Source organism: Phodopus roborovskii, unplaced genomic scaffold, assembly GCF_943737965.1.
Source record: "Phodopus roborovskii unplaced genomic scaffold, PHOROB, whole genome shotgun sequence".
Classification (NCBI taxonomy): domain Eukaryota; kingdom Metazoa; phylum Chordata; class Mammalia; order Rodentia; family Cricetidae; genus Phodopus; species Phodopus roborovskii.
The window spans coordinates 27,717,909-27,780,750 of NW_026126470.1; the positions used below are offsets into that span (position 1 = coordinate 27,717,909).

Sequence of the window (62,842 nt, forward strand, 5' to 3'; positions counted from 1 at the left end):
CTGTCTCCAACCCAAGCACTGACATCACAGACATGTGCTGCCACATGCTTTCACAGGGGTGCTGGGGCTCTGAACTTGGGTCCTTAGGCTTGCACAGCAGGCGCCTTTCACTGGGTCACCTCCCCAACGCCAGATGCAATTTCTTTTCAAATACCTTCTGTCTGTAATTTGTTAAATTGGTCAAGGCAGAACCCGGGGAAGGAGGAACGATTGTATTTTAACACTGCATTGATGATGGACAAATAGCTGGCTCTGTTGCAAGTGTATGCCTTCAGGCAGATCTCTGAGTTTGAGGTCAGCCTGGTCTATGTAGTAAGCTCAGGGCCATCCAAGGCTACATAGTGAGACCATGTCTCCAAAAAGAAGATAGATAAATATAAAAATGATTCCAAAAGAATTTGTATTGTTTATGCATGCCCCATAAAGAATTTTGTAAAGAACATGTAAACACCCTGTTCTCAATTCGCTGGCATTCACACCAGAAATTCATTAGTTTTGAGTCAATAACATAAAGGCCAGCAGAGGGCACTGTTCCATAATAGAAAAGGAGCCGTGGGACCCACAAGATGGGCCCTGGGATGATTTTCCTAGGGCTGCCCCAACAAAGAGCCACAGCCTGGATGGCTCACACAACAAAAATACTTTTGCTCACCATCTGGGGACTGAAATTCTAGAATTGATGTATGCATGGGCTTGGTTTCTCCCTCTCAGGGGCTAGCAGAGTCTTATTGCGTCTTCCTGTGTTTGTGTCATGATCTGGAGAGGCGGTTCAGTGGTTACAAGCACCCACATAGGGGTTAAACACTCTGTGACTCTGGTTCCAACCTCCTTACTCAGACATGGTCATGGTACACATATACAGGCAAAGCACACATGCACATACCATCATATGTTGCAGCTTGCAACATCAACATATGAATGGGCTTGGGGCATGGCTCAGCACACACAACCTTCTCTGTTTTCAGGGATGTTAACCTTTTTCAAAGACATGGGCAGACATCCCTAAGTTGCAGTAGTCTGGCATTGCAGGAGACTATACGATGGATCTTGAATCTGACTCTTTTCCTAGGCTATCAGTTCTCCCTCCGTGTTCCTGGATAGCATCAGCTCCCGGTGGGCCCAGTGGTGGAGAGCAGGGCCACTGACTCTGCCTGGTGCAAAGCTCGGGCCTTCTGTAGATTAGCCGCAGTCAACACATTTCCTTCCTGTATTTTCAGCATAGAGTGAAATGAGCAAAAGACATCTGCAAGTCTTTTGTTGTGTGTGCTGAGCCATGCCCCAAGCCCATTCATATGTTGATGTTGCAAACTGCAACATCACCACCTTGAGGACAGTTAAGCTGATTCCAGGAGGGAAGGGAGGAGTCAAGAGACAGAAGAGCACAGGATTTGAGTGCAGAGCAAATATCCCAGGGCAGAGACTGAGTCAGCAGAGTCGTTTAGGAGTGAATTAAATAAGGAAGGCTAAAGCGGGAAACTTACGCAAGAGCAGGTAACCCTGGAGGTTTTAGCGGGAATCGCATGCTATTCCCAGCACTGTAGAAGCCTGCAGAGGTTTGAGAAAGACCATTTATTTGCATTAGGAGGTTGGCCTGCCTGGTATGAGAAAGTGGGTAAAAGTGTGGGTTCAAGGCTCTGCGTGCTTGGATATGACACGCAGGAGACAAAGCACACGCAGGAGACAAAGCACACGCAGGAGACAAAGCACACGCCGGCACAAACAAGCACAGGCCCACATTCTAAGTGAAATGAAATTTACCCATTGCTATGCCATGTATGAGGGTTGCCCCCCCCCCCGCCGCCAGTTGCCATAGTGATGGCTGGCCCTTAGGATGCAGCTGTTGGAGGTGGTAGAAGTTTCCAGGAGTGTGCCTTGCGAGAGGTTCTTTGGTCATTGGCCACACCCCCAAAGCGATTGTGGGGTCCCAGTCGTCCCTCCATCTTGCTTCTGGGTAGATTTTTCTCTGCACACACTCTTGCCATGACATGCTACCCTCACCAGGGCTACAGAGCCACTGGGTTCCCTGCAGAATCCTGAGCTGAATAAACCTGTCCTCATTGTAAGTTGCTTACCACTGGCTTTCATGCTAGTGGTAGAAAACTAAAACCGTATCCCTTCCTTAGGAAAAAGAACACAATAAAGCAATACTCAAAAACCAAATCAGGAGGCTGGAGAGATGGCTCCACAGTTAAGAGCTGCTCTTGAACGGACACAGGTTCGGATCCCAGCACCCATGACAGCCCACAACCACCTCCAACTCCAGCTCCGGGAAGTCCAACACTGTCCTCTGGCTTCTGAGGGCACTTATACCCCTGTGCTCACACACACAGAGACATATTAGTGAAAGTAAAATAAATCTTTAAGAAATACACCAGGCTGGGCAGTGGTGGCGCACGCCTTTAATCCCAGCACTGGGGAGGCAGAGGCAGGCGGATCTGTGAGTTCGAGGCCAGCCTGGTCTACAAAGCCAGTTCCAGGACAGGCTCTAAGGCGACACAGAGAAATCCTGTCTCAAAAAACAAATAATATATATGTATACACACACACGTACGTGCGCGAACACACACACACCATCAGCAACCCCACTAGACAGAGCTGCTGGCTGAAGTCTGAGCTGTGTGCCACTTAGGAAACTGAGATATAGCTGGGACCTTTGGCCACAAAAATTAATTCCTGCATGAATCGGTTGTTAAGCAAAGAGAGGGAAATAGATAATATACGCTTCAGATTTAAGCATAGAGGGTAGTGTTAAAGTGTCTTAGTGATATTTTTTGGCTTTTGAAACTATGCTTTCCCAAAAGCTATCTATCATTGACAACCAGGTTCAAAAAGTTAAGCAAAGTTTTGAAATTAAGTAATAAATATGAGCTGTCTTACTTACTTATTTCTCTTACCTTAAATAATCGCCTTTTGTAGATGAAATTGTGTAGTCATTTTCAAAAGTTGTTACTCAATGTTAGGGATGAGAGGTGAAAACTGACCAGGTCAATGTCAAAGGTCACAGGCCTCCAACCCACTCAGTCGAAAGCAAGCTTGCTTTCTCTCTCCCACTTAAATTCCTTAGAAAGGCAAGAGTTGCTTTCCTGCAGACTATCTTCACAGTTTCCTGGCTGTTTGTTGCATTGATGTCCTCCAGGCTCAGCCAGCAAGAAATGCCAGCCAGATCCGGAAGCGAGGGGCTTCTGCTCCTTCCTGGGTCCTCCCAATCTTCCCTCCTATCCTGTCTTACACCCACACACTACACTAATACCCCGTAGATACATTCTCCCCATGACAAACCTGTATGCCACATAGCACAAAACCGACAGAGCACGTGCGCTGTACCCACTGCACACATGCAAAGTGAGTCCACCTGTGTCTAAGGCTGTCTGTCCTCTCCCTCCTCCAATTCCGAGGCTGGCTAAATTAATCTCATGATCTCGAGCAGAAGTTTGGAAAACACAGATTCCAAGGGAGACAGAGGAAACCCACAGGCCTCTGGGAAAGGGATCTTTGGTCTGTGGCCTGCCCTTGACCACTAACCAGTGATTGGCTGCTTCAGGGTAGAACCCTGGCCTGAGGCCCCAGCTAAGGCTGCGGGCTTCCTCAGACTGGCAGCTGCCAAGCATGAGAGAGATTGAGTCAAGCAGCCTGGCAGGAAGCTCTGGTAGGAGGGACTCTCGAGAGTGTTCACAGGGCTCTACCTGGGAAATATAATCCCTGCGCTGCCTCTTCAATCCACAATAGCACGCGTTTCCAAACGTCTTCTAAATCATTGCTCTCCCCCCTCCAGCTGAGATGTGAACTCTGTTTAGTCAGCTCTCTGTGTCCACAGGTCCCAAATGCCCAGACTTAACCAATCCCAGACAGCAGACATTCAGGAATGTCACTGGGGCTGGTGTAAGCCTGCACACACGCTCCTTGCCATTTCTCCCTCTACCGCCCAGTGAAGAAGTGTCAAGAACTTGGGTGTCTGCAGAGCTGGGTATAGAGACGAGAGCCCTGGAGGCAGTTCTCCGTGGCCACTGACAGGAGGTGGCAGTGAATTTCAGACAGCTTCAGAAGGGGAACATGAGATGAGGTCGCTGGGCTGCGACAGAACTGCATAGAACAGAGCACACCGCAAGGGTAAGCACTGACCTGAGAGGGGTAGGTAGGTATGCGCTGACTTTTAAATTTTCTTCAGCCACCAAGCAAGCTACTAAATGAAGCTGTAAATACAAGGCAGAGAGGAAAAGTCAGGTTCATGATTCCGACACGATTGAGCAACCCCAGAAGTCATCAACTGAAAAATAAAAAAGAAAGTCAGAGGCTCACAGGCAGTGGCTGACCCTGCTGGGCCAAGGAATTTAATCATCTCAATCATTGTTTTTCCTGGCTTCTATCCAGCCAGATGACTATCTTTCCTGTTACGAGTCCACTTCTTGGCATAGAGCTGAGGCCTCAGGCAGGGGTGGTTTTTTTCTCATAAGGGATTTGGTTTGTGTCCCTGGACAGATGGAAAGTCACAGCTTTGCAAGCCAGGGGAGGCATTGGCTATAACTGGGATCTGAAGGCATGTGGAGACAGAATTCCCACACCTACTACAGAAGACAGTCTGTTTCTCATGGGTTAGCAGTGTATATGTTCCCTGGTCTTAACATTATCCTCACAGAAGCATCTAGACTGCCGTTTGGCCAAGCACACCCTAGCCAATCTGCAGGTGAAATTAACCATCACTCATACAACCTAGGGCTGTGAGGAAATACACCAGCAGAAAGTAACATGTGGAGGAAAGGCTCACAACTCCAGCATGTTAGGGAAGTCAAGGTAGGAATTCAGGCAGCTCGTCACATCACACCCACAGCCAAGAGCAGAGAGAGACAAATGCCACGGCCCCAGCCGAGGGGATGGCGCCACTCACAGTGACATCAGTTAGCCAATGCACCCATGCACGCCGGCAGACCAACCTGAACTACATAATTCCTCATTAAGAGTCTCTTCCCGGGTGGTTCAATAGTCGAAACTAAGCAGCAGCACCCCACCTTAGGAAAGATTATCACCACTTAACTTAAATCTGTTATTAGTAGATACCCAACCCTTGCTGCATGGCCAACCTAGCACCATATTCTAGTCATCATCTACCTACCCATGTCTAACCCATCACACTACTCTCATCCTGGATGGGCAGAGGATCGGTCATTCCCAGGGGACATTGTAGAAAGTCAGGAAAGAAACACTGCCATCACGGTGATGAAGTGAGTACTACCAGTATCGGATGAGCAGAGGCCAAGGATGATGGCCACTGTGTAATCTCACAGCCATCTTCCATGATGAACCCTGGCTAGACCTATGGAGGGACACTCCTGTTTGTAATTATTCAACCTTAGAACCTATTTCTGTTTTATACTCAACTATATATTTTTTGATACTTGACTATATTGTCATACACCAATGCATACTATGTAGTGTGTGTGTGTGTGTGTGTGTGTGTACACGAATGGGTGCAGCTGTCTACATTTGTGATTGATGTCAGAGGATCCAGCCCACCGTGGGTAGCGCTACGCCACAAAAGCCAGCGTTCTTACTGACTCCTGTTCTTTTTCCAGCTTTATTATCTCACCTCTCTCTCCTTCCTACTTCCCACCCCCAGTGGGAAGTCCTTCTCACTCTCTGATCAGTCAGTTAATCGGGACTTCGAACCCAAAAACTACTGTTTGCAAACAAATGCTATCATCACTTTTCCTGGCCACACTGCTCAAGATATAAACAGAAAGGATCTAGACAATAAAATAACCCTGGAGATTGTACTGGGTGCTGCCCTCCTACTCAGAGGAATTTCTGAGAGCACAAGACTAGGTTCTCTCTTTGCAGTTCCTTTGAGTCGAAAGCCAAAGCCTTCCACTTCTGCAGGTTTTGCAACCACAGACTCAAACACACCACATACAGCACTTAAGGCGTTTGCCAGGCAAGCATTAGGACCGGAGTCCAGGGCCCCAGACCACCAGGGATGGGCCCTCAAAGGTTGCAGCCCAGCCTGGGCTCCAATCAAGCTCTCTGCTTCACGGATCCAGCCAAGTAAAGATTCTCCACTGGACACCCGTGCTAACACTGCCCAGTCTCCCAAAGCATCAGGGACTGAAATCTCTGAGCATCGCGGTGTCTCTTTCGGTTTTTGAATGCCGTTCTGAGCATACGGCTCCATCCGTCAAGGACCTGCCTTGCAAAACTAAAGACCCCAGTGAAATCCTAGAACCCGTGTAAACACGCGAGTGTGGTGGTACACACTTGTCATCCCACCCAACGCTAAGGAAGCAGCCCTGGGGCTGCCCGGCCAGCCTATGTGGTGGCTACCAGGCCAATGAGAGACTGAGTCTCAAAGGATGAGAGTGGCAGAGGAAGACACTCAGGGTTGTCCTCTGGCCTCCACTCACATATGCACATGCATGTATACACGTGTGCATTCACACACACACACACACACAGAATAAGAGGTAATTTTAAGAGGACTTAGAGTACTGTGTAGAAAGGTAGGGTGTAGCAGGGTTAGAGGAAAACAGGAAGGAGAGGCACCTCCCGGGGGAAACTGAGCCATTGTCCTTCTGGAAAGACACCGTGTAGATACAGTGTCTAAACATGACGGCAATACTGTAAGCAAGCCCACATGCTGATCTGCTCAACTCGGTGGCAAGAAGGTGGCTGGCAGGCGAGGATCAACCTGAGAGAGTGGCGCTGGCCCTGAAAAGCAGTGAAAGAAGGAAATGAGTCATTTTAAGACCCTGAGGTAGGGAAAGGTCATGTGCATCGTAGCCACGTACTCGGGTTGAGGTTGGGGCAACGGTGGCAGCTCCATCCAGCAAGGCAGAACATCACGCTGGCCGCAGTCTCAGTACCCAGTGAGCATTTGACCCCTCCCAGCCCCCATCCACTTCCTCCATCTGCTGGATGTGGTCAAGTGGGGTCTGGGGTTCTCAGCCTAGAGACTGAGGAACTGCTATCACCAGTCTCGCACGTGCAGGTTTGGGGGAAGTTCAGGACCTACCAAGGGGCACACACATCTGGAACATCAGCAGACCTCCCAAGAGAATGCTAGAGTCCAGGATTTGGCCTCAAATGTAAATTTGACCCAAGCAGGACTGGCTCCAGCTCTCCAGGCATGTTATTTGGGGCTCTCTCCACTGCCCTGGAAGAAAGGGAAGTTGCTGGGTAAGAGGTCCCAAGAACAGAAGGAACAGCTCAAACAACTTCACTGAGTTCTCTTCTTCCGTGAAGCCTCTGACACACACATGCAGTCCGTAGCTACAATGTTCTTTCTCCACAAATCTCTTTCATGACTCTTGCTACAGGGCCTCCTTCTCTGAAAAAAAAAAAAAAAACACTGCCACACACTTCCTGTAAAAAGCAGAAGTTGTCACTGGGACTCTCTGACCTTCCCCCAAATGTCCATTTGAGCTCCCTTCATTTCCTCCATTAGGAGAGATGCCAACCAAGCCTCTGCTTTAGCAATGTATCCCTGTTTCTGGGGTCATTCCCAAAAGACACCATGCCCAACAACTTTCCATCTTCAAAATAACACCTTAAATAATGGCACATCTTTTAGAATGGCTGTTGCATGACAGGCATTTTCCTGGGGAGACACAACACACATATCTACTCACCCAGAACAGGAAGGCATGACGGAACAAAGTATAAATACCACCAAAGCCCACCTTGGCAACCAATGTGTTTTATAGGAGTTGCTTACAAAAGCATGGGTGAGGGTTACATACAGGAACATGTGAGGGTTACATACAGGAACATGTGAGGGTTACATACAGGAACATGTGAGGGTTACATACAGGAACATGTGAGGGTTACATACAGGAACATGTGAGGGTTACATACAGGAACATGTGAGGGTTACATACAGGAACTTGTGAGGGTTACATACAGGAACTTGTGAGGGTTACATAGGGAACATGTGAGGGTTACATACAGGAACATGTGAGAGTTACATACAGGAACATGGTGAGGGTTACATACAGGAACATGTGAGGGTTACATACAGGAACATGTGAGGGTTACATACAGGAACATGTGAGGGTTACATACAGGAACATGTGAGAGTTACATACAGGAGCATGTGAGGGTTACATACAGGAGCATGTGAGAGTTACATACAGGAGCATGGTGAGGGTTACATACAGGAACATGGTGAGGGTTACATACAGGAGCATGGTGAGGGTTACATACGGGAACTTGTGAGGGTTACCTAAAGAAGCAGAAGTGTCTCTAACACAATACCAATGCCCAGCCCAGCAGGATTGACAGTCCCCAAGAGCTGCGAACCTGGAACACGCTGCACACACAGCCAGCGGGCAGCTCAGCAGGTTGGTGCGTGTTCTTTCCAGGGGCCTCAGCTGGTCAGAGCCTCTTCTAGAACATTAGACTGGTTCCTGCTCTCAGAGTTTCTTAGCAGCCTGGCTCCCCTGAGATCAATTCTCAGTACTCTTTACTGTTTACTCTGGGGACAGAGGGGCCTAGCGAATCTTGTCAGTTCCATTGCATAGACTTTTTTCTATTTCCATCACCTACACAAATTTGCATATTTATGTACCTTTAAATCTGCATTGTTTTGCTGAACACAAAGATCTCCAGTCCTACCCATTTTCTGCAATATTTCTATTTTTAACACACATATTGTGTTTTTAATGCAGGACAGGGACACTCAGTGCACAGGTTTGTGTCACCTTTACCCCACTTATTGAAGCTATTTCTGCAACTTTCTTGAAACTGTAGCTGAAAATATTTCCAAAGCCGAAAGAATGTCCTTTGTAGAGAACCAGGGCCTCAGACAGGAGCCTTCCAAATGTATGGCACTGGTAGGAACTGTGCCACCTCTTTATGATCAGCCCACCAAGAGGGCCTCCACAAATGTCAGCCCTCGTGATGAAAATGTCCCTTTAGGAGAGGGCAGTATCTCTCCCTAGTCATTCTAGTACTTGGTGGGTGGTGGCAGGGAGATCTCAAGTTTCAGGACAGTTAGATACATAAAGAAATCTTGTCTCTAAAGGGAAAAAAAGCATCTTTGTGGGGGGGGAAATCCCTCCACAAAACCCGTGACTATTCACACACACACACTCACATGCACACTCACACACACACTCACACACACACATATACCATACACACACACACATATAACATACACACACATACACCATACACACACATATACTATACACACACACTCACACACATACACCATACACACACACATATACCATACACACACACATACACCATATACACACACACTATACACACACACACACACCATAAACATACACATACACCATACACACACACTCACACACACATACACCATACACACACACATATAACACACACACATACACCATATACACACACACCATACACACACACTCACACACACACACATACCATATACACACACATATACCATACACACACATATACTATACACACACACTCACACACATATACCATACACACACACATATAACATACACACACGTATACCATATACACACACACCATACACACACACTCACACACACATACCATATACATACACATACACCATACACACACACATATAACATACACACACACATACACCATACACACATATACCATACACACACATACACCATATACACACACACCATACACACACACTCACACACACACATACCATATACACACACATACACCATACACACATACACCATACACACACTCACACACACATACACCATACACACACACAACACACACATACACCATATACACACACACCATACACACACACTCACACACACACACATACCATATACACACACATATACCATACACACATACACCATACACACACACTCACACACACACCTACCATACACACACACATACACCACACACAAACATACACCACACACATACACCACACACACACACACACACACACACACACACACCTTTCCCTTGGAGACCTGAAAGTGAGATTCACTGCTCCAAATAGGCTGAATAGTCAGCTCTCACGCCTTGTCTTACAGACCCCACTAACATTTCCACACGTGCAGACACACACACACACACACACACACACACCTTAACACTCAGGTTTAGACTGTGCACACACTGAGGAAAGGTGCCCCACTTTCTACTTTGGAAGACCAAGATATCAGTACCTAGGTAGGCAAGGAAGGATTGTTATCCTTACTCCAAAGTATTTTTTCTTGGCGGGCGGTGGGGTGGGGTGGGGAGCTGGGGAGTGTTAAGCAAAGACCCAAGGAGAAGCCGGGGTGAGCTGCGGTATTTATAATTTTTGCTTACAATCAACAGGTAAGCACGGGCCCAGAAGAGAGCGGGCGCACTTGTGCGCGCCTTCATTGGCAGGACCTAGGGCCTAGCCCGTGACCCTCAAGCGCCCCGACACTCAGTTCCCCCCCCCAACCCTCTTTTTCTTTGCATTTTGCAATAGGGTCTCCCTGTGCTATCCTGGCTGGCTTGGTTTTGCTCTGCATCCCAGGTAGGCACTGAATTCGAGATCCTGTCGTCTTGGCCTTGCTAGGAGCTGGGAGCACACACCCGCATCACCGGGTCTGGCAAGCAACCCTTGTGTATCGAGTTAGCTCTAGCTACCAGGCACTCACCTAGCCCCACCAGGAGGCCAAGTTAACAAACCAGGCCCCCAAATCTGTCACCTCTGACTCCCCAGACTGTACTTGAAGTGGGTGGGGTTCGGCACGCTCGTGGATAAGAAAGTGTCCAATCTGGTGGCCTTGTCCCGGCCTCGCTCCGCCCCCGGCCCCGCCTCGTGCCTGGTCCCTGGATCGTCAAGCGCCTTGGAACCAGAGGCTTCTTAGTGCAGCCTTGGTCAAACGCAGGACCCGCGGAAGCCCCGAGGCTAGGGAGACTCTCCCGGTCTCCCGGTCCCCACCACCCCGCGGCCCCTCCCCTTTCGGCCTCGGTCGCCTGGGTCGGATCTCACAGGCCGCTGCAAGCCTGCCGTGTGCATCAGCGCCTGGAGCCCAGAGCAGCTCCGAGGCGGCCCCAGGGACATCTCCGAGGGGATCTGCGAGATGCAGCTGCCCAGGTAGTGCGGGGACTGCGGGGACGGACGTGGGTGGGGACCTCCGAAGTAGGGCAAAGGCCGCCTCCCCGCTTCCAGTTCCCGGAATCTCCCTTCATTTCTCCAACTCGGGACTCCGCCTCTTCCTGCCTTTCTTCCCTGGAGAGTCAAAGAACCCCGGTTCCTGCGACCCCGCAGCCCACGGGCAGCGCCCCGGGGTCCCTGGCGGCCCCCGTTTCGTCTCCGGGGCGGTCTCCATGCGGCGGCTCGCCCTGCGCCGGTGCGTCCCTTTCATCGCCCCTGCTGTGAACCCTGTGTGTTTGTGGGCTGTCTATCTACGGTCACCCCAACCCGCGTCGCCTCACCCAGAGTGCATGGGACACCTCAGCACTAGCCACTACCAGGTCTTAGAGGGTCGGCATTCCTTAGGATCCACTGTGCCTTGCCAAGCTGGGTTACCCTCTCCAGCCTCTGGGTCCAGGTCTGCGGCCTGACCCCTGTCCCGCTCCAGATCATTTGTTCACGAGCCCATGAGGTCACAGCCGCAGGCACCCGAGTGTCCTGCACCCTGACTGATGCACCTCCGGGAAAGTGGGAGGTCAGGGACGAGGGGTCAGGGCCACAGAGGCACGAGGCGGACAGGGATGGGACGTTGGAAAAGCACTGGGATTATTAGTAGTAGTAGCTTGTATTCCTGTTCCAAGCAAGCCAACAGTTGCTTGCGCTAAGCAGATGGCTCCATGGACCCATTTATTTGGTTGACAGGGTTTTATTGGAAAACTTTTGATAACCTACGGACTTATGCATTTTAATGTTTGTTTGATGCCCTTGTTTTGTTTGGCAAAAGGGCTTATGAAATAGCCTGAGTGTCGTCTAAGAAAGGTGCTGGGATTAGGACCGGGCCGGAGGGTCAGTCTGCCTCATCGTCCCCTCCCATGTCTAATCAATCCTTCTGTGTGGCCTAGGAGGCTGCTGTGGTGGGGAGGTAACAGAGGTCACCAAAAATGTCTTCATTGAATTCACCAACGCATTAGAGATTTGGGCATGCCTGATGAGGCCCATCAGATTGACTCAGGAAACGGCTGTTGTTTCACAAGTGGTTTTCAATTTTAAGTCATAAAAAGAAAAACCCGGATGTGACTTTAACATTTTTTTCCTGTATATTATTTAAACATTAAAAAGGAGCTGAAGATTGAGTTGGTGATAGATTTCTTTCCTTGTATTCTTGAAAGCCCTGGCTTGGATTCCTAGGGCTACAAATTTTAATTAATTAACTAATGTTGAGTTAAAGAACCTCTCTCTGGGGGTTTGGGTGGCTTTATCAAAGTGTTATAACCTGGCTTAAAACCAGAAGAGGTACTGTTTTAGAAGTGAAACTACTTTTTCTTTTTTCCTCTTTACTTTTTTTTTTTTTTTTTTTTTTTTTTTTGTTGGTTTGTTAGGTGATACTGGGGACTGGAACCATATTAGATAAATGATAGATTATTCCAGCACTGAGCTACAGCCCCAGCCCAGAAGTAAAGCATACACACACCCCTCCTATATCTACACACACATACATACCTACATCTATGCACACATACATACATACCTACATCTATACACACACACCTAAATCTACACACACACACACATACATACCTAAATCTATATATTATACACACACACATACATACCATACCCTCATCTACACACACACACACACACACACACACACACACTTACTTCAGTAGCCAGACATGGTAGTAACCTGTAACTATGTAACCTATAGCCTACAATCTCACTCAAAGCTGGAGAGCCTAAGGCAATAGGGTTTTGTGTCAGAGGCTGTTGTAGGCTTCATGGTGAGAAGGAGGAAGGGCAGGGGGACTCGCAAAAAATTAGGCCACTCCCAAATTCCAGAATGTATATTCTTTCTGTCCCTCCTCTCACACAAAGACTCCATGGAGTCATTTTCCTGTTGCATCTCAAGATCTCAGTGATACAAATATATCCTTTGATTTTTGGTCTTCATATTTTACCTTATCTACCACCCAAGTTAAAATGTCGTTGGCTTTAAGATGTACCTGAAAAGTATGTAATCAAGTAAGAAGAGTCATTCTTGCCTCATGAGATTGTAAGTGTGCTAGCACAGCCTGTGTTTGTCAACTTCTTTTTTTTTTTTTCCCCCTGAGTCAGGATATCGTGGTTAAATAAGGATCAGGATAAACAAATAGGCCGAATAGATGTTTATTCAGGGAGAAATAACTTACAACCTAGACAGATGAACACCAGGAAGTTCCACCCGATGCTCTCCTGTCCGAGTCCCGCCAGCAAGAGAGCTCCCCCCCCCCACCCTCTTCCTCCGACCTCCTTCCACAGGTCACTTCTGCCCATGGCTCCACCCCCCAATGGGCGTGGTCAGTGCCACAGAAGGACTATCTCACTACAATTTTCTTTTAGTATAAAGAAAAGATTTAGGCTTAATACAAAACTATATACAAAACAGTGAATAGCAAGTGTTATTGTATAACAGCCCTGGCCATCCTGGAATTCTTTCTGTAGACCAGGCTGGCCTCGGACTCACAGAGATTCCCCTGCCTCTGCCTCCCCAGTGCTGGGATTGAAAGCCCCAGCCACCACGCCTGGCTCTCATCTGCATGTCTTACTTGCATCTGTCGTGACTGCAGGTTGAGCCGGGGTCCGTACTCATGTGTGACCTGTCTTCATGTCATTGTCCCTTACAGAAAACATTGTGTGGTGCTCTGAATGAGAGTGGCACCAATAGGCTCCTATGTTTTTGTGCTTAGTCTCCAGTTGTCAGAGAAGGATTAGGAGGAATGGCATTATTAGGGGAAGTGTCTCGCTGGAGGTGGCCTTTGAGGTTTCAAAAGTGCACTCCAGACCCGCCTCTCTCTGCATCTCTGCTCTCTGCCTGTGTGTGGAGCTCTCAGCTACTGTCCCAGAACCTGCCTGCGTTCTGCTAGGCTCCCATCATGACAGCAATGGACTGTATAGAAACTGCAAGCAAGGCTCTGACTGAATGCTTCCTTTTCTAAGACACAGTAGCAGCAAGCTCATTGTGTGAGGTCTTCCTAGGTGAAATAGTGCTAATATACACTATATGGGAGGCTTATGCTCTATGCAGATACCATGGCATTTATATACAGGACTTGAAGACCCTTGATTCTGGGGGTGGGGCTCCTGGCACCAACCGCCATGGGGCATTCAGTGACTGCTATCTATTTCTCTGAGGTGTCCTTATATGTCCTAAAAGGAGAAACTAGAGGGGCTGGGGACATGGCTCAGTGAGCAAGAGCCCTTGTGAAAACAAGAGGAGCTGAGTTTGAATTCCCAGCACCCATGGTTGTGCTTGCCTGTGACCCCACCACCCATGGAGAATGAAAACAGGTGTATCCCAGCAACTCCCTGGCTAGCTAGCCTAACCTTGACAGCAATCTCTGGGTTCAGTGAGAGATCGCGTCTCCAAAAAGGATGGAGAGTCTAGTGAGTCCCATGCAATCCTGGGCTACATAGTAAGAAGCTAGCTATCTCAAAAGAAACAGAGTTAAACTAGTGGTGTGCAATCCAGGGAAGACTGAATGGGAAGCATCTGCTTATGAGGGGAGAACAGTGGGAGGGAAAAGAAGTTAGTAGATCAAAGGGTAAGGAATTGAGGGGATGCAGGAAGCGTGGAAGTCACTGGAAAATTTTTCCTGGAGCCAACAGGAAGATGAACACACTAGTCAGCCTAGAAGCCAGTTTTTAAACTGGATATCCTTAAACTTTATCTTACTTTTTGTTTGTTCATTTTTAATTCAGAGATTCTTTTTTTTTTTTTTTTTTTTCCACAACAAGGTTTCTCTGTGGCTTTGGAGGCTGACCTGGATCTCGCTCTTGTAGACCAGGCTGGTCTCGAACTCACAGAGGTCCACCTGCCTCTGCCTCCCGAGTGCCGGGATTAAAGGGGTCCACCACCAATGCCTGGCTTAGAGACTCTTTAAAATTTAACCATGCTTCAAACACAAGAAACTATTCTACAAGTCAACAAAAATCTTTAATATTTTTTTAAATATATAATCATCAAGAAAGAAGCAAAGTGGCCAAGTGTGGCCTTTTCTTTTTCTCACAGAGGAGTAGTGAGCAGGGGCCAGCGAGAGGGGAAGATGCTCCAAGTTTCTGCCTCAGTTGGAGAACAACCCAGGATGAATGGTTGAATCCCCTTGCCTCCCCCCTCCTGGCAGTGAGCAGTGTGGCAGAATCAGGTTGAGAAGACGCTAAGGTTCCAACGCACTGCATCGCAAGAGCAGTGAAGGAAGCTGTCCAAGTGCTTACGAGAGGGCGGGGCTGGCCTGTAGCTCCCTTGGTAGAGTACTGGCCTAGTGTGCATGAGGCCTGCTAGGTTTGATCCCATATACCTGGGATCACCCCATCACCCCAGCATCCTGGGATCAGAAGCTCAGGGTCATCTTTGTCTATATAATGGTATATGAGCCCTTTTCTTAAATAAATATGTACGGGTTTAATGTGTATACATGAGATAGCTTTCGGCTGGTACGGATTTATATATTGGAGCCGAAGAATTTCCTTATACCCTACAAGTGGATAAAATGGAATTCATACTAGAATACTGGCTAGCCTGGCCTTGTGCGGGTAACCATAGTGAGCTTGTGAATACAGCAGAAGACACAGTTTTCCCTGGTCCTCCTGCCCCCAGACTTTTCCAGAATCTGAAGGACATAGGGGAGGGGGAGCTTTGTCTGCCCCGCGAGCTCAAGTTGAAAGTCAGTGGCCAGCTGGAGGAAGAAGGACACTAGGAGATGAAAAGGGAGATAAACAAGGTCTGAATAAAAGCTTGATCGGTGGCTCAGTGGGTAAAGAGCTTGTTGCTCAAGCAGGAGGTCCTGCGTTCGATCCCTGGAGCCCAGAACAACAACATCGAAGGGTGGCACAGCCTGTAATCCCAGGGTCTCAGGAAGAGACCGCCCCCCCCAAAAAATAAAGCGGGGCTACCCTCCACCATCGTAGCTGCTTTGTGGGGTGTATCTGTCTCTTTAAATAAAACATCTTGTTGCCTTGCCAAATAAGGTGAAAGGGTGATGGAAAAAGACATAGGACATCGACCTCTGGCCTCCACATGCATTCAGACACAAACTTGATCACACCTGCACTCAAACCAAGAAAACAAAACAAAGCATGGGCAGGGTGGGAGGGACAAAAACAAGTATTTCCAGTATTTCTCAAACCATAAAAGGTATTTTTAGACTCCTGAAAACGGTTGCTTGGGAAGATTGAATGACTGACGAAATAATATCTGGACCTCAGTGAACTTAATCTCTGTTGGAAAAATCTCCAAGGTTCAGAAAAGGACGTGTGGTCTCTTTATGACCATTTTTTTTTTTAGCCATCCCCCCCCCTTGGGCGTGGGGAGTGCAGCTCCTCACAGGTGTAAGTGTGGGCTCTGCCTTGGTGAGGACTGTTGGATGAATGTAGGTCTGCTGTACTATGCTTGTCTCCTGTTAGTTCCCTCCTTCCGTTTCTGAGGACCCACCATCCTGTAGCATACTGGTGTCCGGAGGTGTCCGGAGGTGTCCGGAGGTGTCCGGAGGTGTCCGGAGAACTCTGTTGTAAGTCTGCCGTGTCTGGGGGATTTACCGGCTTGTTCCCGCCCAAACTCCAACTGGTTTCCCAGTAGTAAAAGAACCGCTGGTCCCGGTCCATCTCTGGGCTGAGCTACCCTTCCCTGATCTCCCAGTACTTTCATCAGGAGGGCATCAGTGGCACAATGGCATTCTGTTGGTGTGGTCTAGTTGGTACCCAACCATGAAGCAATAGCGTTCATGAATCCTGATTAGCCCTATCTTGCTGGGGAAGAGAAAGTAGCTCAATATGAACCAGGGTTTTGAGCCCAGAACACACTGCCCCATCAGAGGGTGATGAAAAGCCAGAGTCAGAGATAACTCAGGAATCTTAAGACAGGAGAACGAGGGTTCTTTTATATACAAGACCCTGAGACTGATAGGGGCTGACTCCAGAGATGAGACAATAAGAGCTCTGTTTGAGAAGACCGAGCTGTTTTGGGGCCAAGGGGGCTTTAAAGGACTCTATTAAGAATTCAGGCAGGGCTCCCAAACTGGAAAGTAGAGTCAACAAAGAATTTAGTTAGAAGACAGTGGGTATGAAGTGAAGCCTGATTTGCCTGGAATAAAGCGAGGGGAGAAGATAGTTCTTGGCACGGAGGGAGAAGTTTGTCTGTGTGTCTGTGTCTGTGTGTCTATGCTCCCACTACTGAAGCAGCTGAGTCTTGCTGCAAACATATGAAAACAAAGATCCATCACCATCAGAAAACAAACAAACAAAAACATAGGACCAAGGTAGGTGTGCAGATGCAAGTGAGTCATCCCAGATAAGACCACACAGGTGTGTCCGGCATCCAGGAGTGTTCCTGGCAATGCAGCCTCTCTCCCATGGAGTTCTGATGGGAAGTGATGACACACAACCCAAGGCTATCCCAGACAAAGCTTCCATAGGAAAGTGGGGTTATAGGATAAGTTGTGGGGAGGGTGGATATCTCCAAAGAAAGAATGTGAATCTTAACCTGGAATCTCCTAAATTTCTCTGGAAGATGCCATGGTGGGACCTGCCACCTGGCAGTCAAGGGAACTTTTAAAATTAAGTTGTTTGTAGTTTGAGCTGAGCCAGCCATTTTGTGGTCTCTTTTCCTTTTGATTTTGGTTTCAGAAGGTTTTATTTGGGGATGAGGGACCAAAGAGTCTCTTTGTGACCACTAAGACCTCAGTGACAGAGAAGAAATAAGATCAAATGGGCCCCTTTAAACTCTTAAGAACCCCTGTGTCAACTTGGAGTGGTGAATGCTTCCTAAGACTCAAACCCCAGAAGCTGAGAAAATAAATATAGTAATTCCTTGATAACCTCAGGGGTCAGTTCCTGAGAATCTTGGAATACCAACATCCAAAGATGCTCAAACCTCTGTCTAAAATGCTGTCATATATCATGACACCCAGCCTCACTGGGCATGGAGGTGTGCACCTATAATCCCAGAATTCCAGAAGTAGGAAGGCAAGAGGATCATTCCAAGTTCAAAGCCAGCCTGATTTACATGGCAAGATCTTGTCTCAGAAGACCAAAAATTAAAAATGTAAATGCTGGGGCTGGTGATGTGTGTGAATTGGTAGAATGTCTTCCAGCATATTTGGATGTGGGCTGGATCCCCAGCATCCTGTAAAACCAGATGCGCAGCACACTCCTTACAATCCCAACACATATGAAGTAGAGGGAGGGGGAACAAAAATTCAATGCCATTCTCTGTTACCAAGCAAGGTCAAGTCCCTCATAGGATATATGCGACCCTGTCCAAAACACAAACAAACACAAGAGAATTGTTACACAATTTATATGTGTCAAATTGCATACTTTTCATATTCTGAGGGACCAGCTTCTCATATTTGCCAGGAAAAGGGAAAAGACCAATAGAGATGAAACAAATAGTTGACAGAAAAAGAATTATACAATCATACATTGCCTTCAAATGTGTGGAAAGATACGAATAAAAAATAATATAAGAAAAGAATTTTTATTTATAAATTTGATTTTTAAAAAAACCAAGAGTCGGATGTTTCAGAGAAGGTGTGGAGGGTAAACACCTCTGTGAATTGGTACAGCCATAAAGGCCAGCAGAGAGACTGTTTCTATCAAAGCTAGAATGGTTAGTCTCCTCGCCAAGGCGCTAGTGTGTGTCCCTCCAGAACTGCCTTTCACTGTCTTTCCCTAGGCTCCTGTCTTCCAAGCACACCACCCTAGTTGAGTTTGGACATAATGAAATAAAGCATGCATTCTTAGTTCCTACCTGGAGCCACTTTGGCCTGGAGGTGTCATTTACTTTCCTGTCATAACTCTTCATATGGGATTTTCTCCTTACAAATTCATGTTGGCTTTCGTTTTTTCTCTTCAAGGCCAGAGTAGTAATACTTCCCCTATTGCTAGCAGGAGGTACCCACTGGTGGGCATGCATCTTATCCACATGTGTATAACTAGACCTTATTAAAGTCTTCCTCAAAATATGCAAACTGAACTGTGCTGTTCTCTGTAATAACATAATAGCCATATACCCACTGTCTTCAGTGCTATAATAACAGAATAGCACAGATTGGGTCATTTTTAATAAATAGAGGTTTGCTTGGCTTACAATTATGCACACTAGGAAATCCAAGATCACAACCACAGCGGGAATGGCTGGACAAAAGTGAGACTAAATCCCAACACCAAACCCTACAGTTGCGGGTCTGGCATCTACGGTTCTTGGTGATAGCATCTGAGCTCTGGCAGTCTTGGGCAGCCCTGACCCTCACTCAGTTCTACCTGTGGTGCATATAGCCTTCTCCTTGGACCAGCTCCAACTTGCCACTCGCAGCTTTCCTTGGTGAACATCCCACATTTTTGACATGGTTTCACGCATAGCCTATTCAGGAGATGCATGCAAAAAAAACAATGTACCCCTCAGGAACTTTTGAAACACTGGTGTTAGACGCCATTAATCTACTCACTCTTGGGTCTGGCCTTGCATTCCTACAAAAAACAGGACCACACAGAACACCAAGATCTACTGCCAACTTGTGATGTAGGCTGGGCTCCCTGGGTCACAGCGGCTGTCCTAGGCAGCAGTTTTCCAATGGGGAAGAGGCACCACTGAGTCCTATGTACCTCTTTAGTTGTTTTCTTGTCACATGAAATGCATTGTTATAGCCCAGAGCTCTCAGTGGGTGGCATCTCGCCTTCAAGATAACTTCCTTGTGATCCTAGTCAAGTGTAGACTCCTTGGTTTGTGCTAACATCTTTAACAGTTGCCAGGCCTTCATCCACGCCCACCCCGCCTACCAGCAACTTTAAACTCAGTCCCTTCCTTGCCAGGCTGCATGTTTTTCAGCATCGCCTGTTGCTCTCTTTCAGCACATGAGCAGGAACCATAACAGCCTGCATGTGTATCCTGTCTTTAATTAAGATGTCTTCCTCCAAACATCACTCCATGACTTTCAACTCAGCCTATTCAAGACACAGGCAAATTCTTTGCCAGACTGTAACACAAGTGACCTTTAACCAACTTCCCTATAGAACCCTTGCCCCTCTCTGAAACCATGCCAGCACGGTCTTCACTGCTTGTTTATCTGGCAGCATTTTGGTCTCCCAAGATTGTAACAGCAATGGCTACACTTGTTACAGTTTTGGTCACCTTCCTCACTTCTGTAACCAAATACCTGACCAGAAGCAACTGGAAGGTTGCTCCCATGGTTTGGGAGTCTAATCCATCATGGCAGGATCAGTGGTGGGTGGGACAGTCTCGTGTGGCAGTGGGTCCTTAGAAGAGGCATGCTGTACAACTATATTTTAGAAAAGGAAGAGTGTTTTCTTTGGTGGGAAGGCCTCTCAAATTAATTAGTAGAAAAAAAGTAAGTAGAAGGGGGCTGAATATTCTACCTCTTGCCTAAAAGAAAGGAAGTACATTTGGCCAGGAGGGTGTCTAAAATCCTAGCACTTGGGACAATGAGGTAGGAGGCTTGCTCAAGTTCAAGCCAGCGAGTGTTACAAGTAATTGTAATACAGGCACTGGAGAGATGTCTCCGCAGTTACGGGCTCACAGAGGCTTCAGATTCAATCCTCAGCACCCACGGCTCTTAACTGCCTGTAACTCCTCCTAGATGTCCCTCCACGGTGCCACTGCTCACAGACACACACTCACACACAGACACAGACTTCTAAATGTAATTATTCAATAATTAAAATAGATTTAGCCAAATGCCTAGTTCCTGTTCCAACATTTAAGCTTTAGAAAAGTCTCCTTAACGAGAGCAAATCGATGGTCCAATCCCAAGGAGCTGGCTGCCTTTGTGTTCTTGCTGCCTTCAAACTCCATATGCAGCTGAGGGTGACCTCGAACTTTTGACCCTTTTACCACCTCTCTGAGTGCTTAGGTGACAGGCGTGCACCATCACACTGAGTCTCTGCAAGGCTGGAGAACCGGTTCAAAGCTACCAACAGAACCACATCTGCAGCTCGAAGTCAGCTAATTCTCACTCACCGTTTCTTATCACACACATGTATATCATGTGCATCTTACAATTGAATTGGGTACTTCTGAATTTTGATCACCTCGGTATTAATTTCTTCCAGATATGAGAGCAGAGAAAGGACTCACAAACTCACCAGGATGCTTTCGAGCCACACCTTCTCCAACATCGGTTTACTTAGCCTGTATCTTGTGGGTAAGTGCTACTTTTCACCACAGCTGTTAGAGGAGCAAGCCTCGTCCGCGTCATCACACAGAGCTCTGGTGTGGAGGGGCCTGGATCAGCATGACCAGCATCAGGCAACCCACATTCCCCTCCCTGGTAATTTGTAGTCAAACCAGAATAATATAAGGTACAATCATATTAGGGAAACATCCTTGTTTATAATCTCCTTATCCTTAAGCTCAATCCACAGTGGAATTTGGAAGAGGACAGCCCCTTTATCTCTTTCCATCTACACTAAATTGAAAACCCAGCCCAGAACTTGGGGTTATGTGTTTCTATATTTTTCTAAGTCCTTGTCTTTACTACAAACCTATTGTTTTGTTTTGTTTTGTTTTTTCACACCCTTCCTCTGTTCTTCCTCTTGACTGTTTCATTTGACAGATGACCACAGTGTTATTTGTCCCGCAGTTTGTCCCTAGGGAATCAACGAGTGTGACATTGTCTCGGTATAAGTACCCATGGATGAGGTGTACCACCCAGGTCTCTACCTTCTATAAAGTGCCAGACTCCAGTCCCATCAAGTCATTGCGAGATCCGGAAATAAATGTCCCCCCTTGCTTGAACCAACTCCAAGGGGACAACACTCACTAATTCCCATCACTGACACCCTTTCTTCATCTTGTCATCCTTGGCAAATATCTCTACCTTTAAAGTATATTAATGGACAGCGCGCTTATTTCATATTCTGAGAAATTTTTCATGTAGACAGCTGCTCCTCAGACACACCCCCTCCCCTTGCCCAACCCTTGCATTGTGTTAGGTCCCAGAGACCCCGCTTTACATCTGCCTTGAATGCCATCCTCAGGCCACGCAAGTGTCTGTGCTACCAACGCTAGCCTTGGTGGTTGTGTTAGCACAAGCAGATGTCAGTGTTAATTAATGCGCATATGTCAGGGACTCTTGAGTGATGGTGATGGTCTGAGTCCAGAATAAACCTTACTGTGCATGTTTTTCTTCCTCCTAGTGTTCGTGAGCCTACAGTTCTGTTCATCATCTACTTTTGAGGGTAAGAATTAATCCGAGTTTGACAAAATTTAATGTGAGGGGCAGAGTCTCGGGCTACCAGGCAGGAAAAGGGAAAGTTTGCTCTCAGACATGCTGACAAGTTTATTGGGACCCTCTGACCATGAGAAGGGCTAAGACTGTCCAACTGCAGTTTCCATTATTTGTCTCCTTAAATTGTCATAAGGAAAAACACTAGCGATCATTAAGAAACCCCTTACAGAAACATTGAAGCTTTTAACCCCTCACTGATAAAAGAATGAAGAAACAAAATATGATCCAGACATAATTTGTCTTTGATTTCTAATCTTCTACATACTGGTTTCAGGTAAAGGAAAATACATTTTTTTTTTAAACTAAAATTCTTCCTCCTTTTCGTGACCAGGGGAATAAAAATGCGGTGGGGAATTGAGTTGGGGAAAGGGAGGGAGGAAGGGAGGGAGAGTCTGAAGGGTGGAGTGGTTCATAGACCGACCAGTTGACAGGAGAGGGTGGTGAGGGAATGTTGAAGAAAATGCAGAATGAGCTTGGTAACCTCGGATCCATGCCCTGTGTCCAGTTGACGATAATTGGAGAAGCCCAAGTCTGTTCACAGGGGGCCAAGTTCCTGTTTGTGGACTTCCCTGCTCTAACAGTATGTTGTCACTAAGTAACTGAGTTAATTCATTTCCCATGTCCAATAGACTTCCTGCATTTTCTGGATGCCAGCAGGCTCCCAACAGGGCTTCACTGTGGAACACTGGATCTGACCTCCTAAGCGGGAGAGCAATCCTGAACTCCAAATTTCACTGGGTTTTTTGTTTGTTTGTTTGTTTGTTTGTTGGCTTTTTGTTTGTTTGTTTGTTTGTCTTTTCACCTCCTGTTCCCTCCAGAGTATCCACTGGAATCTTGTACTATGAACCTGACATTACGAAATTACCGGCTAATTTTATCCTGGGAACTAAAAAACAAATCCGTCCCACCAGTTCACTATACGCTTTGGTCCACAATCATGAGGTTGGTTGACATCTCATTTTCTTCTCTTCTTGAACATGTTACCTTTCTTTCTACTGTGTGAATTCTCACCTCAATATACATCTTCCCGTCCCAGACTTTTTAAAGTTAATTTATAAGTGTATGGGGCTGTGTGTGTGTGTGTGTGTGTGTGTGTGTGTGTGTGTGTGTGTGTGTTTGCTGAGGGTACAGGTTTTCATTTGTTGTCTGTGTCTTTACTCTCCACTTCAGTCCCTGAGACAGCCTCCACTGGGCTTGAAGTTTTTGCTGGGTTCACTGGCCAGCAAGCCCTGGGGATCCTATAGTCTCTGCCTCCCCAGGGCTGGAATTACAGGTGCGGCCTCTGTGCCCTTCTTCTCTCCATGTGATGCTGGGGACCAAACGCAGATCCGTATCCATGCCAGACTAAGCACTTCACTGACTCAGCCATCTTCACAACACTCTGTCTTGGGTTTTTTTGTTGTTGTTGTTTTGTTTTGTTTGTTTGTTTGTTTTAAATTCAGAACCTTAAAGGGCCAAAGCCAAACACCTATCCATTTTTAATTTGAATTCTTTAATAACCCAAAGCTATTTGAGGACAAAGCTTGTGTTCCTTACCAAAGCTGGCTTCTTGTGGTTTACAGTTCTCTCGGTGACCTTGGTGTTTAACATCTCACTTCCCATAGGGCTCAAAGGTCTATTGACCATGTTGGTGCTTTATGTCATGTTTCCTCACTCATGAAGACAAGTTAGACTCCAGAAAGCCCTGGCGGACAAGCTTGAGTCCAAAGTCGTTTGGTCACCGAGCAGCTTAATATTTACTCCAAAGCTCTTGTCTCTGCCTAAGCTTCGCTACAAGGAGCGAAGATGGAATTGATGGGCAAGGCCTTGGCCCCATTGCCCCCACATTCAACGGCCACTTTGCATCCTTCAAGGAGTTCTCTGGAGAGAGTGTGTGTGTGTATGCAGTGTGCCCCGGCCAAAACGCCCTTTTCTTGATTACATATCTGACTAACAACTGTTGAACTGTCCAGGAGTGGGCAAGAGCCCCTGTGACTCTCTCCCTGTCTCCTACAAGTCTTGGCTCTTATCTGCTTGATGACCACACTGGCCGTTAACCTACCAAGTCTAGTTTCTGTTGTTGTGATAAAATACGATGGCCAAAAGGAACTTGGGAAAGAAAGGGATTTATCTGGATTACATTTCTAGGTTACAGTCCGTTGTTGAGGAAAGTCAAGGCAGGAACTTCAAATATCATATCACGGTCATGATTAGAGGGAGAACATATGTGTGGATGCTTGCTTGTTCGGCACCCAGCCCAGGAAGCAGGGCCACCCATCTTCCAACCTCAGTTAACAGTCAAGGCAGTCACCTACGGGTGTGTCCACAACTAACTCAGCTAGGCTGTCTTCCCCACCTCACGTTAAACTGACAAGTACTTCCCATTTCTCACCCCCAAGCTCGATGAATGGGACCCATGCTGTCTCTAAACTAATACAGCTCTGACTTAAGACCGTGTTGGCCTCCAGGCAGAGAGGGAGGTCTCGGGAGGCCATGATTACCCTAGAGTGTGAGGAAGGTGCCAGGAAAGCCCAAGCCCAAAGTTTGTTCATTCATTCATTCATTCATGCATGCATGCACACATGTACACATGCAGTAGATTCTATCTATGAAACAAAAACCCTTCCCTCTAGGCACAGAGACTCAGAAAGAAGCTGGGGTCGTCATTAAACAAATAAAGGTATAATGTATCAGTGGAAATGAACAGGGGAGGGGGCAGAAGAGATTAAAAGTGTGGAACAGGGAGAACTGAACAGTCAGTTTTAGAGTACGCAAGGGATATCTGGGCAGAGTCCTGAAGGAAATAAGGGCGGCCCAGAAGATGGATCCCTGGACACGTATGCTCAGCTTTTCTTCTTTCATACTCCCCTCCTACCCCACAGCAGGCCAGAAGATCCGAAGGCTTTGGAGAACTGTACAAATATCATGGAATCATCTTGCGACGTGACAGATGAGTGGATGGACAGAACTGAGAACTACATTCCCTTAATTGTGATTTACAGAGGAGACTCCGTACTGAGCCTCTGTGAAGGCTTTGTCACGGCTACAAACAGTGAGTGGTGTCTATGTCTCTCAGCAGCGGTTGGCTACAGAGGAGGGAGGTCTGCCAACATGTTTGGCTTGAGAGCCGGGCTGACTCCTGGTCCTGCCTTGTGTGGTCATTTGGATGCTCAGAGCCTCAGCTTTCTGATATGAAAAGTGGGTCCATAACCTGGACTTCTCAGATTACTGTGCAGGTTCCCAGCAGTAACTACAACTATTTCCCTCCTCTCTTTACAACCTGACAGGAAGTGGGGGAGAACCTGACAGGAAGTGGGGAGAACCTGACAGGAAATGGGGGGAATAAGACAGGAAGTGGGGAGGAACCTGACAGGAAATGGGGAGGAGCCTGACAGGAAATGGGGGGAATAAGACAGGAAGTGGGGTGGAACCTGACAGGAAGTGGGGAGGAGCCTGACAGGAAGTGGGGGGAATAAGACAGGAAATGGGGAGGAAACTGACAGGAAATGGGGAGGAGCCTGACAGGAAGTGGGAAGAGGATTTGTATGGTTCTTCCTAAGCTGTCACATCAGTTTAGGCCACTGTCTTCCTGACTACCACAACCTGCCTGAGACTATAACCCAATAGAGCTGCATGTGTGGACAGCTAGGGCCCTCAGCTCACAGGGTGAGTGGAGCCCAGGACTGGGGTGACCCCTTCGTTTCTTTCCCTGTGTCTGAAGCACTTGTGTTAGCGGCCACAGTGCCACTAACTGGTTTCCAAGGCAACGGTTTGGTTTTGGCATGCTGTCACAGACCATGTAGGTGTGTGCGCACAAACATACTTGGCAAAGTTATATAACAGTGGTTGAACCATGACCCATGATACAGATCCCACAAGGTCACTGCAGTATTATTCAGGCTTTGAATCAATGCTCATATCTGTGCATAGACTCACAGAAAACAAATTAAAGAATAACTTATAGGTCACGATAAGGAATAGATATTAAAGTAATAAGTATTTTTCATGATCCAAATGATAAATATGAGAAAGACACTAAAATCTAAGGTTACCAGGTGTGGTGGTGCATTCCTGTAATCCCAGCACCTGCGAGCCCAGGACAGGAGGGCCTTCTGCAGGTCAGCCTAGGCTACTCAGAATGTAAGAACCCAGCCACGGCTGCTGTGTCAAACAAACAAGCCAAACAACCCCCTAGGATTAGAAAAACAAATCGGACACCATGCTTTGTCATGGTTCTTCTGAACAGATCCAGCCACTAGAAAAGAAAAAGGAACATAAGACAGCAAGATGGCTCACTAGGTAAAGGCACTTGTCACCAAACCCAATGACCTGGTCAATCTCAGGAACCCATATAATAGAGAGAGAGCTGGTTCCCAAAAGTTGTCCTCTGACCTCCACACATGTGGTGTAATCCATGTGCCCACACATATATGCATGCACACACATAAATAAACTAAAACTTAAGAGCCAGGCGGTGGTGGCACACGCCTTTAATCCCAGCACTTGGGAAGCAGAGACAGATGGATCTCTGTGAGTTTGAGGCCAGCCTGGTCTACAAAGCAAGTCCCAGGACAGCTAGAGCTGTTACACAGAGAAATCCTGTCTCAAAAAGGGGGGAGGGGGGAGGAGAGAGAGAGAGAAATAGCTAAGGACATATGTAAAAATGTATCTCCAAGAACACTGAATAGCACATTGATTTTTTCCATAAATATTAAAGGTGATCTATTTGTTCAAAATAGTGAATCAGTTGGGGTCTAGAACACAAGGATTTAAATTCAACCTGGAAAGTTATGAGGTGAGTCTGGGGGGGGGGGGTCAGAGATGCTCGAGAAGAACATTTTAGACTTTGTGGGTCACACAAAGTCTCTGTACCTGCTTGTTCTTCATGTTTTCCATTGAGATCCCTAAAAGCAAGCAAAATCATCCGAAAGAAAAAAAAAAAACTGAAATTGTAAGTTGTGCCAAAGTCTAACCCATGAGACATGGCTTTCTAACCCTTGGGGTAGATAAGTGTGTGTCGAAAAGTTTAAGAGCTATAGTTAAATGAGCCAGACACAGCGGCTCATGCTTGTATTCCTAGTACTGAAGAACAAGAGGTAGAGAATTGTGAGTTCAAGGCCAACCTGGGCTGTGTAGGAAAAATCTGGGTTGTTGGGAGGGGGTTGTTTGTTTTTTTAAGTAGTTTAGTAAAATTATTAAAAAAAAATACATTGTGTGTTAGAAGGACTTAGTTTCAGTGTGTATGTTTGCAAACATGCATATGCATGTATAACCATTTATATACCAGTTAATACTTGTGACTCTGTATATATTTATATATATATATACATCATAGAAAAGTTGATTGTACTCAAAGAAAATTCCCACCTGTATTTTCTACAATTGTATATTCATGTTAAATTATAAAAATACTACATTTTAAATTTTGTATGTAGAATACAGCTTGAGAATTGGGAACTCTGTTGACGTCCCATCTCACATCTGCCTACAGTGTGCAATAGGGGTGCTATTGAATCATTTCACTTTCATTCAACATTTTTCATCAGTAAACCCAAACAGTGCCACACAGCTCGAACTGGAATCCAATCTAAACAGAATTAGCCTTTCTTTAGAAGAAATGGAATTGTGTCTGACAACAGGTGTCATCGTTACATATCTAACTGTATTCATTCCCCCATCCTATTTCCCACACAGCTATAATTGAGCCTCCAGAATTCGAGGTCATTGGCTTCACAGATAACATAAATGTGACAGTGAAATTTCCACCTGTCATTCCCAAGATATTCGGGGAGAGCATGTGGCAAGTGCTAGGTTATCGGTCGCTGGCCATCAAAGCACAGGCTGGGCAGAACACCCTGCTGGTAAGTAGCCCCTCATGTTCAGATCTAATCCGTGCGCAGCTGGCTGTGGACATTCTTCACTGTCTTTTCGAGAACTGTGTAGAGCCAAGGAAGTGCTGAATTGGAGGAGGTGGCTCAGTGGTAGAATTGCTTTCTACGGTGTTCAACACTCAGCTTTGCAGAGAGAATGAGACACACACACACACACACACACACACACACACACACACACACGGAGAGGCAGAAATGGGGAGAGATGTTGTATCATCTCCTGTCACATTTCAGCTGTGCTTTTTCATGTTCAAACCACGAATTGCAGCGTGTTAGGGTATTTCAGAAGTGTGGTGTGTCTACACCACTGTAGGAGGAAAACTATAGACAGTAGGCCTCTTTTTTATTAAAGAAAATTGGCCTTTACACCATGAAATAAAAGAGGCCGTTGGTGTAACCCAGGCAACAGGTGGGAGTAGCCTGGGCCCGTTGGCGATGTGGCCTTCCAGTGGCATGTGTTTTGTAAGTGGACTGACTCTACAGTGTGGTAGAGAAAAAGGAAGGGTTAAGGCCACAGCCTTACAGTTGCCATTACCTGAGATAATCAGGACTCTGAGTGAAGCTCCATTAGGAAGAGTTCACTGCCAGTATGGTTTCAGAGGCAGACAGTGACAGACACCGCAGGTCCTGTGTCCGGAGTTAAAGGGCGAGGACTTCGGTCAGAGTGCCTCTGGTGAGCTGTGGGGCAGAGCCTGGTTGGCTCCAGGAAAACATTGGAGGGCTCCGCTCTCCTCCAGAGCCTTCCTTTGAAAGGGAAGGAACAACCAGTAGCCCAGCTATAGAAGGTGAGCTTGAGGGAGGGGCTTTGTAAGACAGAAGGGGTGTGTCCACGGGCAGCCAGAGTGCCCTGGAGAAGGCGAGCGAGCGTTAGTGGACTCTCAGCGGGATGTCCTAGAGAGCTAGTGCATTTCAGGAGCATGGAAAAAGGTGCCCTGGGCTAGGAGCAGAGGCCCAGTAGAGTATGAGGCAAGAGATGCAGAGCGTGGAGTGGCTTGGTCTGTTTTCTGCTTCTGTGAGGGGACACCTGTGACAACATACTTTTATCAAGGTGTTTATTTTGATAAAATAAGTCAAGGTTGAGAGGTGATGTTTGGTGATGGCCCTCCCACGGAGTGAGTCCTGAGGCAACCCAGAATATCACAGGAAGAGAACAAGGAGCATGCATGTGTGTGATCAGGCGTGTTTCTCTTTCTGAGCCACCACGGCTTAGTCATGGGACTCCACTCCAATGACCCAAACTAACCCTAATCACAACCCAAAGGCCATGCCTCTAAACTCCATTGTCACCTAGGGTGCAGCCCACAGTGAGGGTTCCATTTCAACATAGGAACCTCTGAAGGAGGACACACTCAGTCACATCCAAACAGAAACAGAGATCAGCTGCTTGGCGGGAAGCTTTGCCCACCGAAACCGTCAGCTGCTGTCACAGGCATGCTCAGGAGCCTGGAAGCCTGTTTTGTACCCGTCCTCTGGGAGATGCCAGCTTTGCTACTGCATCGTGGCCCCCACCCCCCACCCCCATGCAGCTTTCCTTCTTCATTACCTCCCTCCATGCACAAGCTTGTGGTTTGTTTAACTGTCTGCCTTTGTTTAGTAAAGAGAGGCTGGTATAGAGATGCCGTCTTACTGAAGGCTTGTATAGCTAGAAAAGTCCCAACTTAAGCAATTGCTGCTGAGAATGCACTTGAGGAATTGTAAACTAAGAGTTTTCAGTTATTATGCAGGGTACAGGAGGGGCTAGGGAAAAGTGATAATATTGTAGAAATGACATCATGGGAACCTTCATTCATTCCCTGTAGGGCTTTTTCTTCTCATCGGTAAAATGGAGCTGACAGGCCAGATGGCATGACTTTAGAATGTGTGCATGTGTGGTTTGGTGATAGACTGCTTGCTTCTAGAGACGTAGAAGCCTTTCCACTAGTTAATCCTACAATGTTTTTAAACTAAGGTCTTAACTGATCTCTCTCTCTCTTTCTCTCTCTCTCTCTCTCTCTCTCTCTCTCTCTCTGTGTGTGTGTGTGTCTGTTTGTCTGTCTGTCTGTGTGTGTCTGTGTGTGTGTGTGTGTGTCTCTGTGTGTGTGTGTGTCTGTGTCTCTTTTTACAGCACAAGCTCAAAATGAAGAACATCGCTGGGAACATCACCCATGTCTTTCAAAACTTACTTCCAAACACAAACTACTGTGTATCTGTTTATTTTGAAGCTGAAAATATGAAAGACTCTATAAAGTCTCCCTTTAAATGCACCCTCCTTCAGCCTGACCAGGAATCAGGTATGGTTAGGTTTTAAATTTTGCACTTTTATTTTGATGGAAAACCTGTTGAATGAAAGAAAAAAAAAATGTTGAGTTCTAGTGTGCTAATTGTACCTCTCCCAATAAATGTGCATCACGCCACTGTTCCTATTGGTCCGTCTCCAATGTCTGTCCTACCCTGCTGTAAGAATGACTGGCCTGAGAAGTTTAGATCCCTGTGGCGCTTTCATTTAAGGAAATCTGGGTTCAACTGAGCACTGTGTGCCCTTTGGCCACTGTGTCAGAAGTCTCAAAGTTGCTTCAAGCTCTGGCATTAGAAGCCTGAGAAGGTGTGGGAGGGAAACTAGGGTGTGAGTCCACGAATATTGGTTCTGCACATAGAGGGAAGGGGCCAGAGGCAGGAGGTAGCCCTTGGTGACGTGAAGACCCCAACCTTTCTCTATGTGAGAAATCCAGTGGCCAGAACGAGGGAGCGCCGGTCGGGAGCACCGGCAGGGAGTATGGGGTGTAGTGGTGTGTGCCTGTACTCCAGCCTTCTGGAGATAAGGCAAATAAAAAAATCGAGGCCACCCTGTGCTGTGTTGTGAGTTTCAAGCCAGCCTGAGTTATATAGCAAGATCCTGCCCCAAAAAACAAAAGACATGGAAAGGAGAGAGGGTTGTTTAGGCACCCCCCCCCCGTTTTCTTGGATAGTTACTAGTTCTTCAGGGGTCTCATTGAAAGGAAAAGGTTCTGAAAATCCCCCTCAGAGGCAGCTCTGTAGATTCTTCAGCCCCAAAGACAGCCTCCTCCTAAATGCACCAGCGTGCATCAGAGTGAGACTAAGATTGTGTTTGCAAGGGGTTGGAGAGATGGCTTGAGTGGAAAGTATCCCTACAGATGGGTTCATAATTTGAGCTCTTGGCCTCCAGCTGATGGTTCCATTTTGGGTCTTTCTGGAAACTTTGGGAGGTTGGACCTAACTGACCAAAATAGGTAACTGGGGGGTGGGGCTAGCCTTGGAAGGCCCTGCTGTCCTCTGCTTCCTCGTGCACTACCTGAACAGCTTCCTGTACATACTCCTACCAGCCAGCTTCCTTCCCTGCCCTCTCCTTCCCTGCCAGGATGAACAGACTCTCTGACGTGGTGAGCCAAGGCAAATCCTACCGGCTTACATGTCTTCTGTCAGGCAGGCTGCTACAAGGTTGCCAATGTAACTATTACAAATGCTGAGCTATTTGCGGGATTCAGCACGCTACACCACATAGGGCCTGGCACTAGAGCAGGCTGATAGCAGGGTGACTTGCGGTCTAGTCTTTCTGCAAGCAGAAAGATACACAGGTTGATACTAAAGGTAAAAGGCCAAGCTCTACAGTAGCTGTGTTTTAGGCTCTGTAGCATACAGGTCCTGCACAACTATCAGCATTGGCCCCAAACAAGTCAGCATATCCGTATCTGACACCAGACCTCTTAACTCTGAGACAGCCAATACTTGAGTGCATTTCTGACCCATTACCCAGACAGAGCAGAGCAGGCAGGATAAGGGGCATAGAGCCTCCCCACTTCAGATGCGAGCCACAAGGTCAAGGTTTTCAGACCACATGGACACCTGCCCAATATGGCTGCAAAACCAAGAATTCCCCCCCAAACTCCTCTCAGATCCAATTATTTGATGAAGTGCCTCCCAGAACTCAGGGGACTTAGGTGACAGTTTGGGATAAAGGTTCTACATGAGTCTAGTGAGGAGGGTACACAGGACAGGGACGGAAGGGTCAGGACATGGGCTAACAGTGAGTCCCATGTTCCTGGTCTTTAGCCAGGTCTAAGTCATTGGCCACAGCATGAGACTTAATCTGAAGTATAAACCAGCGCTCATCCTGAAGCTCTCTCTATGCTCTCTAGGGGTCGCTACATTGGATAAACTTAAGTGGTTGCAGCCTTAGCTTTTTTTTTTTTCTTCCCATGCTGTTAAAATGAAATAACCCAAGTGGATAACTTTAAATAAAGAAGAGACATTTAGGGGGCTGGGGAGATGGCTCAGCAATTAAGAGCACTGGCTGCTTTTCCAGAGGTCCTGAGTTCAATTCCCAGCAACTACATGGTGGTTCACAACCATCTATAGTGGTATATGATGCCCTTTATGTAGGTTTAAAAATCTATATGCAGATAGAGCACTTGTATACATAAATAAATAAATCTTAAAGAGAGAGAGGGAGGCATTTATTTCTACTAGTATTGTGGCTTTGGAAATCCAAAGTAGGAAGGCTTCCTTTCTGCATCATAACATTGTGGTAGATGTCACATGCCGTGGAGGGAAGTAGCAAGGTGTTTTATGCTGAAGTCATATCCACAGTATCTTACCCATTCCCATAATGACAGCATTAGTCCATGCATAAGGGCAGAGCCTTGTGACTCAAGTGTTTCCTAACAAACACACACACACACACCTCCTCAGTGGCCACTAACCACGTAGGAGACCATAGCAACCATAGCAGACCCCTAATGGTGCTTGTTAAAAGCACCTTTCACTAGGGGAATTTCATGAGGTTTGAAGCCCCGTGCCTAGAACGAGGAATGGGAGGGAGGAAGGGAGGAAGAGATGGAGGGAGGAAGACAGAGAGGTGTATTTGAACATATGCACACACACACACATATGTACATAAAACATCATGGTCTTATTATATACAGATAAAACTCAGACTAGCAATAATGATCCAAGTTTGGATCAATGAGACGGCTCAGTGGGTAAAGGTGTTTGCTGTCACATCTGGTCCCCAGAGCCCATATATTGGGAGGAAAGAAGGAACTCCAGAAGGTTGTCTTGTAACCCCCATGTGCACACTGTGGTATGTGAGTGTGTGCACATGCACACACGCATGCGCGCACACACACACACACACACACACGCAAAAAAAAAATAAACTTAAGTTAGTAAAACAACAAAGGAAGGCTTACTGTGATCCAGAGGTACTAACCCAGCAGGTGGCCATTCTGTGAAAGTTGTCACAGCCTCAGTAGAATTAGTCCTGGGTGCCATGATCTCCAGATGGGAACAACTTAGCCTTGGCTGAAGTTATATACTTCGGAAGCAGCTCATACTTAGCTGTTAGCGTGCACCAAAGTATCCACGGCTCACTGATGAGTGGGGTTACCTGGGACAACTGCCACAGATGGCCAAAAGGATTACTTCCTGGATAAGGGCCCCCGGGAGGTGTGGTGGACGGAGTAACAGCCTCATACAGATATTTTGATCCTAGATGTCTTAACATGCTACCTCCTGGGGACAAAGAGACTTGGTGGTTCCTAATAAATTCAGGATGGAGGCAGATTATCCCAGACCACCCATGAAGGCCTCCTGGGAGCCTGGAGGACCTTACAAAGCAGAGGAAGGTAACAATGGAAGCAGAGGTCAGACAGAGAGAGACTGGGAGCGGCTTGTCAGCTAGCTCTGAGGATGAAGGAGGGGCTCTCCAAAGCAGAAACGGGTCTCTGATGACAGCCTGCCAACACCCTGACCCTTATTCCAGTGAAACTCATTTTGGACGTCTATGGGCAGAATTGTGAGCCAATCTGAGTTGAGCTAGGTTTTTGGGACTTGCTTCTTTAGGCAAGGCCATAGGAACAAAGCAACTGAGTCTCGGAGGCATGGCAGGGAAGCGTAGTGAGAGAAGGAAGGACAGTACAAGTCAGAGTGGGCGGGAGACTCCAGATGACCGGGCCATTTAAAAGCCATTAGGAGGGAGGGGGATCCCAGGGGGACTTGAGCATATCTGACTTAGGATTTAAGGGAAGCAGCGTGGGGGTTCCAGCCGGCTCCCTGCCAGGCACTGCAAAATCATCCAGGCCAGAACTCCAAGAAGCATTAGACAGTCTTAGAAAGTTCTCTTGTCCACTGCAGGGAACCGCAGTCACTGAACACCGTCCTTGCTGCCTAGTCCTCTTAGGTTTCAAAAGAACGACAAGAGGAATCCAAGGCCAAGATCTGGAGATACAAAATGAAGTGACCTAACCCTTTTTTAGGAAGATCTACAATGATAACACAATGGGGAATGGGCCACAAGCCGAGAGAGGTTGTGTTTTATGTTACCTCTAAGCTAAAACCAGACACAAACATTCATGTCATGAAGTCCTCCGAGACTGATGACAAATCGCCCCGTGGGAAGGGCTGCTGTAGCTTGCAGCTGAGTGGGATTTGCATAGTGTGTTCCTAAGCACACTCTGTGTCAGCCATGTGTCCATTGAATTGGCTGCTCAGGCTCTGGAAAGTTGGGTAGGTCTTCTTCTATGTCATGCTTATGCCTCACCCCTGGGAGTTATTTGGGTTTCTCTCTCCCTTCTTAGGAAGTTTGTGTCTGGAAGCTTTACCTCTGAGCCTAGGCCTGAGGTCCTGCCACCACCCATGGGCTCGGGTTCAAAGGTCAGGGCTAACGGTCTTCACTGAGCTAGCCTTTCATTAAGCCCCCCTTTAAAAGACTTGAAGTGTGAGATGGATTTTCATGCCTCTTCTTTCCTATGTCTGTTTTCCCCTGAAGCTCTGGATACAGAGTTCATACTAACACAGATCCTTTCTGGAAATCTAAGGGAAGTCTGCACATGGCCATTCACTGCACCTTGGCCCAGAAGTACTTAGGGAAACAGCTGCTGTCAATGCAGAAATCGTTCAAAGGGAACGATTTCTAGGGAAAGTTCTTCCCAGGCTGAGTGAGTGCCGGGTTTGGGTTCCTGCTGTGACCAAGGCCAAGCCTCAGAATGGTCTAGCTGGTTTTCCAGCCCCATCCTCCAACTCTTTCACCTGGGCCACAAGATTTGCCGTGTAGCGTGAGAGACAAAGTAGGTTCCAGTTTTGATGGTTGAAATTTCAAGAGCCACAGACAGCTAGCAGCTACTCTATTGCAATCACAGAACACAAAACTATCTTTTATTTTTATTTTGAAAACCTAAATATATGTTGTTTAAAATAAATGCACTTATATTAGCTTCCATTCCTTGGTATTTAGCAATATAATTTTTTGTTCTCAAACTTCTGCTTCCTCTGCATTAACTTCTGACATCAAACCGATGCTGAGTGTTCCTTCCCTGTGGCCATGCACTGAATTTCTTTGGAATAAAGTCATTTATCTTTTCATCAACAGGATCATCAGAGTCTGGCAAAGTAGGAATAATTACTGTGTGTGTGATAATAGCGGTCTTCTTCTTCTTCTTCATAATGCTGAAACGGATTGGTTATATATGCTTAAAAAGCAATTTCCCCAGAGCCTTGGTATGTAGTTCGCCTGTCTTTATTTCTTAAATTATGTGTTTGTTTTATTGGCATTTGCTTACATGTGTGTGCGAGTGTCTCAGATCTCCTGGAACTGGAGTTCCAGACAGGTGTGAGCTGCCATGTGAGTACTGAAAATTGAACCCAGGTTCTCTGGAAGAGCAGCCGGTGCTCTTAACCTCTGAGCCAGCTCCAGCCCTTATCTTTATTTCTTATTTTAACTTAGTAATTTTTATTATTAATGTAATGTTTGCAGTAAAGAATCTCATTTTCCAAAAAAAAAAAAATCAGTTATCTTAGTCATTCTAGATTTTTTTTTTTTTATTATCCTTGAAAACCTCACATTTATCCGGGCATTTTCTGTTTTCTGTATTTTCTGTATGCCTCTTCTCCCTTCCCCTCCCCCTATGGTAGGGATTTGTTCACATGTGTGTGATGATGGAAATCACCGTGTTGACTTTAGATGTCTTTCTCGGTGGCTTATTTTCATTTAATTACTTCAATTGGGTCTTTGAGAATTTCATACAGTATCTTTTTTTCCTGTCCTTTCCTGGATCCCAACTCCTCCCAGAGCCACCCAACCCCATGTTCCTCCTCTCTCTCTCAAAAACAAAAACAAAACAGAACTTAACTACATTTACACTTATGTACTTGTGCTTGGATAGAGGGCACCTTCCATGCCATTCCTATGAAGTCAGAGGAGAATTTAAGGAGGGGTCATCTCTCCCTTTCCACTGTGTGGATCTGGGAAGGAGTCTTGAAGTTAGGTACGTCTGACTGCCAACCCTCTCTGCTTTATTTTTTGTTTTGTTTTGTTTTTACATCCACGAAACATGTTTTCTTTTTCTTAAGCTCATTTGATTTTTTTTTCTGTTCAATTGCATATACCTTTTCCAAAACAAACTGATGATTGCTTTTTTAACTTAAAAAACATTTTTTTGAGATTATAACTACATCATTTGCCCCTTTCCTTTCCTGCCTCCAAACCTTCCCATATAACCCCCCCTTGGTCCCTCTCACATTCATATACACATACATTGTTATTACAGACACACACACATATGTGTGTATATATTCCTAAACGCATATGTGCAACCCGCTCAGCCGGTATGACGTTGTGCTTACATGTTTTCAAAGCTGACCATTTGGTCCTGGATAATGAGCTGCTGTGCTCTTTCCTGGGGAAGATGATTGCTCCAGCTCCAGCTCCAGCTCCCAGCACCCCCTAGTTGCCTGTAGCTTTGCATAAGTAAGGTTGTAGGCTGGCTTTCCTGGACTCCAGTCCACTTGGAATGCCTATTGGTGTCGTCCTTGTTGGGCTCGCGTTTGGGTAGTCATGCTGGTGAGACAGTGTGGGTACAGCTTCTGACACTCCTAGGAGACACAGTCTCACAGCGAACCCATGGCCCTCTGGCTCACCTACTGCTTCTGCCCCCTCCCCTGCAATGTTCCCTGAGCCTTAAGGGTGGGCACTGTTTCCCCTTTATGTTTTTAGGTCCCCTCACTAACCCTGGAGGCCACCGGTTCAGCTAGGCTGGCCCCTCCTATGCTAGGGTTACAGATTAAGGCTGTTGATCCAGTCCCCACCCCCATGAGACACTGGGGACCAGAACTTTACACTTACGCTGCAGACACTTTACTGAATGAGCCTCTCGGCCGCGCCCCCCACACCTATTATGTTTAATGATCATGGAATTACATTATTATAAGGCACTATTTTTTCCCACCTGTAAGGCATTTGGATTTATTTTCTTCTCTCTCTTTCCAGTTAGGAATAGTACAATGGAAATTTTCGTGTAGGTCATCATTTCGTTTCACATTGCGTCGATGGACCATACACGCACAGTGGATTTATCTTGTAGAATGTCATAACGAGCTTACTTGTCATGTTGTGCTCCATGTCCTGTACTTGACGTCTGCTCACAGCTGTTCTCAAGCGCTACTCTCAAGACTCACGAGGACAACCATTTGCTTAGCATTCGTCTGTTTCTGCTGGCAGCTCAGGGCCCTTGCAGAGTATTGATCTGCATCTTTCTAAACTTCGGGCAGGCCACTGATCATCTTTCCCGTCACATTGCCCCCCCCCACCCTGCTTTTGTAACATTTCAAATAGAAGCCCCTGGTTTCCCCCTGGTGTGGTGCATTACTCTGCTCCTCCAGGGGCCCCTCTCCCTCCACATCTCAGAGCTTTCCTCACTGTGTTCTACTGTCTGCCTTCCACTTCTCTGTTAAAAACTATCGCTCTCCATTTAATCGCATCCTCCAGAAAAGGGATCATATGACACTCTAGGCCTAGTGTGTTTGAAGATGCATTTTTAGCAGAAAGTTCGATTTGGGGTAATCAAATGCAGGGCCTTGAACATGCTGGTAAAATTTTTGAGTAGTTATTGTTTTGAACTGAACAAGTCCTTGTTGACTCCACTGAACAGACGATATTTCCAAGCGTTGGTATGTGGGTCAAGGCCAACAAAAGCCCTACCTGTGGGCTTAGTTTGAAGAAGTGGGGTGGGCTGCAATTATTTATAAGTGAGAATATTAATCTCAAAAGTTTATATCACTCTGGAGCTAAATTTTTATGTCAGTAATCTGCCCTACGTAGTGAGTACAGAGCCAGCCAGCAGGTCTACAGGGGGAGAACAATCAAGGGTTCAGCAGTCATCGCATACTTACATTGGCTGTGTTTAATTACAAAATAAGGGTAGAGCTGCTTCCAGCCTTAGAAAAATGCAGTTTAAAAAAAAAAACCCACTGTGTAAAGCCCACTGAATTTTGCCCAAACCAAACCACCATGTAACTTATGCCCAGACTGAGATAAAACAAAACCACAGCCAGCTCTTCCAAGATTCTGTCTTGCCACCAGTGCATACCAAGATTAATCCAGATTATTAGGGACACGTATCATTTTCCTGGTTTTTATATTTATAGAAACAGACCATTTTCAGTAGCCCCAAAATTCATACAATTACAGAAGCTACAAGTTATTTTTTTTAATTTAAGAAATAAACCTAATAAAAACACTCATGCCCCATCACACAGGAAAGGATAACAAAAGGTAACAAAAGACCATCAGAGGAAAAGCCCAAAACTACATGAATTATATGGATCCCTCTCTACCTCATACCACACAGTTAAATACATAGGAAGTCTAGAGGCTGGGTGTTCAGTGACATGGGGTATGCTTAGCATGCAAGGGCCTGAGATTATTCCCCAGCATGCACACGGGGGGGGGGGGGGGGGAGAGAGAGAGAAAGAGAGAGAGAGAGAGAGAGGCCTGATTCGTAGCACAATTGTGAGGGCAAAGGACTTAGAAAACGGTTTGCACCCACAGGCTTCATCCAGCCACAGACAGGGCATCTAAATGGACTTTCTTGGCAGTGTCCCTAAGCAATGCACTGTCCCACGCACGTGGCATTTGTATTGCGCTGAGCTCTGTAAGCAATCTAGAGGTGGTTGATCATGTTCAGTGACGGCACAGGTGACACACAAATGCTATGACATTTGGTATGGAAGACCCTTAGCATCCTTGGGTTTGGAAATGCAAGGGCGGTGGCCGTCAAGTGTCACACAACCATCGGCGTGCTACTAGTGTGCGCACGTCCACGACACTTCATAGTGAATACTAAGCTTTATGCTAAAGAGCTGACATGAGTGAAAGACCTTCTCTCCCTCCCTCCCTCCCTCCTTCCTTCCCTCCCTCTCTAGAACTTCCATAACTTTCTGTCGTGGATATTCCCTGAAGCGCCACCATCAGAAGGTGTGGACAGGTTGGAGATCATTACCGTGAACAAAAAGAAGAAAGTGTGGAATTACAATTATGGAGACGAGAGTGACGATGATGGTGGTGATGATGATGATGATGAAGCCCCCAAAGCAAGCGCCACCGGATACACCATGCATGGACTGATGGGCAGGCTCCTGAGCCAGGCCTCTGACCCCTCAGCCAACCCCCAGGAGTCCCAGCTGGAAGAAGAGGACTCTGCCGAGGAGGAATCCGATACCACAGGGGCTTGGGCTGGGCCCGAAGCAGAATGTGTCACAGAGGCTGCTGTGGTGCGGCTGGGCCTCGGACTTTCTGAAGACCCCAGTGGCCCCTCTGCGAGGAGAGAGAGTGTGATCCAGGACCCCTTCCCCGGGGATGACAGCAGCTCTGTGAATGGGGCCGGGGACAAAGCTATCTTCAATGTGAACTTAAATTCTGTGTTTCTGAGGATTCTCCACGATGACCCTGAAGATGGCTCGGAGGGGTCATCTCTTGCAGAAGATCCTCTCCACCTAGACGAGGCTCCCCAGAGGACAGAGTCAGGCCTTCTGATGGCCAGTGGGGACAGGACACAATCACCCCATCCCAGCATCTCTTCCCAGCATCTGTGGACTGAAGATGGGTCGTCTGAAAAAACTGACACCTCAGACTCAGAGGCTGACACAGGGGATGGTTATATTATGAGATGACTCCGGAAGCAGTTCACCAGCTCAAGCTGAGCACCTACAGGGGTCTCTTCACAGCCTGCAGGTGTCTGTGAGGGAGGGGCTAGGGAACTCTGGAGCCCTGCTGGATTTTGCTGATGGCCTTCTCTGTGCACATTCCCGGTTTGGGGATTCGTATTGTTTACAAGGGTCATGAGCGTGTCCTGCCCACCCCCTTCCCACTCATGCACCACGGGCAGGACTGTGTTATGTTTCCCAGGGAACACGGTGACTTTCAGAGGCAGCCAAGGCCTCCCATCTCTGTGTCATTTCTAGGAAATGATTAAATTGGGGCTGAAGAGAGGAGAAAGCCCTGGCCAAGCGGTGGGCGGGATGAGCCTGGAGACAGGTAAAGGGAGAGAAGAAGGGCCCGCCTCCCCTTACAGGGAGCCGCCAGGTGTGCAGGCCTGCCAGGAGCCGCCAGCTGGGCCCTTCTCAGCTGCCACTGAGGCTCCCTCCACTCCGAGGTGTTAATTCACCCACAAACCCTTCCACAGCAAAGTGGGGGTGGGGATAATTCTAGGACCCAACAGGCAACTCAGAGAGAACAGAAACTGGAGCAGAGGGTGAGGAGCAAGATCCCAGTGCCTGCCTGCCTGCCTGCCTGCCGAATTTTAAAGGTTTTGTTCTTGTTTTCGAGAGCAAACGCGAGCATTTCGAGGGGACATGAGCAGGGGACACATGTCTTGTCTTAGTCCCGCTTCACGATTTTTAAAGTACTCCATGTATAAATATTTTAAAGTACTCCACGTGGTCACTGTGAGGCTCAGGTATCATGGGGGGAGACGGGAAAACAAACACCTGATTGCCAACGGGTGACTTTGGGGTTCTTGTGTGGCTTTTAGTTTATTTTACACGGACAAGTTCTCTCACATAGGATGATGACATTTTGGTCTTCCAGCCTCTACCTCTCCAGCAATTGTGATGACCGGAGATTAAATCCAGGCCAGGCCTTCCTCCATGCCAGGCCAGCACTCTACCAGCCCCACCCCACCCCCACCCCCGATTTATTTTTACTTCCTCTCTCTGGGCTTCAGCTGCTTCATCATGAAATAAAGGAACTGACTGGGCCATCCTAGAGGCCTGGGACCAATGCTAGAAAGAGGGAATGACCACCCAGGTGGAGGCACTGTGCCCCAGAGGTACCCAGGGTGGATGAGGAGCATAGGACCCTCCCATCTTGCTCTCTGCCCCAAAAGTCAGCTTCTCACACCTTTCTTCTATTCAGGGAAAACCTACATGGGTCCCAGTTCAAAGGCTTCCGATGGGTTACTCATGTAACTCCTCTAAAGCAATTCAAAAGAAGCCCCCCGTGGAATGGACCTAATAAAATCCCACAGGGGAGAAACGCTACACACAAACCGTCTCTCTGGCCTCTGAATACGGCTATCCTCCACCCAGACTCACCCGAGGGTGCTCACACTTTCTTTTAAGCTTTGCATAATTGCTGGAAAAAGTTTTTAGTGCTTGCACTTATTATACTTATTATTTTTTTAATTTTGTATGTTTGAAGATTGTCAGAGGTTAATACAAGAATACTTTTTCATACAAGCCTGTAGTGTTTTGAGTCATTTCTCAATAGAATTGTTTCTCACTAAAATGCATTTCTTTAGCATATTTGTGGTTCTGCTGGCATTTCAAGATTATACCATCTTTCTCTAAATCTGCAGTGGCCTGCTGGGATGCCTACACACACACACACACACACACACACACACACACACACACACACACACACACTTGGCATGTTCTAATGTGGACATTTCTCAATGCATAGTCTGCCCGCCTGCTGCGGGTTTTCCCACCTCACCACCTGATCCATTTAAGAGGAAATTAAAGAGTTCTCAGCAGTCTTGAGTAAGAAACAAGTTCTAAGAAGTGAGCCAACCGGCCCTGTGCCATCTCCTTGCAGTGGGGAGGGACTAAAACATTCCCAAGCTATGCTGAGGTGTGGGAGCTCTGACTCACCTTTTGTTTGGGTGAAGTGATGCTTCGGTGGGGGAAAAACAGAGAACACTAAGCAATACTAAGAAAAGGAACTGCCCAGCACTAGGGAAACTGAGTCAGGAGGATCGCTTCGAATCCCTAGCCAGTCCGGGCTACATAGAGAAACATTGTCTCAACATCCATCCCCACCTAGGAAAAGCGAAACTCAAGGGGCCAGAGAAACAGGGTGAAGGCGGCGGTGGGAGCTGGGGGGACTGCACTGTAACCTAGGACTGGCGTTTTAGCGCCTTTAGCTTGGGGCCACCTTCGCAGCCCTGGTCCCTGGCGGGCGGAGGGAGCCGGAGGGGAGTGGCCTGGCCGCCCGGCGGAGGTTCCAGGAAGAGCGCCAACCGCTGCGGGGCTGCGGGGCTGCGGGGCTGCGGCGCGGGGCCATGGCCGCGGCGCGGAGCGTGGCGGGCTGGCTGGCCGGCTTCCTGCTGCTGCCAGGTGAGCTCGGCGGGCAGGGGCCTGGGGGAGCGGGGGCCGGGGAGCGGGGAGCGGGCTCCCAGACCTGGGAAGTCAGAGGCGGGGCGTCCCCAAGCCTCGGCCCCGCGGGAGATCCGGAAGGGGCCGTGTGCGACGCCGAGCTGCCGGCAGGGAACCCCTCGCCATCACGGGCGCCACACACGCGGCGTTGGGCTGTCTGGATCCTGGGTGAACCACCACCAGCCTGCAGCGGGGTTACAGGCTGTCTAGATCGTAAACTGAAACGGGGTGCGGTGACAGCTGCTGACAGACCCCCGGGAGTACTCACAGAAGCCAGATGTTGTGAAAGACCCAGGCACTCCCTGCAACCCCTCTGGAACACACCCCGAGTCCTCCCCAGCCTCCGCTACCTTCCTCTGCCCCCTCTGCAGGGCCAGCTACCCTTCCTTTTCACACGTCCACACCCTGAAATCTGAGTTCTGCCCATCAGCTCCCCGAATCGCTTCTGGAGACAGCAGCCTGTGCCTCTGGGCGCAGCGCTCTCGGGATTGCCCCATCTCTCTCAGACTAGTTCTGCTTCAGATCCTTTCTTATCAGGGGACTTTGAGAGAGTCCCAGGCAGCCTGGTGTTGAATAACTACTGCCACACATCTCTCTGTTGGCTCCAGGATAAGCGGTTTAGAATTTTCTGCGTGAAAACTTAAAATAATTTCCGTCCTTAGCCTAAAACTGCCCCCTTTGCGACCTCGGGCGCACTCAGGCAGATGTCTCCCTAATTACCTTTCCTAAGTCTCCATGGGGTCTGTCCAGTCTGCTGCAGCCCATTCACACTCCCAGGTTCCCTGCCCCCACCCCCCAGCTCCAACCAAGGCTCCAGGGGCTTCAGCCAGAAATGGCCCTTAAGCGACCCATCCCTATCAGGTGTATGCGGATCTGAAATCCACCTGACCCTTTATGCATTCCTACCACCCAAGTTCCGGGTACCATCATCGGTCCCCAACTGTTGTTCACCCCCAAAAGTCTTCTCATTGTTGCTTCAAACAAAACCTAGCCTCCTCAACATAGCTAAGACCCACCCACCCCCTACACACAACCTGTGACCGTGTGGATCTGGGAGACACACATTGGCCATAGTCATTTTCTTGGTCTCCTTTTTGAGGAAAACAAAGCCATCTTCTCTCCTGCCTCCTATTTTTGTTTTTGTTTTTTTTCCCCCAGCTTTAGGGATGATTCCACCTCCTAAGAATGTTAAGATGAATTCAGTTAATTTCAAGAACATTCTCCAATGGGAGTCACCTGCGTTCCCCAAAGGGAACCTGACTTTCACAGCTCAGTACGAAAGGTAGGTCTGTCTGATGGTTGTTTACAGGGAGGGTAGCAGGTGGTGACCCCAGGCTGGACCTCAGGAGGAAGTCAGTCTAACTGCTTCTACCTGTGTGGCTGTAGCAGTCTGGGCTATCCTGTTAGCCATTTTCTTTCTCCAAAGGGAAATATTGTAGCCAGCACTCGCTACACCTCCCCCAGGTCCCACCCTCTGACTCCAGCTCTTGCTCTGCTTGGTGTATAACCCAGGGTAGTGTAGAAGTCACCGTGTAGCCCAGGCTGCCCTCAAATTGATGCTTCTGAAGAGGCAAACGGATGCTGCCGATGCCCTCTCCAGTTGTACAGCAGCATCGTAAGCAGTCAGCAGTGTACAAGGGAATGCTATCTGCAAACCCCAGGTGTGCAGAACAGTCAGGAAGACGCTTGCTTCATACCACCCACTCTCCACTGCAAGCCTCCTAGAACATTCCAGCATCGGCCTCTGCCACTGCAGGGTCCTCTCCTTGTCCTGCCTGTCTACAAGTCCCTGTACCCGGTGAAGGTGGTACAGGCCAGCCTTGTCCACAGTCTGTCCTCGCTGGCTATAGGCTGGATGATGGATGCCACACCAGTAGCAGCGGGAGGCCCGAGGTCTATCAGCCAGCACATGGGACCGAAATGTGGGAAGACAGACAGGCCCTTTGACCGCACAGAGCATTCCCTTCCAGGCCTCCGTAGCCCTGTCATCTTTTCCATGCAGCTGTCATTTTACACACACACACACACACACACACACACACACACACACACACACAGCGGAGGGTCACAAAGTTCAAGAAGGAAGAGAAAGGATAAAGTGGCCCTTTCCTACACGCTGGATTTTTTTATGATTTTCTTGGTTTGAAATAATTTCACACAAACTTTAACGTTGTAAGTATAGTGATAAAAACTAGAGTACCTATATTGAGATTCACCAATTCTCAGTATTTACTCTATTTTTTCCTCCCTGGACTCTCTGACTTACTGAATTAATTTCTTCTCTCGTTGCTATGACAACATCTGACAAAGCTGCATGAGGAAGAGAAGGTTTTGGGGGTCCTTGGTTCCGGGGTACGGCCCATCGCTGCGGGGAGCACACCAGGCAGCCTGTCACACAGAGTCAAAGAGAACGCTGCTTCTGGGTTCCCTCCTTCCTCTTTAGTCAGTCTGAGGCCCCAGCTCATAAGAAAGCGCTGTTCACATCCAGCCATCCAGGGTGTCAACCCTTCCTGGAAACACTCTTGTAGACCTTACTCCGAGGGTGTTTGCAGGCTCCTTTTAAATTCCATCAGGTCAACAATGAAAGTTCAACAAGCTGCACACACAGGTTTGAGTGTGTGTTTCATAAAAGCAAGAGTACCCTTTTACACCTGGGGTAGCTGCTACCCATAGTCCCGAGTCCGGTGGCTGGCGGTGAAAGGTCACTCTGCATCATCCCCAGGGAGGTGGGCTTTGACATTGCATCTACATATCTTCACCACTTGGTTTGGAAAGAAAGTTAACCTCCTCCTTATGATAGTTGGAGTTGTTGCTGTAATGAAATGCCCGAGGTGGGCCACAGTCATCTAGCTCTTGATGGCCTTGATGGCACTCACAAAACAGTGTAGGAAGGGTGTTACAGGTGAGTGACAGATAGCATGTGGATACTGCTTTTGTTTCTTTTTATTTTAAATGAAGCCACCAGCATTTAACCCTACTACGTAGTTACCTGCAAAAGTACTCGTCAATGCAAAATCAGAAAGAGGAATTACTACAAAAGTGACTTTTGAAATACGTGTGTCATCCACCTGACCTATTAAGCGAAAGAAATGGCCGAGTAAGAGAAAACCCCTTAAAGAAAATGACCCCTGAACTTCAAGATAGTAGAATGTAAGCTTGCCAGCCATGAAGAGCTGGTTGGTTGGCAAATGTTGGTATGCGTTGAGTGGGAAGGGCAGGTTGTAGAACACTGTGGTCGCAGTATTTCCTCTCTACTCTTTGCAAAGCTCTGGGCATCGGTCACACTGCTGTGAACCCAGAAAACCCTGCAGTCAGCAGATCTGAGTGTACTAAGGCACTTGCTGATCTTGCAGAGGATCTGAGTTCGGTTCCCAGCACCTGTGTGGGGTATCCATCTCACAGGTACCCCACTCCAGCTCCAGGGCATTCAGTGCCCTTTTCTGGCCTCCAAGAATGTATGCACCCGTGCATACACATAAATAAAAATAAACCTTTTTAAAAGGGGTGGAAGTGAGCCAAACACTCAGACACGTACATTCTAGCTCTCTTCTAACCTTTCCTGCCAAGCACCGGATGCTTTGACTGCCTGCTGTGATGGACTGAAATCCTTAAACTTTCTGCCTTAAACTAACTCGGTCAGGGTATGTTATCATAGCAACAGGAAAAGAAACCAAAACAGACAAGGAGGGTGACCCAATGGGCTCAGCTGTCACACCTAGGCAAGAAGGTGGAGTGAAAACCAGCCAGGCGGCTCCAGTTTACGGAAGGGAGCTCATGCTTTCTTGGGTGGGGGTCAGCTAATTACACCTCCTCAGGCTGAATTCCACTTGCCATGTCTGCCACCCTCTCACTGTGGTTGCTGTCTCTGAGGATGGAAGAGCTGTTTTATAACCTTTCCAGATGCATGGCAATATGAGTCATTCTTGGGACATTATCCCAAGTTATCTTACTATTTCCTAGTAAATCTGTGTGTGTGCCAGCCTCTCACAAATCACAGCCCAGTGCTTTCAAAAATACACAATCTAGGAAGGGAAGCTTTCTCAGTCAAGTGGGTTGAATGCTTAACCTGGGGTTTGCAGCCATAAGTGCTTTTATTGGGAACTTGTTTTCCTCGCTCTCTCCACAGATCGTTTGGCTATAGGATGGGCTGTGTGTAAATGCCTTGTGATTCCTCAGGGAGCATTGAGATCTTGGGGAACACACCGTTTGAAAAATATTAATTTTCTTGTGCATACCATTAACCCAAATCAGTGATTAAGAATTTTCCAGGCACAGTGGTGCACACCTCAAACCCCAGCATTTGGGGTGCTGAATCAGGGGGATCTCAAGTTAGAAGCCAGCCTGGACAGCAGAAGAAAACCCTCTTTTTAAAAAATGAAACAAGAGCAAACAAACAGAAAAAGAGTTGTCTTGCGCCTTCATTGCCCTTTATTTGTCTTTGGTATCGCAGAGAATAACACAGCCATCAGCCCCGAGACCAAATTTTCCCTGCTTTTGTCTCTCTGATTGCATAGTTACTGGTATTTTCAAGACCGCTGCAAGAATACTGCCTCTACCCATTGTGACTTCTCAGTTCTCTCTAAGTATGGTGACCACACCGTGCGAGTCAGGGCGGAATTTGCAGATGAGCATTCGGAGTGGGTAAATGTCACCTTCTGCCCTGTGGATGACAGTAAGCCATTTATTTTCCGTTTTGTTATATGTGGTCATCTTCCCTTGCTTTTGCCCACATTGGTGATCCATCAGTAAGGATTCTTAGCATGCCTGCAGATGAATGGCCTGTGCCCAGGAAGCTAGGAATACAGCACAGAAGCTGTGCCCTCAAATAAATTCATGGGCGAAGCAGGAAAAAAAAATATGTGTGTCACCAATGACATAAATGAATATAAATTTGATGACTTCACTACCACACATGTATGGATGAGTTAGGACCAGCTCTGTTAATGAGAGGAAAACAGAAAGCTTTGACAGTTTTCTGGAAGGAAGTCACTGAGGAATTATGAGTTAAACCAAGAAATGTGGGCATGGAGAGGTGACTCAGTGGTTAAGAGCACAGGCTGCTCTTCCTCAGAGCTCAGGTTCAATTCCCAGCACCTACATGTCAGCTCAGAACAGTGTGACATTCCAGGCCCGTGGGATCCAACAGCAGTTGTGGCCTCTTTGGGCACCTGGTACACACACAGAGCATACCTATAGGCAAAACACCACACACACAAAATTACAATCAAATAAAAACTAGTTATTAAAATGAGACAGATGGCCAGAGGGTAGAGGTAGATGCAGAGTGTTTAAAGCCCATTGTAGGGAATGCGACTGCGCCTGTCTGGAGAAAGGCCGGGCGTGGGAGAACTGGCTGAGGCAGGCTGATAAGCGTCAGAAAGAACACCCTGCCCCTGCTGCTAAAGTGGAGGGCTGTGAGGAAGAACATGTTTAAAGTATCGGGAATTGAAACCTAAAGGCATTGGTGGTGCACGCCTTTGGTCCCAGCACTCGGGAGGCAGAGGCAGGTAGATCTCTGTGAGTTCCAGAACAGCCTGGTCTATAAGAGCTAGTAGCTCCAGGACAGCCTCCAAGGCCACAGAGAAACCCTGTCTCAAAAGAAAGGGGGGGGGGGGTGAGGGAGAGAGGGAGGGGGAGGGAGGGAGGAAGCAAGCTAGGTAATTAAACCACCATACAGCAACTGGTAGACTAGAGCAGATCAGAGGTCACGAGAATGCCAGGAACAAACTCACATAAGGCCCCGTAGGATCATCAGAAGGGTTGTCAATAAAGGTCTTTCCAAGTGGTCTCTGCCACTTCTGCAGTCAGATCCACCCTCAGACAGAGCGAGACTGAAGTCCATTCTCTTCCCAAATCTATCATGTGCACAGAACTCTCAAACATTTAAAAGTACAGTTCAGGGCTGGAGAGATGGCTCTGGTGAAGAGCACACGCTGCTCTGCCAGAGGCCCCGGTCTGATTCCCAGCACCCACAGGGCAACTCACAGCTGTCTGTAACTCCAGTTCCAGGGGGATCTGACAGGTTCACACCAGCGCACACAAAATACAGTTAAGTAAATTGTTTAAAACAGCACACAGTTCACTGGTCGCCAGGCTCCAAAACCAAACTCTCTTCAGTGCTGTTATGACCCTGTGAACCCATCATAAACTGAAGATATCATAAATCAAGAATGCATTTGACAGGAGTAGTCTACCACACCCTAGCTCACCAACACAGCGTGCAGTAGAGGATTGCTTTATCTCCCTCCTGACCCCAGGGCTGAAGAGGAAGTGGAGGCTTACACCATCTGGCTGCTTTAGAAAAGGAAATCAAACCACAGGTCCTTCGCTTGGGGGCTACTACAATTCAGAGGGCAAAATACAGCCTCTGTCTAGTGTCAAGTCTTTGTCACACCATAAGCCAAGCCTCTGAACACCTACTGCATGCTAGGCATGTTCTTAGCATCGAAGCTGCAACAACAAACAAGGACAAAGCTTTGTTCTCGGGGAGTATAACAGACTCACAGGAAGAGTGACGGTAGGTAACCCAACATGTAGATATTTTATGATGTAGCGTGACTATGGCTCTCAAAGTGCAAAGTCAACAGGAAGAGAGGGCTGCCACTCTTGTCCATAGAGCCATCATATACAGGATCCCCAAGGAATGGAGTTCCAGAAGAGTCAAGCTACATGAATACCTGTTGAAAGAAAATCTGATATGTATGTATGTATGTATGTATGTATGTATGTATATATGTATGTATGTATATATATGTATATATATATATATAGTTACAGATGACAAATATTTATAAGTAATCTCTACAGATAATAGAAATAGCATTTGTAGCTTTAAGGGCAGAAAACAGCCAGGAGTTGGTGACGCATAATCCCAGCACTCTAGAGGCAGAGGCAGGCAGATCTCTGTGAGTTGGAGGCCAGCCTGGTCTACAGAGTGAGTTCCAGGACAGGATCCAAAACAATACAGAGAAACCCTGCCTCGAAAATAAATAAATAAATAAATAAATAAAGCCAGAAAACAAAAGAAAAATTGAGCCAGTCGAAGGCAGAAACAAAAAGAAAGAGAAGAAGCTAATGAAATTAAAAATTTTAGAATAGCCTTCTTGTCAAGCGCGGCCGGACATGTCTGTACCAACAGAGCTAACAAGGCTTAGGCAGGGAGAGAGTACACATCTTAGCTAATGTGAATTTTTACAAACAATGCCATAGTTGAAACAATCCTAAATATATTAGACACCACTGTAAACATAAATGGATTACATTTGACTAATGGAGACAAAGGTTATCAGATCTTTTCAAGTAGGCAAAGATCCCATCCATCTTCCTCAGCAGCAGCACCCAGTGTGGTAGCAGTGGTCTGTCAAGGGTGACAGTTACCTCCAGTAGGTCGTTGCACACATATATGAGGGGTTGATGCCCAAGTGAACTGGTTAAAAGGTAACCTCTGATTGTCCTTCTACTGTGTTCTCATGCTTAGCCATCATTGGACCTCCTGAGATGCAGATAGAACCTCTTGCTGACTCTCTGCATATGCGTTTCTCGGCCCCCAAAATTGAGAATGAACCTGAGACATGGACCATGAAGAACATTTACAACTCATGGGCTTACAGGGTGCAATACTGGAAAAATGGGACTGATGAGAAGGTAAGCTTGGCTGTCGTGTTCCTTTCAGATGTAGGCGCCCATGTCCTGCTCAGTTTGGTAGGGGCTGGGCTGATGGCTCGCTGGGTGAAGTGCTGGCTGCGCAAACAGGACCAGGGTTTGTATTCCCCAAGGCCAAGCATGATACTGCACAGTGTAACCACAGTGCCAAAAGATGGACACAGGAGATTCCTGGGACTCACTGGCCTGCTGCTTAGTCTGTGGGTGAGCTCCAATTTCAGGGAGACACCCTGTCTCAAAATTAAGGTGAGCAGTGACAGAGGAAGACACCTGATGCCAACCTCTGGCTTACATACACACACACACACACACACACACACACACGTATACACACACATATACACACAAGTACACACATGCATGCACACACACATGCACACACATGCATGAACACACACGTATACACATGTATGCACACACACATTGGTGTGTGTTCACATCTGTGCAAGCACACACAGATGCCTGGCCAAGTAGGGTCTTGTAAAGTGACAGCACCTGGTGACCAGAGAGTCTAAAGCCAAAAGCTCTGGACTTCCGTGCATCAAAGGGCAGACTCGCGGATTGAAGTCCACACAATGGACTTCCTTCCCCTTGAGAGGAAGTTGCAGGAGAAACAGGGCATAGTCAGCATTTGGCTGAGGGGGGCTGGAGTCGGCTGACACGCCATAGCCTCCCACATACCACAAACCAGCCACTTCATAGCTAGGACGCCCCCCAACTCCAGAGATGTTAAGAAGTGCCATTGTTAACACTTCCTACCTGCTTTCCCTATTGCTCTCTTAGGAAACATTCTTTTAAAAGAAATTTTATTGCATATATTTCTTTATGCCCATGGGCATGCCCCAGCCATGAAGATCATTGGCCTTCACAAGCTGAGTCCTTCATAGCTCAGAGACAATTCTTCCCAGATAAAGGTTGGAGCACAAAAGTCTGGTGAGAATATTGCCTCTGTCATCATGTTGCTCTGGTCACAGCCATGGCCTCAGCTTCTTAAGGCCTAAGAATGGGCACAATAACCCACTCCACCCACAAAACAGGAAGGGAAGTCCAGTTCATAGAATTGTGGGATTTGCTGACAGAAGCAGAACTTTCCCGTTATCTGCAATAGTAGGAGGCTCTCTTTTCTTTATGTAGACACATTTGTTCATTTTTGGTCAAACTCATTGCTTCTGAGCTGAATACCATTCGTGGTTGTAAACTGACATGTGTGCTGTATAAGTGAATTACATTAACTAGTCATCAGTTTCTTCCCAAGAGTCTGAGAGTCTTAGGATGATATAATTAAACACACACACACACACACACCCCAAGAGCCAAACACAAATCTCAAGTTAATTTTCCACCCAAAAAATCTTCCACAGAGTGAGGCTGTGTTAGTCTGTTCCCACTGCTATAATAAAATGGGTGGTTTAAAAATGGCAATTCTAAAGGCAGAGGGACCCAAGGTCAAGACACAGGGGCAGACCCAGTGTCCAGTGAAGAGAAGCTCACTTTGCTCCCAAGGTAGTACCTGAGGCTGCACCCTTGGTGACTAAGGTAGAAGGGAAGGAGTGGACAGCTCCCTGGCGCCTGTTTGTGAGGTATTTAATGCTGTTCACTAGGGCTCCCGCCAGCCACCTCCTGAAGACCACAACTTAAGACACATTTTTTAAATTTAATTTAAATTGTGTGTGTGTGTGTCTGTGTGTGTGTGTCTGTCTGTGTGTGTGTGTGTGTGTGTGTGTGTGTGTGTGTGTGTGTGTATGTGTGTAGAGGTCAGAGGACAGTTTGTAGAAGTTGGTTCTCTCCTTACGCCATGTAGGTCCCAGGTAGAACTCAAGTCATCAGGCTTGGTTTTACCCACTAGGCTGTCCCAACAGCCTGGCCTTCCATTTTAACACGGTGTTTAAGTTTCATCATAAGACGCGTACATTTAAACCACAGCATATAGGACATCTGCCTTTGCAAGAGATGGTTTTGCTCACAGTCAAGACTCCAGGAAGTGCATGTCTACAAAAATATCTAGTTTCATAATCACTCAACCAATGTAATATCTCTGCTAGGCTCTGCACCCCCAAAGGCCCATTCACTACACTCCAGGGATCGTTGATGTCTTCTAATTAAGGATCTAGTTCCTTAGTCTCCATGGCTGAGTACCTCCCTCACCAAGCATGACATGCAAACCCCTCATAATTTGCTTCTTATCTAGAATACGCCCGCAGTACTGGCATGTGGTTACATGTCCATCCGCCAGCTCCACTTGCTGTGAGAATGTTAGAAAGGCCACCTGCTCCCTCCCTGCCACCCCAAACCATAACAACCTCCCTCGGATGCTGCCAGATCAGTTCCCTGAAATGGTGATAAAAGGCGTTTGGGAGTTCTATTGTATTGATGGGGGGGTGGGGGATGAAAACGGAATAGCCCAGACGCAACAAGAGAAAGCCCCAGAGGAGATTTGAGAAGGGTCCTTCACCTATGGGCACCTGTACTTCAGAATCACATGACAAGGTTTAGGGGCACTGAACTAATAGAATTAAATCCAGCCTCCGCTGTTTCCTTTTATTGTTGTTGGTGTACTTTGTTTATGTGGGCTCAGTCTCTTCTTGTATTCCATACACGTAACCCAGTTCCTGCTATCCGGGCCGACAAGCTGGCAACAGCCCCACCCCCACGGGGAAAAGAACGGAATTAGGAAAAGAGAGAGGCGTCTATGCTCCCTTAGTGCTATGCTCTTTTATTTCCCTTTATTTTGCTGAGGAACTGTTCTGGCTCCTCAAACTCAGAAGCATGTCATTAATTGTGATGTTCTTATATCGTAATTCAAATAGCATTAGTCAAGGACTCTAGCCACCAGGGAAGAACGCAGGAGAACCCTGAAGAGAGTGAGAGCCCGGGAGTTGGGGGAGCCCACGAGGCACATACGCGAGGACCCAAACAGCTAGGGTCACAGCCATGCTATGAACCCGTGGGGGTGGCAGGGACAGGGTGGGAAGCCCCATACATATCTCCTGCTAGCTAGCTAAGTGAGTAGCTTCAACCACAGAAGTGGATTGTCTACCATCTCCTGAAGATGTGGGACTCTCCCCCAGCTCCTGTAGCCTTGCTGGCGATCGCCTGGCACGCTCTGGCTTCAAAGAGCACCTTCCAGTCTTGGCCTTTTCTTTACACGGCCTTATCCCTGAATGCCAATCCATATGATCTGCGCAGGTTTCTATTCTTTAAAATAATATATTGTTTTTAAAGGTTTATTTTAGTATAGTGTAATGTGTGTGTGTGTGTGTGTGTGTGTGTGTGTGTGTGTGTATTGGGATTAAGGGCATGCACCACCATGCCCAGCAATAAATTTAAATTTTAAAAGAGTCTACATCCAAATAAGGTCACATTTACAGACACAAATGCATGGGATTTTATATGATGCGGTTCAATCCATTAAAAGTGGTTACCCTCATTTTGTTTTAACTGAATGTATTAGTTTGTGAACGGCACCATGGAAACCCTCATGAGGGTACAGGGGACCATGCCTGAGGAACATTTAACCCATAGCCATCAGGATGAACTGCTTCTCTACAATGCGTCTGCATTCAGCTTGGCAAGGCTCCACCTTTCAGAGGTGTGGCACTCAAACGTGGTCCTAAAGAGAGTCTCAGCCACACATGTCTTCTTCTGTGGCGTGCATGATGACTCCTCAATGTGTGCGGCTGGCACATCCCAAAGGCACCTGGCATACCTGTCTGGAGTCTAGAGTGGGGGTAGCTTGAGAGCAAGGATAACGTGTCTCCAAGGTCCCGTAGAGCAACCTATGTAAGCTGCAGGTTGTATGCACTCCCAAGGAGACTGCTGTTTGCAGGGTTTGCACCCTGGGGCCCCATGAGGAAAGGAAAGGAACCTGGTTGCCTTCATTGGCTACAGAATTTTTTTTTAAGATGAGTGTGATGGTTTAGATGCCACATATGCTACAGAATTGAGGCAATGAGAAGGTTTGCTGTCCTCACAGCTGGTCTTGTCACATTCCTTAGGATGCAACGTGTGTCGGGAGCTGCAAGGACTTCCAGCCAGTGGCTCTTTCTGATAAGCTGAAGCACAGTTTATAGCCTGTGGGAAAGGGAAATAAAAAAAGAGATGGTGTCCCTTATTGCAATGCGCGTCTCCCTTACAGATTCAAGTCACTTCTCGGTATGACTCCGCGGTCCTCAGAGATCTGGAGGCGTGGACAACTTACTGCATTCAAGTTCAAGGGTTTCTTCTTGACCAGAACAGAAATGGGGAATGGAGTGAACCTGTCTGTGAGCGGACAACCAATGATGGTGAGTAGGGACCGGGACGGCCTGTAACTGCCCTATCAGGGCTACATGGACTCTATCCATAGGTCCCAGACACCATGGCAAGTCAGCTCAGCCTCCACGGGTCAGAGGTCAGCCTCCCCATCATCCACACGGTCCCCAGACCCTGTTGGCTCTGCCTCATGCTATAAATGAGATGCCCCATTCTGAGGACACTGGCTCCCCCTTGCCAGCCCAGCATGAGCTCTGCCTCCATGAGTCCAACTTTACTACGCTCTACAGTCCTCATGGCTCTCTGAAATAGGTTAGTTGGTCCTCACACAACCAACCACCCAGCAGAGACTGAGCCCCGCCACACCTTGACTTTCCTCCCGCCATCTCAGGCTTTGGGTGCATATAATGACTGGGAAGGGCAACTTGGAATGCATATCAGCATCTCAGCTACTGCCATTGCGTATTGAGGCCCCTCAATATGGAACCAGGGTACAGTTTACTAATGGGACAATGGTCAGGGGGGTGTGGTTCAGTGATAAAGGTCTTACCTAGCATCTGTGGCCCTGGATTCTACCCCATCTCGTGTATGCCAAGACTCTCAGTCATCCAAGAGCATGATAGGCGGGACCTGTAGAGCCACCGGTGAGGGACACAGTTCATTCTAAAAGAAAGCCACTTCAAGCCTGGCATGGTGGCCCAAGCCTTTAGTTCCAGTACTTAGCACGAGGCCAGGCTAGACCGTAGTGAGTTGCAGGCTTAACCAAGGCCACAGGGTGAGACTCTGTCCCCTGACAAGATCCAAACTTTTTTATTATTTGTTTTTTTAAGAGAAATAGAAAACCTGTTTGGCAAACACCCATTTTATAGGTTGGCTTTTGTTGTTGTTTTGTTTCTTTATTTAAATACTATGGAAGGTTTTCAGTGCCAGTATCTTAAGGCTCTAGGAAAGGAGGCCCCCGGCTCTATAGTGAAGGATAAAGACAGAATAGACCACACCCCCTGTGCAAGCCCAGGTTACTTCTCTTTAACTCACAGCCTACAGACTAATTCCAAAGGTAGACTGAGGCAACCAAACCCTTGACATAAAACCAAGGAACGTGGCCTTCTAATAGTGTATCAAATAGATCTGCAGCCAGGGTGTGGGGGGGGGGGGAGGGAATGGGCCGGCCAGGGGGATGTGGCTAGGTGAGTTGCCCTGAAGTTCACAGGGCTTTAGAAAGCACCCTCCCATCTCTGCACTCTTCCTGAGATACAACAAAAATGTCACCATCAGCCAGATGTGTTCTTATCTAACATACCAGGAAACCAGCAGTTATTACATTCACCCCCCCCCCCCGCCCAGAGAGTCTGGAAACACTGACTCACGCTGCCGCCCTGGGGTAGATGGGGTGACCTCATATTGTCAGAGCCCTCCTAGGGGCCACTCCAGCCAGCTCTCTGGGCCCTGTGTCTGCCAGGAAAACAACAAGCAAAGGGCTGTGCAGTGTGAAAGGAGACCCTGGGGCTGGGGTAGAGTTCTTCCACTCTGGTGAGGTCTGGCGAGGCAGGACGGGCAGGAGGTTGGTGTGTGTGGATGCAAGCACAAGGGGACAAGAGAGGAAGCAGGGGAGGCAGAAGATGTGACCGTTTCTTCCCAGCCTCTCACCATCTGTCCATCTGTCTGCCCATCCATCCATCCATCCATCCATCCATTTATCCATGGACATTTTGCTCAAATACCAGCAGACGCCTATCATCAGTGGATTCCCAGGACTGCCGTACTGGGCACGGTTCTCTGATCTTCTGTGACTTAAGTGACTGGTATTCTCCGCACAGTCCCTTGCAGATGACCAGCTCCTACCAGGCAGAGTTTGCTCTCCCAGGCCCTCCAGGAACAGATGCACATATCCTCGTTCATGAAGGCAATACTGGTTAGCAAGGGTGGGGTCGAGGGAGGCCAGTTGGCCATGTCAGCAGGAGAAGGGACAGAAGCTGGGACCATAGCTGACCTCCTGGAGACTGCCACATAAGTATGATATCCACCCCGCCCACACCTGTTGCAGTGACCACGCCCATTGGGGCATGGGGACAGGTGTGGATGTGACCTGTGGGATCTCACTTCTGACACCAGAATATTGTGTGGGAAATAAGATTCTGGGGCACAATATAGATTGATTGATGTTTATTCAGGGAGTAATCACTCAGGCCTGAAACAGATGACCGCCGCAGGTTCCTGCTCCAAGGATGCCCCCAATGCTCTCTGCAACCCAACCAGGAAGTAAGAGAGCATGCTGGGGTCTGGGACCCCAGACCTAGACCCACAGGTCACATCCACACCTGTCCCCACCCCCAATGGGTGTGGTCAGTGCATAGGTGCTGGCAGGGTGGACATCTCACTACACGTAAGCCAAGCAGGATTGGTTTAAGCAGAAACACTGGATTTTATTGAGTGACTGCTAAGCACAATGGGGGACGGGGCTGAGCTGTGCTTACACAGAGATGTGTCCAAATGGAGAAAGTGGAGAGGGAGGAAGCCAGAGCAAGCAGAAGAGAAAAAAATGGCCATACTGAGCATAGTGCCATCACCACTCCCTATCTGGGTCTCCCAGCTGGCATTTATCAAAACCTGCTGGTCTCCTACAGAGACGTCCTTCCTGTTGGCATCACAAATGTGGTTATCAGTCGTTGATGAAGACGCGGCTGAGATGCAGCACTACAAGTATGTTCAGAGGCAGACAAGGTCTCAGGTGCAAAGGCCTTTCTAGAAAAGCAAGTAATCAGAGGCATGTGGTCAGGCGTGACAACACGCACTCACTGTGTAGGCTCTGGTCAAGAAGCATGGACAGGCCCAGGGACAGGGCATCAGTGATGGCCACTCGGGTCTGTGTGCTCCTGGGTACAAAGCTGTTTTCCCCTCTCATACCAAGCACGGGGCCTGTGCCTCCCTGGGGCCCTCTGTGCAATGTCAGTAGAATCCCCAGAGCAGGCAGGCTCCTAGGCTCTCCACAGACAGGAAAGTAAACCAGGGCCCTTGCTGCTACTTCTGTGTGCTGTCAATCATGCCGGAAACTACACTGTAAATAAAGAAGGTTCAGGAAAGAAGTGAAACACATTGAAAACACCAAGAACCTTCAGCCAACTGCCATGACTCTGGGCCATTGTGACCAGACGGCTCTATTTTCTTTTTCTGGGTTTTTCAAGACAGGGTTTCTCTGTGTATCCCTGGCTGTCCTGGAACTCACTGTGTAGACCAGGCTGGCCTCAGACTCATAGAGATCCACCTGTTTCTGCCTCCCAAGTGCTGGGATTAAAGGCGTGTGCCACCATCGCCCAGCCAGACGGGCCTGTTTTGAGGGAATGTTTTGGCTCACAATGCTTGCAATGGGTGTGACTCAATCTGTGCTGTGCTAAGAGCCTAACCAGCACCACTGTCCCCAGCAGAAACGACCCCTCCCTGGATAGTGGCCATCCTCCTCGTAACCTCCGTCTTCGTGGTCTTCCTCTTCCTGCTGGGCTGCTTTGGCTTGCTGTGGTTCATTTGTAAGAAGGCCAAGTACACCTTCCATTCTGGGACGTCTCTCCCACAGCACCTGAAGGAGGTAGGTGGGATGGAATGAGGGGAGACCTCTGAGGTGGAGGCTGTCCATGCTGCGCAACATGTTCTGTGGCAGCATCATACATGTCCGTGCGCTGGCCCGTTTCCCATGCCAAGAAAGCAAAGGCTTGTTCCAGATCTCCCCCCCTCCCCCGACCTGCATTGTGCCTGCCTCTACTGCCCAGAGCATCAAGTCCTTGGGTTCACAGGTCATGGTTCTGGAGAAGGAAGGGTTGAGGGAGAGGGGTGTGGTGGGTTTTCAGTCTGGAAATGTCACCATGATTGATGTTCTAGGGTGTGAATCATGGAAGGTGCTGGGGGGGGGGGTGTTTGATGAAGGTTTGGAGAGAAGAGGGAATACACTGGCTAAAGACTGTAAGACTGGCAAGCTCTTTGGAAATTGCATTCTGTACTATAGCCAGCCTTCCCTGAGAGCGGATTCTGTGTCTGTCGATTCAAACAAATGCAGATCACGTATATTTTTTTTAATTGTATCTGTAACTGCTGGGGTATGTGGTCACACAGGCGCTAGTTATCTGCCTGTCTTCCTTTATTGTAAGACAGAGTCTTGTGCAGCTCAAGCTGACCTTGAACTCAGAGTGTAGCTGGGAATGGCTTTGAACTTCCCACCCTCTTGTTTGGGATCACGGATGTGCACCAACATGTCCAGTCGTCTGGTGTGCTGGCACTCACTCTGCTGAGTTACATCTAGAGTAGGCTGGAAGACAACTTCTAGTTAGTCCTGTCGTCCTACCATGGAGACAGGAAGTCACCCCAGGTCACTGGCTTTAGGTAGAAAGCGCCTTTACCTGCCTAGCCATCTCACGGCCCAGAAGCTCCTCTTTTATTAAAACAGAGTAAGACTCCACCCAGGTACCAGGGTTTGTGTGCTCACCCCTGGGCGATGCTTGCCTTCGTTCTGCGTTTGGGCACTGTTATTGGTTCAGTGAGTCTCTTCAGATTTCATTTCCCTTGGGAGCACACCTGTGAGTGGAATTGCTAGGTCATGTGGTGATTTTTCCCCCCACCACAATATAACTGTTGCGTTTTAAAGTTGTGTCTTTGCAGCCCTCACGTTTTACATAAAACCCTTGTCAGCCCAGAGAAAGGAGGAAAAATGGGGATGGGGGTTTTGGTTCTTAAGTAATGGCCTGTGACTCTCCCGCAGTTTCTGGGTCACCCTCACAGAGCTTCCCTGCTCTTCTCCCTCCCTGTCTCTGATGAGACTGAGGTGTTCGACGAGCTGAGCATCGTCCATGAGGAGGCTGAAGGCAAGCAGGATCCCAGAGACAGCTGTGCACTGGGGACCCCATGCGAGCCAGGACCTCAAGAGCTGGGGTCCAGGGACAGAGCCCCCTCGCCGACACATGGTGACCCTTTACATCTCACATCTGCCTCAGAAGTGTGACCAGACGGGCCAGTTGAGAAAACCCTAAACCTGGAACTTGCTGATGCTCGCTCCACTTGTGCAGAAGAGTCAGAGAGCCCGGTTTTGAAAGCTCCAGTGACAAAACACTCCATTTGGAGGCTCACCGCCTTATTGAGTTTAATAGTTTGGGGACGGAGGGAAGGCTCTGCTGATAGAGTGTTTAACATACATGAAGTCCTGGCTTCATCCCCAACACCATATTAGCCAGGAATGCCGGTGCAGCCTACAAGCACTACCCTTTGCAGGTAGAGACAGGACGAGCAGGGGTTCAAGGCCAAGCTGGACTAAAGTCCCTGTCTAAAAGACAGAGAGACATTATTGTTCTTTTAATGACCACTGAATGTAATTGGAGCCCCTTGTGCTCACTAAAATAGACAAACAGAAATAAGGAACAAAAGTGAAAACATTATAAAATCATAAGAATGTCTGAAAAGTGATTGGCCCCACACTCGACAGACATGGGTGTTTTGGATTCTCAAGGATCAAACGGATACCCTTTCCTAGCTGTGTGTTTTGTGTATTACTGGTGTCCTGTGAATATTTCGTATTTGTATATTTGTGTTTTCTAGCTTCCCGCTGTTGTAACAAAATACGTGACATAAACTATTTAAAGGGAAGAAAGATTTTGTTGTTATTGTTGTTGTTTTAATGTAGGGTCATAGCTTCAGAGGTTTCTGTTCTTGGCCTCTTCGCCCCTTTGTTTTGGGCCTACGCTGGCACACTACAGCTTGGGGGATGCATGTTAGACACTGTTCACCTCATGGTAGCCAGGAAAAGAGAGGGCATGGGGAGGGCCAGGGCCCTAAGGTCCCTCTTTAGGGGCATTCTCCCAGTGACCTAACTCCTCCTAGGTTCTACCTCCCAACTGTGCCACAAGCCGGCCACCATTGTCCACAGATCTCATTGTTTAGCATATGGGATTTGGGGATGCTGACGATCTGAGCCACGTTTGGGTGACTGTTAAAATATGCATGAATGTTGAGGGTGCACACCTAATCTTTTACTCAGTAGCTCCATCTCGGTGCCCCCCCCCACCAAAACAGAAAAACCCTGGGCTTTGTCCACTAAGACATTTACTAGACTGCGACCTCTCTGTCTCACCTGTGTGTGGGTTGAAAAGACAATGATTAAAGATGCAAATGTACCCCAGGGCCAGCATATAATAGTCACCAGATAGACAGTGTCAGTTCCTAACCAACACTATTATCCAATAGGTGTGACAACCTCCGTAAGTACAGACCAATACAAATGTCCCCAGTCTGTGCCAGAATGACCAAAAAAGCAGATCCATCAAAGGTTCCTCCCTCAAAAAAAAACAACTTTGAATTTGTGGATGTAGCTCAAGTGTGGGACCCTTGTCTAGCGTGAGCAAAGCCCTGACCGCCACCACTGCCGCCATATTAGGTCTGTATTGCTGTGCCGACCAAAAGCGATTTGGAAAGGAAAGAGTTTATTTATCTTACAGCTTAGCAGTCCATCATGAGGGGAAGCCAGGACAGAAACCGGAGGGCAGGAACTGAAACCGTGGAGGAACGCTGCTCACTGGCTTTGCCCTCCTGGCTTGCTCAGTTTGCTTTTTCATAGACACCAACACCCACCTCAGTGAGCCGGGCCTCCCACATCAACATAGACAATGCTTGTCCACAGGCCAGTGTGCTGGAGACATTTTCTCAATTGACATTCTCTTGTCTCAAATGACTCTAGCTTGCATCAAGTTGACAAAAAGCTAACCAACACACACACACACACACACACACACACACACACACACAACACATACCATACACCACACACAATACCACACACACACTCTACCTTACCACATACCACACACACACACCACACACAATACCGCACACAAACACACACACACTCCACCTCACCACATACCACATACACACACACACATACACACCACCTCACTATATACCACACACACACACAACACATACCACACACCACACACAATACCACACACACACACCACCTCACCATATACCACACACACACACCACATACACACACACAATCACATACCACACACAATCACATACCACACACACCACATACCACACACACACACTACCACATACCACACACACACACACTACCACATAACACACACACTACCACATAACACACACACACCACATATCACACACACACACCACCTTACCACATACCACACACACACACACATACACACCACCTCACTATATACCACACACACACAACACATACCATACACCACACACAATACCACACACACACCACCTCACCATATACCACACACACACAAAACCACATACCACACACACACACCACATACACACACACAATCACATAACACACACACTACCACATACCACCATATCACACACACACACACTACCACATAACACACACACACACGCACACCATTTTAAAAGCAGAATGAGAACATGGTTTATGAGCCTCACAGACCCAGTGGGCTTCAGTTCTTGACTGAGACAACCTCACTCTGCTGATGGCCAGTGATTAGTCTGCCCTTACTCTCTCCTCCATGGAGCCAATGTCGTAAGGGAGTCCATACAAAACCACAACATGCAACTCAAAGGGAGTAACACATTCATTCTGGAGCTAGAACATGAGTGACCAGGACTCTGAACAGAGTTGGGATGCTCTCAATGCAATGCTACGATGTAGCAGAGGTTTTGTGGAGATTTTAATGTAACAGAAGAAAGTAAATTATAAATCCAAGCACCTAACAGTACATAGCGGGCTCTCAGCTATGGGCCACAGACGCTGTCTGATTCTATTCCCAGCCCTTCTGTTGGTGGAGGATAGGGTTTTGTGAAGACACTGCATTCCAAAGGTTTTTTTTTTTTTTTTTTTTTTTTTTTTTTCTGCTCATCAGGATATTAGGTCTACATACAGGTGGACATGGAGACTTTCTGGGGCTAAAATAGCCTGAGAGAAGTTGTAATTAGACTCTCCACCTTGAACACTCACTCCACAGTCATTGTAGAAGCCTCCTTTCAGGAATCCCATCCACTAAGGCAAGTGCCCAAGCTCTCCCTCCTCAACCCCAAAGGCTGGAAAGGTCCAGTGGAGAGCTGGGAATGGTATTTCATGCCTGTGATTCTAGCACTTCAGAGACAGAGGCAGGAAAATTGACAAGTTCAAGACCAGCCTGGGCTATGTAGAGAGACTTTGCCTCAAATAAAACACACAAAACGAAAGCTCCAGAAAT

The 62,842-nt window shown here is 47.6% G+C and overlaps 2 protein-coding genes and 1 non-coding gene across 4 annotated transcripts; 2 read left to right on the top strand and 1 right to left on the bottom strand.

Moving 5' to 3' along the window:
- The first annotated feature begins 10,886 nt into the window (after positions 1 to 10,886).
- Ifnar2 (interferon alpha and beta receptor subunit 2) lies at positions 10,887 to 40,519 on the top strand. Its single transcript, XM_051191878.1, has 9 exons — positions 10,887 to 11,077; positions 21,218 to 21,309; positions 22,304 to 22,345; positions 23,214 to 23,337; positions 25,257 to 25,426; positions 28,069 to 28,235; positions 30,370 to 30,535; positions 35,629 to 35,756; positions 39,459 to 40,519. Exons 1-9 carry the CDS (start codon positions 11,064 to 11,066, stop codon positions 40,203 to 40,205), a joined length of 1,650 nt encoding a protein of 549 aa, XP_051047835.1. The 5' UTR covers positions 10,887 to 11,063; the 3' UTR covers positions 40,206 to 40,519.
- Positions 40,520 to 42,571: 2,052 nt separating this feature from the next.
- On the top strand, positions 42,572 to 60,221 carry Il10rb (interleukin 10 receptor subunit beta). 2 transcript variants are annotated; one of them, XM_051191879.1, is made up of 7 exons: positions 42,572 to 42,653; positions 43,851 to 43,974; positions 47,207 to 47,364; positions 50,170 to 50,336; positions 54,490 to 54,637; positions 58,025 to 58,185; positions 59,350 to 60,221. In XM_051191879.1, the coding sequence occupies exons 1-7, from the start codon at positions 42,599 to 42,601 to the stop codon at positions 59,587 to 59,589; spliced, it is 1,053 nt and encodes a 350-aa protein (XP_051047836.1). In that variant the 5' UTR covers positions 42,572 to 42,598; the 3' UTR covers positions 59,590 to 60,221. The 2 variants fall into 2 exon arrangements, with proteins under 2 accessions (XP_051047836.1, XP_051047837.1); XM_051191880.1 differs by having other exon boundaries at positions 42,573 to 42,653; positions 58,028 to 58,185.
- Positions 54,103 to 54,242, bottom strand: LOC127227585 (small nucleolar RNA SNORA70). Its single transcript, XR_007835001.1, has one exon. It is a non-coding gene; the product is annotated as a small nucleolar RNA SNORA70 (small nucleolar RNA).
- Positions 60,222 to 62,842: the final 2,621 nt, after the last annotated feature.

Bases quoted from the DNA above. Each gene is read 5' to 3' on its own strand.
- Ifnar2 (XM_051191878.1), top strand. The intron at 28,236-30,369 runs GTAAGTAGCCCC...CTCTTTTTACAG, and splicing joins CTGGGCAGAACACCCTGCTG to CACAAGCTCAAAATGAAGAA. The intron at 30,536-35,628 runs GTATGGTTAGGT...TTTCATCAACAG, and splicing joins TCAGCCTGACCAGGAATCAG to GATCATCAGAGTCTGGCAAA.
- Il10rb (XM_051191879.1), top strand. From the start codon at position 42,599: ATGGCCGCGGCGCGGAGCGTGGCGGGCTGGCTGGCCGGCTTCCTGCTG. The intron at 47,365-50,169 runs GTAAGCCATTTA...TCTCATGCTTAG, and splicing joins CTTCTGCCCTGTGGATGACA to CCATCATTGGACCTCCTGAG. The intron at 54,638-58,024 runs GTGAGTAGGGAC...CACTGTCCCCAG, and splicing joins TGAGCGGACAACCAATGATG to CAGAAACGACCCCTCCCTGG.